The 72,089-nt window shown below is 37.0% G+C and overlaps 2 protein-coding genes across 2 annotated transcripts in view; both read left to right on the top strand.

Annotated features, from left to right (window-relative positions):
- Nucleotides 1–11,516: 11,516 nt before the first annotated feature.
- LOC134852852 (uncharacterized) lies at nucleotides 11,517–45,237 on the top strand. The gene is made up of 5 exons (XM_063868685.1): nucleotides 11,517–11,913; nucleotides 12,686–12,837; nucleotides 37,567–37,655; nucleotides 37,927–38,559; nucleotides 44,848–45,237. Exons 2-5 carry the CDS (start codon nucleotides 12,695–12,697, stop codon nucleotides 45,018–45,020), a joined length of 1,038 nt encoding a protein of 345 aa, XP_063724755.1. The 5' UTR covers nucleotides 11,517–11,913; nucleotides 12,686–12,694; the 3' UTR covers nucleotides 45,021–45,237.
- Nucleotides 45,238–51,097: 5,860 nt separating this feature from the next.
- The window catches only part of LOC134852853 (ephrin type-A receptor 3-like), a 26,833-nt gene continuing 5,841 nt past the window's right edge, over nucleotides 51,098–72,089 (top strand). Inside the window, exons 1-12 of the mRNA XM_063868686.1 lie at nucleotides 51,098–51,823; nucleotides 56,392–56,468; nucleotides 57,345–57,514; nucleotides 59,311–59,783; nucleotides 61,279–61,450; nucleotides 61,740–61,880; nucleotides 63,183–63,310; nucleotides 63,571–63,807; nucleotides 64,022–64,111; nucleotides 66,446–66,817; nucleotides 69,640–70,026; nucleotides 72,023–72,089. The exon at nucleotides 72,023–72,089 is cut by the window's right edge and continues 268 nt beyond it. Of these exons, the coding sequence (XP_063724756.1) occupies nucleotides 51,757–51,823; nucleotides 56,392–56,468; nucleotides 57,345–57,514; nucleotides 59,311–59,783; nucleotides 61,279–61,450; nucleotides 61,740–61,880; nucleotides 63,183–63,310; nucleotides 63,571–63,807; nucleotides 64,022–64,111; nucleotides 66,446–66,817; nucleotides 69,640–70,026; nucleotides 72,023–72,089 (2,381 nt within the window). The 5' untranslated portion in view covers nucleotides 51,098–51,756. The remainder of the gene's footprint in view (nucleotides 51,824–56,391; nucleotides 56,469–57,344; nucleotides 57,515–59,310; nucleotides 59,784–61,278; nucleotides 61,451–61,739; nucleotides 61,881–63,182; nucleotides 63,311–63,570; nucleotides 63,808–64,021; nucleotides 64,112–66,445; nucleotides 66,818–69,639; nucleotides 70,027–72,022) is intronic.

Consider the following 72,089-nt stretch of genomic DNA (forward strand, 5'->3'; position numbering starts at 1 on the left):
TCAAATCGAGCACAGACCAGATGGTTGTCTTGGAATGCGGATGGAGGAGTAAGGGGCTTTGACTTGGCAAGAAATCCTGGCCTGAGTAACAACACCGAACACGGCGCAGGAGAGTTCCCGCTACCGACGAGGCCAACAGCCAGATCCACGGGCCAGAGCTCGAGTAAGGTGCCATCGATGTCGCGAGCGCAACAGACGACCGAGGCATATCCGGAGCTGGGAGTCCTAAAGAGAGAGCTTGAGAAGGCGCTGAAGGAAAGGAATAAGGCGAATCTCGATCGGGATCAGGCGAAGTTGGATAGGGAGAAGCTTCAGCTGGAGAGAGACCAGGCAGTCGACGAGCGAGATCAGACGTTGAAGTTACTTGAGATGCTAAGGGCGGAACATCAGCAGGAGCTAAAGGTGCGGGAGAACGCCGCGAATCGCGATCAACTAAAGTCGGAGTTGGAAAGGATAGAACAACGACAACGCGAGCTTGACGCACAAAAGGGAGCCAGGTCAAACGAACGAGTGGTGACAAGCTCAAGGCCAGAGTCGCGCATGGAGGTGGATGAAGCTCCCAGGGCTAGAGGACGGTTCAACCTTGACCGCGAGGCCAGGGAACACATGAGTGAAGGGTTGGAGGTCTGGATACCGAATGACGCGACGCCCTCCTTGCGCAATCTAGAGACCCAACCTGTACGTCCTCTGATGGATGTGGTGTTACCAGGATATACACCAACCTCGACCTCGAGCGGCAGTCAGGTGAGTGGCGCCTCATCGCGCCTGAAGGAGTTGGGTGAGAAGTTGCAGCAGCAGAGTCGTGAAAGAACGACAAGGCCAGAGCTTCCCCTGACTTGGAGGGAACAGCCGGTCAGAAACGTCGTGATCGCGAGCTACAAGAAGAACACAGAGGGGAACTACCACAAGCATAGTCGGCTGGACTGGAATGCGGAACAGCAAGCCAGGAGGGACTGCTTCCACGACGCAGCCTGGGTGCAGTATCTAGCGCCACCTCGTGTGCCAGAGGGTGCGGTTCACCTGATTATAGGGGACAGCCTGGTGCGGGTGTTGACCCAGATCCGGTCACATTGGCAGACGGGAGTCTTGAGTTTCGCTGGAGCTGCTACGCCACAGATGTTGGCAACTCTGGACATGCTAGGAATGACCAAAGTTTACACAGTCACCTTGATGGTTGGGACCAACGACGTGTCGAGAGGAGAAGCAAGGAAAGTGACGAGGCTGTGCGACAAGATGAGTTGCCTTCTTGAGGAGCTGAGGATCCAAATGGATCCCATCCTGCTGACGATATGCACGGTCCCCTATAACATGATGTTTGATCAACACTCCCTAGAGATGAACCAGAGGGTGCGGAGCCTGAACAAGGCGATCCGAGAAATACACCGAAACAGTGTGCTTCCTCTCAGGCTGTTGGACGTTGCAGAACGCATGGAGAACAAGGGATTCCCTGAAGACACCTCGAAAGATGGAATCCATTTCGATAGGCCAAGGGGAGCTGAGTGGCTGAACGACGTCTTCCAGGAACACATAAACACGCTAGAAGCGGACCTGCTGGAGACAGCCCAATTCACTTTAGGGCCACCTCCCAACCCACCATTCCTTGCCTCGAGGGCCTTGGCTGGTCGATTGGGAGCGAGAGTTGATACTAGAGATAGCTCGAGGAGCAATCAGACCCGATTGCAGAGTGCCACACCAATGGAGTCGGGGGAGGTAGAGTCATCAACACCTCCGGCCTCGGCGATGTCCTCCGTGGTGGTGGCAGATGGCAGGAGAGAAAAGAAGTCTAGGGAGACTACCCGCTTGAGATATCCTGAGAAGGTGAAGGAACTGGATCTGGAGACCTTGGAATGCAGACGAGAGTTGGCGGAAACCCTGGGGATCGAACGAGTGTCGCACGAGGATTTGAATAGACATCATTGCATAGACTGGTTGAAGGCTCATGAGGCGCACTTCTCGAGGGCGAAGTTGATGGAGACCACAGACCTGACGGGAATTCCCACAAAAACGATCATGGGACCCATTAATTACAGACCTCTCAAGCTGCTGGGGAGTCCGGGACTTATAGCAGAACCTCCCAAGCACCGAACCAGCATCGCCAGAATCAGGTTGGCAACCCCGGCACAGTTGAAGGTGGTAGACAAGCTACTCAATCCGGGAGGAACGGGATTGCCAGACGCCGCTTACGAAGGCTCGAAATTGGCGGAAGATCCCAGGTACGGGAAGCCCTGTGGTGGCACCCAACTGGCCAAAACTCTGGCAGTTTACGATAGAACAGATCCAGCTGCGGCAAGAGTAGTCATTGTGGCGGGATCGGACTTCGAAGGAACGTCTCCCAAGTTGTTCTGGCCGGAGACTCTGGTATACTCCTTGCCAGGAGCCGAATTGAATCAGATGTTGACTCTAGTGGTAGCAATAAAGTCGGAGATGCCCTGTGAACCTGAACTGCTATTGTTTGCAGGGATGAATGATCACCTGCACGCGATGGGACTTCTTGAGCAACTAAAGGGGGATGAAATTCCGACATCAAAGAAGATATGGGAGGCTATTCAGGCGTTATTTGCGGCGATGAATGAGGTACAAGAGAACGTAGCCTCGAGATTTGGGTCCAAGACGAAGGTGGTGTTTACCACATCCCCGGGATACGCAAGTATGCCACCCGCCCTACAATTCGTGTACGCGGTCTTGATCCTGATAGCAGAAGGGAGTGAATGGCGGATTCTGATGGCAGCCCCCAATCGAGAGCTGGAGCCATTGAACTTGAGGCTTTACAAATCAGAATTGCCGGCGGCATGGGCTGACATATCTCATGCACTGAGGGGCTTTTACGGACTGGCCGACGTCCTGATTGTATTGGATGAGGTACTCTTGCTAGAGATATCGAACTTTGCTAGACAACTCAAGTTCAGCCCAGTCATCGGGGACGACCACACGGCGATAAACCAGTTGACGGCCAGCCTGTGGTTCCGGAGTATGGATGTGAAAGTCGCAAATTCCACCAGCAGGACTAGAGGTCCCAGCAACGAGAGAAGAAATGTGGTCGAGACGGAGAAACAGTTAGATTCGATGAAATATCGCTTGACTCAAGAGAATGGCTGGTGGCCATTCCTGACACCAAGGCTGGAGAACGTCACGAATAAAACGAGGGAGGAAGCACCACTCCTCGTGAAACAAATCTGGAGTTTTCTAGAGAAGCAACTGGAGCTAGCTGAAACGAGAGACATGACGGTGGCTAGATTTGTCTCGGCCGCCAATGAAGTGACGATTGGAGGATTTTGGAGAGAGCACGCCAACGGCGAATTGAAGACTAGGAGAGATTACGAGATTCTCAAGTTCTTGAGTCCTTGCTGGGAGAGAGAATTCTTGGCAGGAGTGTTCGGCACCACGGCGACTATCTTCGGAGCCTTCGTGCAGGAGATACTGGGCATGCCCATCAGCCTGCTCTTGGCCCTGTATTTGGTCTACCCCAGGTACTTGTTCAACATGGGCCCAGCATACATGTTTAGTCGAGGAGTGGAGACACTTCGAGTTGATGGGTATCTGGCACTAATACTCTTGACCCATGGGGAATTGGTGTCGTTTCATCGGTTAATGGAATATGGAGAACCTCTGTCTATGGGGAGAGTCCACACGAGCACTGAAACCAGCTCCTACAAGTGTGCCGCAGGGTTGAAGACACTGCTGGTGCAATACCTCATGATGCAGAATCGATACATGACGGGTGAAGATGAGAACCCAACCTCGAGAGAAGAATGGGAGAAGGCGAACAGAGGGATGCCTCTGTTGACGGACCTGTGCCTGGCAATGAGGTCGGACCCAATGGGGATAATCCGGGGTCTAGAGGAGGTGGTGACCTGCATCTATGGTCCAGCAGTGACGTACGCGTTTCCGGATCCCCTAGTGATAACGTATCGTCACTCGGTGACGCACTTGAGTCTCATCAGCGTACTGGATGGTACAGCGCTGAATTGGTGTCAGCAGGAGGTGCTCAGGGCGCGTATGAGCAACACGGTACTCTTCGGAAAAGTGAAAGATGCTGAGATGATGGTGTGCAACTTCAGGGGACAAATGCAATGCAGAATGGGAGGCAAGCGAGAGGGCCCCATTGAAATGTATCCAAAGTTTTGGAACCTAAACCCATTGACGGCCAACGGACGAGAAGTCTTGAGAATCCCCGCCTGGAAGGAGTGCTTTGCACTAGTCAAGAGGGAGCTGGAGGCCATAATGGAGAAAGAGATCCTACCAGCCACCATGCCTGAGTTCCCGACAGTCAGGAGGATGACCTTGGGAATGAATAGTCCCTTGGTGGTTCCCTCCATAATGGCGAGGATGACGGCGGAGGAAATGCAGAAGGATTTCACTGATGGCTGGGACCCCCTGTTCATTGGCTACACGGCGGCGGTCTACTTCCATACCAGCGAGATGAAGATAAACTCGTGGACGACGCAAGCGAAAAAGAGTAGAGGTTCGCAGCCCCCAGGGTATGAGGTGAGGAAGGTCTTGAGAACTCTTGAGAAGGAGGGACTTGAGAACATGTTGCCCATATGGGATGATGGCAGGATGATCGTGATGGAGGGGCACGTCGCACTGGTGGACGACATGAAATTTGCCACGAGAAAATACAAGGCACCCTATGGCTTGGAACAAGTAGAAGTGACACAGGAGGGAACAGAACTAGATGCAGCAGGTCAACTGCATGTAGCCCTGACGGAATATAAAAAGCTGGATCCTACGACACCGTCACCACTGTCTGTAGACACGCCTGGAGACAAGAGGAGTGGACCCGTTGAGGATCGATTCAAAAGAATTCTCGAGAGAAGAAGAAATGAATCAGAGGAAGAGAGTATGGATGAAACTCTCAGTGAAGCTGGAGAAGACATGGAGGTGGGGAATACACCTGAACCAGGGCCATCAGGGGAGGAACTCACCACTCAAGAGCTGTTGAAAGACTTGAGCGAAGAGAATTGGGCAGATACTGCCACACCACCTCTGAACCCGTCCCCGCGGAAGAACCTAGAGTTGCCATTGGCAGGTGAGACCTTCAATATGGGGATGTTACTCTTGAGCTCGGAGGAAAGGGGGAAGAACACGTTCGAAGGGAACAGGGACATATTCTTGGGATCTCTCGAGGATGACGCTTGGCAGGAGTTCCTGGAGGAATTCAATCGAGAAGTGGGCAGCGAGACGACGCTGGACAAGTTCAAGAAGGAACTGTGGGACGCAGTAGTGAGATTCGGGGAACCGCTCCTGATAGGAACGGGCCTGGATGAGAAAGCAAGAAAAGAGCTGCTGAACAAGCTAGTGGAGCTGAGGAACGCACGATCGAAGACTAGAAAAGAGAAATGTGAGGACAGCTCTACTCTGAAACAAAAAACTGTGGATAAAATGGTTGATGATATAAAAAGGGATAAGGTTGGGACTAGTAATATGATTAAAAGTACAAATATCCTTAAGGCTCGAGCAGGGGGGAGGCAAGAGTTGGAAGGAGTGGATGGAGAGGTCGAATCAATGATGATAGCCACAACACCCTCGAGCAGAGATGTGAAGACTCGCAAGAGGAAGAGAGAAGTGGAAGGATGGGGTAGTCCTTCAGTGGATGCTGTTTCGGAAGGGAACTTGAGAGAGACGGCGCCCATCGTTTTGGCCCGATGCAAGACGGCGGCATACAAGAACAGCTCGGAGCTCAGGAAACCACTTGAAGTAGAAAAGGAAATAGAGGTTTCCACCAGTTCTACGTCAGAAGAAGACTTCAAGCCTCAGAAGGTAAACGTGAAGAGAGGTTCAACGAACGGACAGGTAGGGGAAGTGGAGATCGGCAAAGAATGGATCTCGAGGGCACATCAGGACATGGGCAAACAAGTGACGGGTGATCCATTGGAGAGGAACAAGACGAGGAACACTTCCCGGACGTGGTGGGTGGCCCTCGAAACATTGAAGGAAATGGAGGACTGCTTGAAGAAGTTGGACAGTGGAATAGCTCGCAGGCGACGCAATTGGGCCACCCAGCAAAAAGCCGAGGTTAATAAGATAGAGATGGCAAGTCATCTGAAGAGGTCCTGGCAGAGTTTGTTGAAGGATCATTTTGAAGAGGCGATGAGAACATCCTCATCAGCACCGCCACTAATGGCGAATCCCTTCGTTAGAACTGCGGGACAATTAATGTTCACCTGGAGTCTGGTGGGAGTAGAGTTGGAGACATTGACCTCGTATGACAGGCTGAAGTTGGGAAGCAAGAAGCTAGAGGTGTATCAGGCACTGATGCAACATGTGGCCAGGGACAATTCAGGCTTGAGCCTGGCTAGAAGAAAAGATGCCACATGTTTCTTGAGATGGACAATGTCAATGATGTCTGATAGCACCATCCTGGCATGCCACCAGAGAGCAAGTGGAAGTAAGACCATGGAGAGAAGAGTCTCAACGATCATCTTGAACGTATATCAGAGTACAGGAATAGAGAAAGAAGATGGTTCCAGACTATCCTTAGAGAACCATCGAAAGCTGGACGAGGTACGGAGGTTCTCTAATAAGAAGTTCGAGGAAGAACATGATGTTCACCGTAACCTGGCCTCGTCAGAACAGTACTCGAGACTCAGTGAGAAGGGGGAATACCAATATGTGTCTGGAGTGATGGGAATAGCCTACAATCCCTTCTTAGACTCGGAAGCTGGAGGAGCCCACAGAAACCATGAGGTAGCGGAGCTACTGAAGTTTTGGACAGAAAGGATAATGGAGATAGACGCGGTGGAGAAAGAGGGGCCGAGCCTGGGCCTGATTCTTGAGAAAACACCAGAGGTGATGAGCATACCGCGCTCAAACAAGAGAGTTGAAGTGAGCATGGGCGGTGGAGATGGCTTGTTAACCACGAACTTGGGAGTGATATGGAAGCTACTAAGACCCTCCTGGTGTCCACATCCCCATGCGAGTCTAATCGAGGAAACCACCGAGCGAGTGAGGTTAGCACCAACGGAAGATGAAGATCTGGCGAAGTTGAGTGTGCTACATAAGCTAATCACACCCCAGATGCAAGAGCCAAGCGAAAGGACGAGCGACCCCGGGTCAGCGAAGAAATTGGAGCCGGGTAGCTGTCTGGATTCGACGTGTGGGAACGGAGAGCACATCTGCGATGGACGGTCATGCGTCAGAATACTGTCGTTTCAAAAAGAAGACCTGGTCACTTGGTTCGAAGACATCACAGAAAGGGAGAAAAGTGAAGTGCAAATAATAGCGGAATGTTACGCGAGAACCACGGTGAATATCGCGACAGCTCTCGGATTCTTCTCGAGAATGTGTGGTCTGCAGGCACTGGAGAGACTGGAGTCTGAACATCATTTAGTGACGGCGTTGAGCGTAGAATCATGGCCCGGGGTGTTGCAGGTGACTCAAAAACACATCCGGAGCTGGAAAGTTGGTCTTGAGGCGGAAATGGGATTTCCCCTGAGCGAAGCTTATGGCTTGCCATTGAACGCGAAATCGCTGATAGGGTCAATGATGGCCAACTTGTGCGGAAGTCACTACCCGCTACACATGGCGATGGTGGAAGTGTCCAGCCAGAGAATACTGGTGGACAAGGCCTTCTCAGTGCCCAAGTGCGTGAGGTTGGCTCGGATGTCGCATCACTCGCACAAGTTGTTGAGAAAAATCAAAGGGACAGTACCAAAAGAATTGAGAGATGACTTAAGCGAAATCTGGGGAGAAGATCTTCTGAAGTTGGAAAGAGAAAACACAAGCGATCACGAGAGACAAAACGTGATCGGGAAACCTGTGGGAAGTACTCCAAACCTGGAAGACAACGACACGATGCACGAGAAAATGATGGAGCTTGAGCCTCTCTTGGAAGCCTCAGGGGAGCGTAATCTCAGGAGCATTGAGATCTCTCATGGGGAATGCCCATGCCACTGTTTGGCACAAACGGTGTGGTATCCAGATCACAAGAACCTTTGCCTGGTGTGGGATGTGGAAGAGATTCGGTCGATCGGACTACCGGATCACCGGCAGAAGGTGACGCTCTTAGTAGTGAGTACGATGTTAGCTCTGAGATGGATAGAAGAGAATATAACGAAGTATCGGGAGGCGACGACGCCAACGGCTGAGTCAATATACGCGATAGACTACAGCAGGAGACTTGAGTTGTTTGAGACTGCGTGCAAAGTATTCGCCATACCGACGGAAGTCAGGCACGTATGGAGTCGCTTGAGGTACTTTCCATGGTTTCGGGCGACACTGACGTCTTGGCTGTACAGGGCAACGAAAGATCACATGAGAAAACATCAAAAGGAGTATCGACAGTTCCAGGCCGAGATTGGGCCGGAAGCTTTCAAGAGACCCCTGCTAACCCATCGTAATGCGATCACGACGGGATGGAAGAGAGTGGGTAAGATGTCTAGAGACAATACCAAAGCGAGGGAGTCGATACTAGAGGAAGACCTGGCGAAGAACGTGAGCTTGAGCCTGCACAACTCCTTTTGCTTGAACCGAGAAGCTAGGGTGAAGGCACTACCCAACCAAGCAAAGAGATTGCAGGAGCAGAGAGAATGGATGCGATCCTATGAACAGCTGAAGGCTTGGGAGGAGATTGTGATTAGTTCCGATGATGAAGAGGAACTGTTGAGACAGTTTGCCGCATCTAGCACTTCAGGATGCAGTACCTCCAAGGCGAAGAGTACGAGATGAATGGGCAAATCGGATGGATCTTGAGTCTTGAGAGGGAAAGGGGGCTTGAGTGTGAATCCGAGTGAAACTTGGATTCACGAAAAAGAAATTTTAACAAAGCAAATATTGTTACTAATATACTATATCTATTATATAAATCAAAATGCTGCATGACAATTTCCTGATTGAATAGGACAAAAGAGATTTTTAAATGATTGGCTTGAAAAGCGAAAATTCAAAGGTGCAGGTAAATGCAGATTTTGGTTGCTATTTAGCAATAGTGTGAAAATTTTAAATGGTCGTGAATTTTGGGGTGTAGATAATCTTAAATCTGCTGCAAACTTCTGTAAATGACCACTGGCACTGTATCTTGAGCAACACTCGGTTTTTCTGGGACTCACTGGCAGAAGACAGCGCGCGATGAGGACATCGATCTCGAGTCCGGGGAGTATGTGCCAGTCGGTCATATTTGGAAGTTTGACCTTGAGAAGAGCAGAAAACACTTGATTTTGGAGTGAAATTTAAATTTTTAAAATTTCGAATGGAACATGTCATGCACGATTTTCTCGCGAGAACTGAAAATCAGAAAAAGAAAAAAGAACAATTTTAGAGCAATAGCGGGAAAGTTGTCAGATAAAAACAAGTGGGAAATTGCTATTCGCAATTTCCATCATAGTGAACAAGAGTAGAGCTGTCCTATCTGAAATAGAAGACAGAGTATTCCCGAGAGAGTAATTATTCGAACTGGACCAGAGTGAACCTTCGACGGAAAGGTGGACAGCTTGAGTGTCCCAATGGTCCACATAAAACTTCGTTCTTGAGTTCAAACTTACCCTTACCATTCAAACTGATAAACATTGAACTTATCTAGTTATTTTAGTTAATTCTAGAGTTGCTCACCCATTTAATTACTTCCTGTGCTTGAGCGCATCAACATGTGAGTCCTTAATTTAAATTTCTAGAGTGTGTTTTATGATTGTTATGTTGAGGTAAGGCGAGTTTTAGGTTGATCCATCTGAAATGGATCAAAGTTACACTGTCTAATAAAAAGTAACTTAACGGATTGTTCCAACCCGGTTTTTAACGGCGTTCATGTATTTTGGGTATCTAGAGACCTAAGTATGGGGACGTTTCTAATTCTAGAGTGGGGGGATATTTTAGTAGTAGCCTTTAAGCTGTAACGGGTCGTAGTCTCATGTCACAAGCGAACCGAACTGGCTCCGACCGTTCTTGAGGTAGAAAAACACAAGAGATAGTGTCCCTGACCCTTGAGCCAGTGGTTATAGGGCCTATTTTTCTTAAGCCTCATGTGTGACTGCAGTAGACGAATGTTACATTGTATGAACCATTGGGACACTCAAGCTGTCCGCCTTTCCATTGAAGGCTCACTCCGGTTTGTTTAGAATAGTTGTTCTCTCTTCTTTTGAATATTTCTCCTCCTATTTCAGGATAAGACAGCTCTACTCGTGTCTTATTTTGTATCGGGAAATTGAGAATATCAATTTCCCGCTGTTTTATTCAAGTACTTTCCCGCGATTGTAAATCGGTCGTTCTGATTCTTCTTTTTTGTGTTTTCAGTTGGTGCGAGAAAACTGAGTATGACAGGCTCCATTCGAAATTTTGAAAATTAAAACTTCACTCCAAAATCACGTATTTTCGTGTCCCTCAAGGTCAAACTTCCAGATATGACCGACTGGCACACAACTTTCCCGCGATTATAACTCGATTCTTCTGATCGTTTTATTTTCGTAATTTCAGTTGTAGCGAGAAACCTGAGCATGATAGGCTCAATTCGAAATTTTGAAAAATTACTTTTCTCCCCAAAATCAAGACAAACGTTCAGCTCAAGGTCAAACTTCCAAAAATGACCGACTGGCACATTTTCACATAGTTTGGTTTCCCAGATTGTCCTGGCTTTAATTTTATAACGTGCAAATTCGTTTTCAGATCATGCGAAGCTAGGAATTGAGGGAAAGGGTCGATCCCATCTCCGATGGATTGTACAAAAAAAATAGTGATGTAGAAACTTAAAAGTGATAGCGTGTCAATCCCGTTTTTAGGTGTGACCTCGTGGTCTGGGGACTCAGACACAGCAATGAGCTCACTATTTTTCATGTAAGGTAGGCTAATTTGCAGGGCTCGGCTGATAGCCTTGAAGCAGTAGTTATTTTTTTTTCGACACGATGTTACGAGAACCACATTGAATTGGCTATGGTAGGACCTTGGCTATGGTATCCAATCCTTTTAGGACCTAGCTTTTCTTTCCATCGGTATGTTCTTCCGGGCGACTGTTTCAAACTCTTTACTCTCATGGAGCTTTTTTCGATCGCTAAAAAAATATAAACATTTTACGCAACCTCAACTTCAGCACGAATAAGGATTTTGCTCGAGAAATTTAGATGCGCGGCCCAATAATGAAGTCATAAGTCGCACGGCTCTTTTTCTTCCCCCCCCCCCCCCACCTCACATAAGCGTCAATTTTATGGTGTAACGAGTTTGCATGCCAATTTTGGTAACCTTCGGTAACAAAATTTCACTAGTAAAACTTTGCACGTGGGAGGAAAAGGAAAAAGAGCCTGTCGCACACCTGACATTCAAGACATGTCATTCAAACACAACTATTGTTTATTACGGGTCGCTGAAGATAGTGAAGACTCTTTTTAAGGTCTTGATAATTTTTGTTTTTTTTTCTCCGAAAAACGTCTTAAAACTTGTTAAACTGCCATTTGAGTTTTCGCTGACAAACTCGACTATCGAATAACAAAAGTATGAGGGTCACAAAAACATGAATGGCTTATTAAAAGGATTTTAAGTTTTAGTTTCCCCAGCCGATATCTCAGTTTTTATAGCATTGGCAATTTTTCAGACTATAATATTTTACCGAAGTCTCATTTGGATCCTACAGTTCTAATAGATGATCATCGAATTACAAAGATTGATGAAAACTTCAGAATTTTGAACCAAAATAATCTGCACTCGCCACGATGGGAGTTCCAGCACAAGAACACACAGCTAGCGATTTACAATATCTCAAAGGTATCGAATATCGAGCCAATAGTGAATGGATTTCAAATTGCAGGCCGCCCAGTTACGCTCCTATATGTCAATGGAGCGCACAGGATTGACATAAAGGGCCTTGAAAAATTGGTATGGAACAATTTCAAACTCAACGAGGGCGGTTTTACAGCCAAACTTTACCATATATGTCTGCTCAATATCCAAGGTGCTTCGAAACCAACGGAATTCACACTTCCAAATTCTGCTGAAGTAAGTTTATGAATGGTTTATTTAGCATTATTTTTATCGCACTCGAGTTTTTTTAGAAGAAAAGCTCACAATTATAGGCTCTTTTTCCTCCTCCCCCCGCCCACTTTTAGAGTTGAATTTTCTTTCCCATTTTTGGATTGTTTTAAGATTTGGCATACGGAATAATTAGGCCATGTCAAACATATTTGCGGTTCATACTCAATCTTGTAAAACCACTCGTTACACCATGAAATTGATGCGTATGTGAGGTGGGGTGGGGGGGGGGGAAGGAAAAAGATCTACAATAAAGTTTCATGAATGAAAATTATCTGATTACCATTTTATCCATTTACTCAATCCATGGACTTAGCATGGTTTGCAGTTTTTTTCTAATGTGGAGGTCAACCTGAGCTCCTAATGAAATCAAAATGAACCTCAGTTCAGTGGTTTTTGAGAAAAATTTTGAGCAGGGGCGGATCTAGGGTTATTATGAGGGGGGGGTTGCAAAAAAATGCATCAAAGTGATTTTCCGAGCACCCCTAGAACACTTTGAAGACCCTATTTTGACAAAAACTCTACTCCGTAGGCTTATTTTTGAGAAAAAAAACGTTTTTACTTGCAATTTTTGAAATGTTTTTTTTTTAAATTGCGTTTTTTTGGTGCTTGCGCTTAGTTTTAAAATTATTATATTTTGAAGGCGTCTTTAAAAAGTTTTGAGAAGAAAAAAGAAATCTTGCGGGAATTTCAAAGTGATAACTATTGCAATCATTTCGTCGAAACCATTTTTATTTAGGGTGGTCCTATGAAGAATGTCGTCATCAAAAATATCAACAAAAATATATTGTTCCGATTAAACTCCAGTTATTTGAGCATAAATGCTGATGATCACATGTCCAATCGGTTAATCTTCCACGAATGCAGTATTGATAGATTGTACGAAGCGAGGTCGATTTAATATATTATCACACACCCAAAAAATACACTCAATTCAAGCTAAATTTAATTAAAAGGAAGGTAAACACCAATATTGAACAGCAAAAGTGTTGAAGTCACCAAAAACGTGACAGCGACTTCGTTTCGAAAGTGGAATTTTTTTTAAAGATTTCCCAGCGGAATAAAAATTTTACCTGATAATCCAGTTTTCTGCAATTGGGTCGACTTTATCAAAAAGGTTAACGATATAAGATGTTCGTAAAAATCAAGGAGGTTTAAGGCCATCTTTTTTTAATATCGAAATTTGGAAGTTTTTTTTGTAAATAAATAGTGTTTTTTTTTCGGTTTCTTTGCGTGTTCTGTTGCTGAGCAAATAAAAATTACATTAGGAATATAACCTCGCAATTAGTTTAAATTAGTTGCAGGTATTACAAGGGCAGTGGCCGGGCGTATACACAGTGGGTTTTGGCGGTTCGGCGCAGGTGCGCACCCAACCTAGGTCGTTTTCTTTATAAACTCAAATATGAGACAAACTTGAGAGAACATAAAAAAACGCTCCTTAACCGGGTTCGAACTCCCCACAAACTAAAAAGCTTAGCTATTTAAATTAGTTCATAAAACGGGCCTGGTCGAACTTGATTGACAGGTTTTTGTCTGTCAAAACCGTGTTTTGCCAAAAGTGTGAAACTGATCACACGCTCAAAATGTTGGTGATGAAATATCGCGTGTTATTGATTATTAAGAACTGTAAAAAGTGACAATTTGAAAAGCGACAATATTGATGAAATTACTCTTTTTCTCTGCGAAATACTGTTTTGGACCAGCACAAGCTTTTGACAGCTTTTCGGGAGAAGCAGAAAGCTGGGACAACAGGAGGCCTTCAGTAACAGATTTAGAAAGAATAAAGAAGTTGAGGGTGGACCCAACCTCCCCCCCCCCTCCACCCCACCCGGTACAGAGCCCTTTATAAATGGTATCGTGAGAGGTTGCGGTAGCTGCAGTGTGCAGGCAGTGGGTGCAGGTTGTTCCACAGTGTGCAAGTGACTACCGTTGTGCAGGCGACTTGAATAGCCGTGCACATTTTCAAGCGAAATTTTCATTTTTTTTCTCCATTTCATCTCATGTGCTAATTTATATGATTTGCATGCTAAATTATGATGAATGCTAAAAATGGCAGAACACGGTAACAAGTACTGGACCTTTTTTTCGAGAAAATACCTTGACTGAAAATAGCAAGTGTCTCAATTTTTTTAAAAATTTTTGGGCCCAGATTGTATAAATAGAAGTGTTATAATTTTTTTTGAAGTTTAGGGCCGACATTTTGAACCCAATTTATTGGAACCCGGTTAATCTCCAGCTATCAAAAACCTGCAAATTTTTTTTTAAAAGTCAAAAAATAACTTTTTGACAAAAATTAACGCCCGTGACTGGAACGCCTGAAAACTTCCTGTCTTATTAATATCAGCTCAAAAAAACCAGTATATAAGTTAGTTTGACCTCCGGCGACCACAGGTTTACTCCGAGTGGCTAAAGGGACTTTGACTTAGTTTATACGACACCCCCTAAATCTACCCGAAAATTTATGTGAGTTTATTAAATCCGCAGCGTCCTTTTTTCGGTATAAAAGCATTAATGTTTTTTTGTTGTCGGTGCAAGCCCGTTACATCACGTGTTAGAAAAGATATTCGCGTCACTTCGTAATCAACTCATTGATACCTACTTAGCCATACCCGGTTTAAGTTTTAACACGAACGCCGATAACCCTCGTAAGACTGTACAACATTACTAGTCATTTTGTACCATCACTCGAATATCCTGTTTGGCATGACGTCATAAAAAACTCAGTTAGTAGGCATCGTAGCAAAACCTTCAACTCCTTGTCTGATGATAAATATGTAGCTATCTTAAAAAACAATCGAGTGAAATTAGTGCCATCGTGCATTGTCAACGCACCGAAACTAGGGAAACATTTGAGAAATGAAATAGTTCAGGTGTGCTAACCTCCGGTATAGTCAGTCATTTTATGTGAAAACGTAACGCCAAAGATACGCGGTTGCTAAAACAAAATTTGGCATAACACCAGCCTAAGAGATGAAAACTTTCGGAATCATTCTCAGGTACGGCGAAAACTTCAAAACTCTTGTTGCTAAGGCTAAGAGGAAAAATAGGTTGAATAAGAAGCAAAGCGCGCTCATTAAGCAACGTACTCTTATCTTAGTCAAATTGCAGGAAAACCAAACCGAGGTATATAGTTCTTGAGCTTCGAAATTGGTTCTTAGTAGTTTGCCGCCCACTCATAGATTGAACAGCTTGGCAATGAGAATTTGGTGGCTAATCTTATCAAAAAGTTTGAAACAATCACAATAAACGGTTTAAGCTGTCTGATGTGGCACATCGATACCTTTGTATATATCATCAAGAAAGCAAATTAGTTGGCTAACATTTGAACGTCATTTCGTGAAACCATGTTGTAAGGCTGGGATTTTTGTTTGAAGATGGGCGCATAACGAGTTGAACACGCTTTTTTCAAGATTTTTGCAGCAATGACGAGAAGTGTAATTGGCCTCTAGTTTTCGACATCAGTTTCAGCGCCCTTTTTGACATAGGTTTGATTGGTCCTATTTTTCAGGATGATGGAAATACACCGGTTCTCAAAATTTCCCCAAAAATATGAAGTTTTGCAAGAGCTGGGATGTCTTTAAATAGAGCTGGTGGGAGTTCGTCGGGTGCTCTGCTTGATAATGGCCGTAGTTTTTCTCCTCAGGACTAACAAAATCGCTCACTTCACAGGGCTGATGGGGACATAGATAGTCAAATTCGGCCGCTGTATCAAGGATTAAAATATATTGGAAGAACTCTTTAAACATGTTAGCCATTTCAGTTGAATTTGTTTCTTTTTTTCTTCCAACGTTTAGCAGGCGAGAAAGCTTGCCTTTTTCTAACAGATTTGAAATATTTGATAAGTTTCCGACTTGAACGATCCTCTGCAAGAGCAGCCTCGTACGACGCTTGGTCACTCTCTATTGCTTGCTAGTTTTTTAAATTACACAAGGTCTTTGAACCAATAAAACGAACCATAAAACGAAAAGCACTAGTAAGTACCTCTGTGGTAGTGCGAACAGAAGCGTAAATAAAACACGATCCAATGCGAGACATGCTCCGTTTTGTACCACCAAGCAATCAAGGAAATTCCAGCCGCTATATTGGCTCTTCATTGCAATAATGCTCTTCGTTGTAATATTATAATGGTATCTTCTTTGCCCGTTGTTATGGTCAAATAAAATTTTATTGTTGAAAAAATCACAATAAATGGTTTCAACTGTCTGATGTGGCACATCGATACCTTTGTATATATCATCAAGAAAGCAAATTAGTTGGGTAACATTTGAACGTCATTAGGTGAAGCCATGTTGTCAGGCTGGGATTTTTGTTTGAAGATACCCCTATCTGCAAACAAAAATTCCAGCCTTACAAGATTTTTTTTCAAGATTTTACACGCTTTTTCAAGATTTTTGCAGCAATGATGACAAGTGTAATTGGTCTCTAGTTTTCGACATCAGTTTCAGTGCCCTTTTTGACATAGGTTTGATTCGTCCTATTTTTACAGTGTGATGTAAAAACACCGGTTCTCAAAATTTCTCCAAAAATATGAAGTTTTGCAAGAGCTGGGAGGATTATAAATAGAGCTGGCGGGAGTTCGTCGGGTGCTCTGCTTGATAATGGCCGTAGTTTTTCTCCTCAGGACTAACAAAATCGCTCACTTCACAGGGCTGATGGGGACATAGATAGTCAAGTTCGGCCGCTGTATCAAGGATGAAAAGTATATTGGAAGAACTCTATAAACATGTTAGCCATTTCAGTTGGTTTTTGTTTCTTTTTTCTTCTTCCAACGTTTAGCAGGTGAGAAAGACTGCCTTTTTCTAACATATTTGAAATATTTGATAAGTTTCCGACTTGAACGATCCTCTGCAAGAGCAGCCTCGTACGACGCTTGGTCACTCTCCATTGCTTGCTAGTTTTTTAAATTACACAAGGTCTTTGAACCAATAAAACGAACATAAAACGAAAAGCACTAAGTACCTCTGTGGTAGTGCGAACAGAAGCGTAAAGAAAACACGATCCAATGCGAGTTATGCTCCGTTCTGTACCACCAAGCAATCAAGGAAATTCCAGCCGCTATAATGGATCTTCATTGCAATAATGCTCTTCGTTGTAATATTATAATGGTATCTTCTTTGCCCGTTGTTATGGTCAAATAAAATTTTATTGTTGAAAAAATCACAATAAGTGGTTTCAACTGTCTGATGTGGCACATCGATACCTTTGTATATATCATCAAGAAAGCAATTTAGTTGGGTAACATTTGAACGTCATTAGGTGAAGCCATGTTGTAAGGCTGGGATTTTTGTTTGAAGATACCCCTATCTGCAAACAAAAATTCCAGCCTTACAAGATTTTTTCAAGATTTTACACGCTTTTTCAAGGTTTTTGCAGTAATGATGACAAGTGTAATTGGTCTCTAGTTTTCGACATCAGTTTCAGTGCCCTTTTTGACATAGGTTTGATTCGTCCTATTTTTACAGTGTGATGTAAAAACACCGGTTCTCAAAATTTCTCCAAAAATATGAAGTTTTGCAAGAGCTGGGAGGTTTTTAAATAGAGCAAGTGGGAGTTCGTTGGGTGCTCTGCTTGATAATGGCCGTAGTTTTTCTCCTCAGGACTAACAAAATCGCTCACTTCACAGGGCTGATGGGGACATAGATAGTCAAGTTCGGCCGCTGTATCAAGGATGAAAAGTATATTGGAAGAACTCTTTAAACATGTTAGCCATTTCAGTTGGTTTTTGTTTCTTTTTTCTTCTTCCAACGTTTATTAGGTGAGAAAGATTGCCTTTTTCTAACAGATTTGAAATATTTGATAAGTTTCCGACTTGAACGATCCTCTGCAAGAGCAGCCTCGTACGACGCTTGGTCACTCTCCATTGCTTGCTAGTTTTTTAAATTAAACAAGGTCTTTGAACCAATAAAACGAACCATAAAACGAAAAGCACTAGTAAGTACCCCTGTGGTAGTGCGAACAGAAGCGTAAAGAAAACACGATCAAATGCGAGACATGCTCCGTTTTGTACCACCAAGCAATCAAGGAAATTCTAGCCGCTATAATGGATCTTCATCGCAATAATGCTCTTCGTTGTAATATTATAATGGTATCTTCTTTGCCCGTTGTTATGGTCAAATAAATTTTTATTGTTGAAAAAATCACAATAAATGGTTTCAACTGTCTGATGTGGCACACCGATACCTTTGTATATATCATCAAGAAAGCAAACTAATTGGGTAACATTTGAACGTCATTAGGTGAAGCCATGTTGTAAGGCTGGGATTTTTGTTCGAAGATACCCCTATCTGCAAACAAAAATTCCAGCCTTACAAGATTTTTTTTCAAGATTTTACACGCTTTTTCAAGATTTTTGCAGCAATGATGACAAGTGTAATTGGTCTCTAGTTTTCGACATCAGTTTCAGTGCCCTTTTTGACATAGGTTAGATTCGTCCTATTTTTACAGTATAATGTAAAAACACCGGTTCTCAAAATTTCTCCAAAAATATGAAGTTTTGCAAGAGCTGGGAGGTTTTTAAATAGAGCTGGTGGGAGTTCGACGGGTGCTGTGCTTGATAATGGCCGTAGTTTTTCTCCTCAGGACTAACAAAATCGCTCACTTCACAGGGCTGATGGGGACATAGATAGTCAAGTTCGGCCGCTGTATCAAGGATGAAAAGTATATTGGAAGAACTCTTTAAACATGTTAGCCATTTCAGTTGGTTTTTGTTTCTTTTTTCTTCTTCCAACGTTTAGCAGGTGAGAAAGATTGCCTTTTTCTAACAGATTTGAAATATTTGATAAGTTTCCGACTTGAACGATCCTCTGCAAGAGCAGCTTGTACGACGCTTGGTAACTCTCCATTGCTTGCTGTAGTTTTTGAAAATATACAACGTCCTTGAACCAATAAAACGAACAATGAAACGAGAAGCACTAGTAAGTACCTCTGTGGTAGTGCAAACAGAAGCGTAAGGAAACACGATCCAATGCGAGACATGCTCAATTTTGTACCACCAAGCAAGCACGGAAATTCCAGCCTCTATAACGGCTCTTCATTGCAATAATGCTCTTCGTTGTAATATTATAACCGTATCTTCTTTGCCCGTTATTATGGCCAAATAACAGAAGTAACTGTATAACTAAGTATATATGAACTGATACAAGGAGTGCTGTAGTTTCGGTGACTCGAGATAAGTTTAATCTCAAAGTCGATGAAACAACAACAGTAGTATTGTATGGTGTCCCGGATCCTAAGGGGGGGGGGTTGTCCTCACGTAAAGCAAGATCCTGGGAAAAGGGTCCTTAATTTTTTGGAGGACCCCTATCCTAGGATTTTGTAAATGAACGTAAGTTCCCACCCCTAAAGTAAAAGACCCCCTCCTTAGGATCTTGTTAAGCTGAGCTTAACAACCGGGACCCGATGCAATAATTCCTTCTAATTCCCTTTAAAGTGGTCCCTTTTGCCGCGATAATTTATGTTAATCGTCCTAATTCCTGAACTTTTCTTTTTCGTCCTAGTTTCAAGTGGATATCATTTCCTGGATTTCTTTCTTTTCGTCAAAGATTTGTCATGCTATTAAAAGTTTGTTATTGAAAACGAGCCAAAGCATTTCACACATTTGTTTGAATTAACACTTGGTTTGCGTCAACAAGTTTATTAGCCTGAAGCTATTTATGTTAAAACAGTGATTGAGCCCAATACGAGTATTTTATTAGTTGTAAATTGGTAAAAACCAAAACATGTACAAGTTGAAGTATAAAAAAGATGAACAGTAAAAATCATCTGAAAATATATGTTTCAGAATTTAATGTTTATTGTTTTGGTTTTCTTTGCGCTGTTTTTTAGATGGTCGTTCTTCTGAAGCTTCAGATAAAATAAATGGGTTATTTATAGGGGGACGTTTACGGACTCGGCTACTAGAAGCTTTTTCTTCTTGCAGCTCTGTTTCTGAGTAGGGCGGCTGTAAAAATCCCCAATCCGGAAGTTGAAAATCGGGAGAACTGTTATCAGTTTCATTGTATGAGTTGGCCCACTCGGTGTCCATGTAAATGTCTTCTAGAAAAGCATTTTCTCCGGCGGCTTTATGGTCAAAGGGCACTGTCGAAACTCCGTCAAAAAGGAGATAATGCAAGTTTGTTTTGTTTCACTGTCATATTGGTGTGACCTTTCGAAACTATATTGTAGTTGTACACTCTCATTGTTTTTCCAGTGAATAATGTGTCCCTGAAGGTTTGGTGGACCAGTTCTCTCTGTGCACTCCGTTTTATTCCTTTGGCACTCAATTTTTGAGTGCCTTCTAAACAGAAGCAAAATTATTATTCTTTTCTACAGCGCAGGGGATAGTTTCAATTCACTTCAGCAACTCAATTTATACCGAACAAAATTTGATTCATTTTACCAAAAAAGAGCAGAAGACTCTAAATTATGATTAAAAAAGAGGAAAGAGAAGGAATATGTTGTCAGATAAATCAACGTTTAGGCAACATTGTATAATGTTGCCTAAATCAGCTAAATGCCCATAGTTTAATGCAACAAATTAAGGGGTTAGGGAGGTTGGTGGTGGTAATTTTGTTCTGTAAAAGGTAGGAATGGGGTGGAAGGGTGGCTTGAATTTTATTTACCATTAAGGACGACCGAATATAGTTTCGGTTTTAGGGCGATGATTTCTCTGATCGGCTTCCCACCAGTCTCGTCTTTGAACTTCAGCACAACTTTCTTGTTGGTATCCTCGAACAAGAAATGGTCCTCATCGTAATTTAAAAAGTCGAAATCAGCTTTTATTTTCTCCAAGTCTCGGTAAACGTCATCAGTTTTTATGGCATAAATAAAACTATCCGTGTCGGAGTAAAGGAGTTCCAAGTTTAGATTTGGTTTCATTTTTTGATAATGAAACTGAAACATGAAACGCTTGGCCAGGTCTAGGATGGTCGCACCAACTATCATAGGTTTGTCCCACAATATTTTTGTTACCGAAAAGCTGATTGTGGCTAATTGATCGTCAATGATTTGAAAGCTTTTCCTTGTGCTCAGAGCTGTTTTTTTGTAAAAGTTCTCTCTGATTCCTGACAATCTCCAGCTTCTTTCTTCCTAACTTAGACTCCATTGTTTTACCGAAAGCTGAATTAACAATAAGCTTGTAAAAATTCTCCTGGAATTTGTTTACCGCGGCTTTTCGTAGACGGGTGTTGAGATCTACAAAGGGTGCCATTCAGTGACTTTGGCGGAACTGAAGAACTTTTCCGAGGTGAGTTATTTTCATTCTCAGCTCGTGGTACAATTTTAGGGTAAGGTAGTGCAAAACATAACCTTCTTTAGGATGCAAGGTCTGTAGAAGCCTTGGCACTTTTGGCAGTGTGGTGATTCCCAATTTTCACAACATGTCGACTTGCTCGTTGCTCATTGTACCGATGTCCACTACTTCACGAGAGGGGGTAACCAGCAAAGAAGTCGTGAAGCTCTTCGGGTATGGTTAAATTGACTTCAACTATATAACCCCACTCTGAGGTTTCGCTGGTGAGCAGTATGTCTGCCAGACTTTTTTCAATTATTGAAAAATCGTTTAATGGCAAAGGGCAGTGTTTCATTATCCCCCCGTACAAATTGTTTGCATCAATATTGAGGGTGTAGCTTGATGGTTCTGAGGGCGAAAAAAATTGTCGAGGTATTTATTGTTTGCTTTGTAAAATCGGCGCGCGTTAACCGACGATATGCCTCCTCGTATCGTTCGCTGCACAAGATCCAGATGTTCACGGTCCGTTAATAGTTTCAGTTCGGGCTTAAAAACTTTTCGAAAGGCGTCCCCGGAAAGGTTACTTGCCGTGAAATAACAGGCGCAATCCAGCCCGTATGTTTGATAGCAAACTTCACGAAAAGCTTCGAAAACGGAAGCAAGTAAAAGCACATCTGTAGTCAAGTACAAGTCATGGTAATCACCATGTGAACCACACTTCAGTTCTGTGAAAACTTTTAGGGCATGATTGTACTCGCTTCTTGAAACACTCACATCCCCTCCTGTTAGACTATTTTTCCACATTGCTCGTGGGGGAAGACGATTTTCTCGGAATTTTTCGAAAGAATTGAAGTATGAGTAGGGGTAATGTCCTTTCTGTTTTAACATACTGACTTTTTCAGGTGAGTGGCTGAGTTTTTCAAAATAGTTCTCCAGCAGAAAAAACTTTTCGTTGGGCAAATTATCGACAAGTTTTGCAAACGGTGCTACCATTAACCTATGCTAATCGATGAATCTAAGATTTTCGTAGAGTTTTTTATTTTTCCGTTTTTGTCCGTGTACGTTTCTATATATACCGAGATTGTCAATGATATATATTTTTCTTCAGATGCGGGTATTACGGAAGAAGTGTTTTCCGAATCGCTTTCTGCCAGCGCTTTGATTATAAAGTGTAAATCATAATTTGACAAATTTTGAGCTACCACTGGAATGTAATTTGTTGTTTTTCTATTAACGTTACACTCATTGTGTGCCCAACCCAGGAACTTGTTGGTGTAATGGCACTGATCAAGTACCACTTGATCAGTGTCGGAAAAATCGTTCTCGCATATCCAACAATTTGCAAAATCTTCCCGTTCCTGGTCAGTTATACCAATGAAAGTGTAATATTTCCTTTTTTCTACGTAAATTTGTCTCGCTAACGATTCAAGGGAGCTAATTAGCTCTTCCATCACATTCGGTCCTCTTTTAAGCTCAAACTTTAACAGATAATTTTCCGCAAATTCGATTACTGCTAACGCGTAGCCGCACGGTTGATGGATTTCAATTGTTTGCGTGCTAGATTTTTGCGGATCAGGTTGCGGTCCGTATACTGGTAAGAGCAGTGACTCCAGATCTAAGTAGAATACTCTGGGTACGTACCAACGAACTGTTAAGTTTTTGAACTTGTGGTCATCTTTTCCCGGCTTGGGCATTGTTATGACAACATCTTCGTCTTGGTAGCACAGTTCTTGATCTCTTCTCAGAGTTTCGAATGAAGCGCATGTGTGGAAACATTTGCGGCAAATCTCAGATTGAAATCGGTGCACTTTGTGCCGCACGTACTAGACCAGTTTCTGGAGATCACTTATCAACACATAGTGATATTTTGATCCATCTGTCAGCAGCAACAAGTCCACAATCAGGCTAGTAGTGAATCTGCTCGATACTCTTATGGGCAACAATTCGCCATCGTTGTACCTGAACAGAAAAATAATTTTTATACCTAGGTTTGGAATGAAATATAAAGGGTGTTTGAATAGGTGAAGAATATTAATGAGGGAGTTTTATGATTTTTAAAAGGCGATTAGAATTTGTTTACCGGAAGACGTTGATGTGACAATTGTTCAGCTTTTCAAATCTGTCCATATCCATCAGACCCATTGGCATTTCGTATTCCCCATTGATTTTCACAATTCCTTCTTTGTCGAGATCGTAGGTTGAGACTTTGTTTTTCTCCAGCCACCGTCTAGATGTGGGGTAGAGGGCCGGCTCATTCACATTGTGATATGCGGCAACAAAGCAGTAGAGAAAGCAACGGTCACCTTCTTCAGTGTTGATATTTGTGAGCAGAGTAGATGCTGCGCTGAGTGCATCAGGTAGCTCGAGCTAGGATCCTGCTCTTATTGGTGAGAAGGCCGCGAAACTGATTTGCAATTTTTCAATTCTGTCAATGATCCATCCGCTACCATGAGAAGAGAACGAATTGACTTGGTTGACTTTATGTTCAATCAGTTCCAAGAATTGATCCCCAGCTATTCCCTCGATGTACACTGTCAATGTCTTAGTGTTCAGAAACAGCATGGTCCTTTTGAAGTTTCCACTGTCCCCGTCTTGCACAGTGGGAATTTTGATCATTCCCACTTCCTCGTGGAATTGCGCCTTGTTCGGACCCTCTTTGACCCTTTCCAGTATGAGAGCATCTATTTCCTCCTTGTTTTGCATCATGACTTGAAGCAAATCCATTTCTTTTTCACCAAATTTGAGATCGTATCGACGCAGTTTGGCTCTGAACGCGCTTTCCGTTGGGGCAGCGGAAGACGTCGTCTGAGTGCCGTCCCAAACTGGCAATGCGTGCTTCTTCAGCAAGTGTTGTTCATAGCTTTCAGCGGTGAGAAATATTGTATGGCAATAGATACAATGACTATTGGAAGTCATGTCATGTACCAGCTCGACGTGCTCTCGGGCTTCCGACAAACTCTCGAATGATTCGAGACACTCATCGCAAACAGTTTGAGGAGGAAGGATCTTGTGAACTTTTTGCTCATGTCTTCTCAAGTTCCTTTTAGAGCTCAGTATTTTTCCGCACTGCTGGCAAGGAACAGGTGTCGCGATAGAAGTAGAGTTCGGCATTATTTGTTGAAGTTACTGGTTTGTTGAAGTTATTGTTGAAGTAAAACTGGTTACGAAAAAGCAAAAGCGAGAAGTGACCAGGACTAAAAACTTTGCGGGTAAGGGCAAGTAGAAGCCATTAACGAGAGTTATACTTCGCCGTGAACTTGACAATAAGTACTTTCCTTTCCAAAAACAGGGTTTATTACAGCTTTAAGCTCTATGTTTCATCACTCTGTTCAAGTGCAAGGGTTTTGTATATTAAAAACTGATTCATTTACAGCCTCAAACTTTTGCTGTTAATTTTAAGGGGTAGCGATAAAAATTTTTAAGTTTTGGCAAATTTTAGGGGACTGGTTTAGACTTTCAATTAACATTTAAGCACTAAATTACAAAATTTAAAGCTTAGAATGATTCAGATAGAGCCCAAAACTTTTTCTGACTAATTTTAACTGTGAAACAGTAATTTCCTAATGATTTCAAGCCCACTTCTTGGTTTGCTTAAATAGGTATAATAAAAAGTAGAAATATGAGATAAAAGTATTCAGAAAATAAAGACCTCAACTATCTAATTAAGTTGAAATAAAATAGTAAATTTAAAAATTGAAAATTTTGCAAACTAGATAACTTGATAGTTGCCGATGTATGATAAGCATAGATTGTCATTTGAGTGTGTAAAAGTTATCGGAATCAAAGTTTCCTTCATGTCATTCAGTGTCCCGTGATAAATTTCATATCATGTCCTTCGAAATATTAAGGCATGGACGTTTGGCTTAAGGGGCAATAGCTAACCCGGCGTTGCTCGTCGCTACGCTCCTCGACAAACGTTCTGTAAATTCAAGTGAAAAAAAAGTTTTTTTTTTCAAACTATAGGAAAACCTCAAACTTATTATGTTGTGAAAAAAGGAAAATTAAATTCAAAAAAATGTCTTTAAAAATCTATCAACAAAAAAACCCAGTACATTTTATAGGATCTCGAGCACAGTTCTACTGGTCGTGTTCGAAACTTAAAAAACATATTTTTTTAACTTTTTTTTCATTTTTAGCTTGAATTGTTCGTTCTCATTTTAAATTCAAGTGAATGTGGTTTGAAGTTTTTAGGAGCTATCTGATACCTTATTAGGACAAGCGTAGAAATTAAAAAACAATTATAGCCCAATCAATGAGAGTAGACATTTAAAAAGCTGTGATTTTTTGAGAAAATCTGATTTTTGTGTAAATCTTTAAAAAAAATTGGGAAAATTTTTTTTGTCTCCAAATCCATTGAAACTACCCTCAAACAATTTGCCATGAATTTCTGAGCAGGGTTAAGGGTCATATTCATTTTACGAAAAAAACATAAATTTTCATTTCACATTTTTTTTAGCAAAAAATTGTCCGTTTTACACCCAAAACATGTATATAAATGTAATAAAAAACAGAATTATGGCTTAAAACACTCTCTGTTACTTTGCGTAAGACCTGCCTAACCCCACCGGGCACAAATTATAATGAGAGAGAGAGTGCAGAGAGTGTTTGATAAAAAAAGCCAAATAAATATGGTTGGACTACCAACAAGAAAATGTTGGACCCTTCCATATTTATCTTTCTTTTGAAAAGAAAGCAATATCCTGAAAAGGATATTCCAAATGGGGTTCACTACTGAGCAAGTGTATTTATCTCTCTCTCTCTCTCATTCTTTCTCAAACAACAATTTTAGCGAAAAGTTATTCTCGATATATGATTTTTTTCAAGTTTTTCTCTAACATTTTGCTGAAAACTTTACGGGGCAAAATTTAATTGATCTATTAAGCAAAATAAAAACTGAGACAAAAAATATACAAACAGTAATGTTAAAACAGCTTAAAAATCAAATCAAACAAAAATGAAAATATAAAACCTTGGAATAATATTTGAAACAAAGGAAAGTTTTTTGTTTAAGTTATTAGAACTCTCGAAACTGAAGTTTTCTCTTTTTTGGCGCATAGCAAGCTGCCTTTGGAGGGGTGCCTTGAATGAGATCTTGGGTCACTAGATCAATTGTCTCCGCACTCGATGAAACCCGAGCATTCGAATAGGAAGTTGATTGTTCTGGAGTTGAAACTGCTCCCCTAACAAACGACTCGGGAGACATTGCTGTCGGAATATCCCAGTACGCTTCGCGCTCTGCATAATCACGAATACATCCCTCCTGATTTTCATACAACGGCATTGACTCGTAGTCATACGCGAAGAGATTTTTCTTGGAGACTGCTCGAGCCAGGACGTGTCTTTTATCTCCGTCTTTTCTAATGCCGGATAGCTCTCGTGAATCGTGCAACTCTCGTACATTCGTTTTCGATTCTGTCGAATTAGATCGATGTGATCAAGGAAGTAGTTCGGTAGCATGATATGACTTTTTGTAGTCCATTCCTCGTTTTGATTCCCGTCGTTTTTTCGATGAGCCAAGTCATTGAACGGACTTGCTGTAGACAGAGAGACTCTCTCTTTCTGTTGATGGATGACTGCAATCGACTCTCTCGTGTATGTTTGGTAGATAGTTGTTCTTTCTCGATCAGACACTGAGATTATTTGTAAAGGACTAGTCATGACTTGAAGATGTTCAAAGTTTTGTTAAAATAAAATGACTGAACTACCGAAATGAAATTGAGAGAATGAAAAGTATGAAAAGTTCATATATGAGAATGAGATCAGGAAAGGGGTGGCATGGTTCAATTAGGTCAAAGCTAATAACTTTTTAGGCGAGGCTATCAAATTTTTTTCATTCTTTTACGCATGACGCCTGAATTCATGTTAAGAATGAATGTGAAAACCCGATTTTTTAGATTTATGTGATAGCTTTATTATAGTGGCTACGGGCGAAAGCACTCAAGTTCAAGTTTTCATGATAGTTTGCCAGACATTCTTTGTCATGCTGTTAAAAAATCGTTACCATGATTCATAGCAGTCATTAAATTAACCGTCACAATAAAAAACACTAGAAGATTTTTAGAGTATAGCCGGGGGAAAAAGTAACTAAATACCCAAATAAAAAGTGGTTGATCGTTAAAGAAATTATATCCTTGGTGATTAAGTTTTATCAATATGGCTTAAGGTGCTCGTAAAAGTTATCACCCAAATTTATACTTTGGGAGCGCATGATCTGTCTCGTATACTGTGATCAGCCATTCTTCAACGTTCCACACTAAAAACCAGTTGGTTGTTATTCATTTATAATGTAGGCTTCTCATGGAACGGATGTTGACTATTTCGATGATTTTAGGGATATATCTTCGATTGATAAACGTTTAGTTAGAGTCGGTGCAAAAACATTCGCACAGACCGGTACCTACATAACTAACAAATTGTACAAAAAAGACGAAGTGAATTTGAGTCCTTGACGGACAATTATACAAAAATCAAAAGATTGACGAAAGCAAAAAATTGCGACGTGACTGAAAAACTTCGAAAAAAAAGCGAAACAAATCTAAAAAAATCTTCATGCTCTGAAAAGGAATGCGAATGTGAAAACGATGATAACTGTCGGGTTGTGTAACATTATTAACTCGTTATTCTATTGAAACTTCAAAGCAATGGTTGAAGCAATGTATGAGCAATCCCCTGATTATTTCAAACAGTTCCGTAAAAATTACAAATTTTTCATCCTGATTGATGAACCCAACTTCTCAGGCTTCGCTTCAAAAGCAAATTTTGCAATATCCTCCCATTCGAATAAATTGGATTTTTCCAATCATTCGATTGACAACTAAAAACATTATCATGTGCTGGTCGAATTCACAAAAGAGTCTACCGATTTACTAAACAAGATGACTTCAAAAGCCTTCGTTGTCCCTTGTCTTCTCTCTACATTCAAATATTTAATTTTGGGTTGCTCCAACTATCAATATTCTGGCCCTCTGATGGAAAAACTGAAAATAGCTGTGAATTATAACTCCATCAACAACCTAGATGTTAGTGGTGTTCCAGTTCGCAGACGATTGCCTCAAGTTTGCTTCGGCTCGCAGACTAAATCTGTTCAAACTCAAACTGGCATGATTAGTAACGTAACAATTGAACGCTTTACTAATATTTTAAATGGTGAAAATGCTGCTGAGTTTTCTAGAATAATTCACATAATTCTAAGTGGGTATGGTTGTATGGAAATTGTTTGTGAAACACTTTGTGAAACACTTTGTTTGTGAAATTTATCATGGAGAAGAAATTCAAGTTTTAAATATTGGTTTGCTTTCGCTCTCTTGTATATCAAAAAAAAATTACTACACAAGCGGTAGGCGTTCCCGAGGAGCGTAGCGACGAGCAACGCCGGGTTAGCTATTGTCCGCTAAACCAAATGACCATGCCTTAATATTTCGAAGGACTTGATATGAAACTTTTCGTGGTTAACTTAAACTTGTAGAAAAAGAAAATCTGTTGATAAGAATGAATTTTAAAAAATGAGTTTATTAATTTTACAAAAACATCAATAAAGTAGTTTAGAATAGCATATGTTTAGCAAATCTTATCAAATCATGATCATTAAGTTTGAAACCTATTGGAAATCTATTTGTAATTATAACATGAGCAACATAAATACAAAGTCCGCATAACACTGAATCAGCTGATTGTATTGGTTTTTTCATCAGTAGTTGATTTGCCTCGTGAATTGTACGTCGCATATTCTTGTACACGAGGGGATAATCATATAATCTTTTACCTATAGGATCTGCAAAGAATATCTGTCCTCCAGCTTGAGCAAAAAGCAACCAGTGGGTTCCAGGTTGATCCGAGGGTGACGCATTCATAATCATGAACGTATTATCGTTTTTCAGTTTTGGAGAGCATGGAAAATCTGCCGGAAAAATACCTCTAAAGCGATAATTCAAATGTTTACAACGGTTAACAAGTTCCATTATTTGACGATTATCCATGTCTAGCTTAGGTCATAAGAGTGTTTTTGGTAATTTTTCTATCTGAAGCACATAAACTATCGATGCACGCTCTCCCGTAAATAATAACTCGACGGTATTAGCGAGACCTGCGTCAAATTTGAGTTCCACTGAAATAGTGCACAGACCGGTACCTACATAATTGGTCAATTCAGGATGAAGGAAATCGTGTGAAGCCTCCTGAGTAGACGTGAGATCAAAAGCCATAATATAATGATTATCATAGTTAGCGAGACTGATTCCATGACTAGTGTTCAAAACAAAATCAAGAGCCTCAAGCGTAATGTAATAAATTATTTTATTGCCTGACGTTGAGATGGGAGTTCCGGCAATGGGTAGGCCGCTTCTGTACACAATGATCTCATTCAACCCAAACTTCTGGTAATGAAAAGGGTTTGTCCTATTAGTACCCAAATGTGCTTCGTTTATACTCATTGCTAGTATCATTCTTCGAACAGGTTCTTTTGCGAAAACATCCTCTTGTCATCAGCTTTGTACTCCTGTAGTTGCGAGAAACGTTTTTGGTACTACTTCGATGTAATTGTAAATTGCCGGGTTCTTGGTTCTTCAACAAAGTTTTTTCTTTTGATGAGAGAACATAGTCAGTCACAGTCATCGTTCTGACATAAGCTTCGATTATTTGAACCTTGCAGTGTTTAGCTGCATCTTCAGGTATGACAACAAAATCGTTAGGAGAACGTCTAAGAGACAATCTGATTGTTACACCGCTAAGTAGGTGCTTGTCACACGATAAGAAGTCGCAAGCAATTTTACCAAATAGCTTCAGCTCGTTCCAGGCCGCAACGAGACCTTTACGCTCCGTAGCATCCTCAGCTCTCCTTCCATTACCGTCAATAGCTGATGGGTTTTCTTCATAATAATAACCTTGAAAGCCAACCATGTCTTCTTGGCATCATTAACGTATGAAAACTCGGTCTCAAAGCTTTTATGGGCAAAATTAGCGTTGGTAGTTGATATTATCTCACCCTTCAGCGACAGTGTACACTCAGAAAATAATGAAGATAAAGGATTGTTAACAAAATGCGGTGTATCTCTATTTGCTGCTTCTGTAGCATGTGTTCGAAGCACGGTTCTATTGTTTCGAACAATTCGTGCAACTATTTCCAAACGAGTACGTTGAAGATCGATGAAATTATTTCTGTCGCCAAGTTTTTCAAACTCGAGCATAGGACCATCAGGAGAGTAGGAAGGTCCGATTTTTTGGTTGAATGCGTTTTCAAAAGTGACAAGTAAAGGCGGTTTTTCAAATAAGTCCAGCGTGCTGTGAGTTGTTCCACTCGGGATTAAATTCGAAATCATTTTTAACCCTTGTAAAGAAATCGGAGCGACTTCTCTGTGCAGTTCGTTTTGTGGGAATGACGCGTCTTGTTTTTCGTTTCACCACCGTTGTTCTTTTTTTAGATGACTTTTTTAAGATCTACTTCCTCCTCCTACTTGCTTTCTGATGGTTTTTCTGATCGTGCTTTTGAGTTCCTGCTTCGGGCTTTTTCTTTTTGTTGCAATTTCTGTCAGTTCTGGAGCTGCCTGAAGAAGTAGTTCTTTTCCGATCTTTTTTGCTACTGGTATCACAAACTTTCGAGCCAATGGAAGTGCCACTCTTCTTATTCCTAAGGCTAATGCACCGAAGCCACTGCCTCGTTGTCTATAATGCACCCGAGAAATGTGGTAGGTTTGCTTGGTTGTGGTAATATGAATCCGTATTGATCAATCGCTAAACTTTTGAAATTTCAAAGTCAGAACAACTTTTCCCCCTCCAGCGAAAGGAACAAGTCCTCCAGTTTCTGTGCGCAAGTTCACAGAAATATTAGAGATATTGTTGGCCAAAGTTTTTTGAAATCCAAATAACTAAACACTTTACGATGATTCGGTTCAATTGTACATGCGTAACCTTTTTTCACTCGACGATTTGTATCAATGACTCGTAAAAGGGGTGCTTTTGTGTCTCCTACTATTTGATAATGAATTATGTCCAGGTAAATAAACATAAGCTGAGTACCAGCACATACATCAACAGGATAGTCAGCAACAAGATCTTGGGTAGTGAATGTGCTATGTTTCGAGCTTCCTTGTTTGTAACCTATATGATAACCAGTTCCATCTCTGACGCCTTTGAATCCAAGTAGACTAGGAATTTGCGGGCTTGAAAATGTTATACCTTCCCAATAATGCAGCCACAATGAAAGATGTTTGGTTATTGGATCTATTACGTAATCCAATTTCTCTAATTCTGTTTTTCGACGAATCTCATCCAGTATTTGTTCAATGCTCGTATACCCTCCTTTTGTTAGTTTCGCTGTTTCTCCAAGGTAAGGCCTGGAGATCTTGTCTTTCTCAACTTTCATGCTTGCTATAACCCGATCCTTTTTGTGGTACACAATGTTGTTGTCAGTTACGTTGTTTATCTGAGTGGGGAAGGTAATTTCTGTAATTGCTACTTGCCATTCACCTTGCACATTTATTCCTTCACTCAGTAGATTTTTAAAGTTTGCCAGAGTGTTATCTTTAAAAACGTTCATTGCTGTAGATGAAAACTAGGGTAATTGTGAAGGAAGGGGGATCGTTGTGGGTGAAAAGGCTGGAAGTGCCCGCAGTCTTGATTGCTTACGATTTCTCCTTCTCCAGAACGCGAATTAGTTCAGACTCGTAAAATTTTCCCTCAATCGGTTCTCTGTTAGAATCAATCAAATTGTTTGTTGGGGGATTTCGTGTTGGTATTTCAAAAACTTCAAACACTTCATCGGTGAACGATTGTTCGTAACCCTTGCGAAAAGGTATGTCTACTTTGGCAAGTCTAACATAATCACCAACATAAAACTTTGGACGTCGAACTAATTTCAATGACTGTTCTGCTCTCAATGAAATCAGGCGAGGAACGTTCATTTTTAGTTACTTTGTTTGGTGCAAGATTTGTGACACGATTTGTTGTCGAATTAATTGCATTGACAAAATCTTGCAATTTGTCAATGTATGAGTAAGTCCATTTATCCTCCAAGTACTTATAAATAAGGTTTTTCAAGGAACGGATATTTCTCTCAGCGAATGCAGACTTTTTCTTGCTCTCTGTGCTATATGTTTTTATGCCTTTCTTTTTACATAATGCTTCGAAGGACCCTTTAAACTCTGTGCCCTTGTCCACCCATACTTTTTTCGGTTGTTTTGTCGTTATCATTAGTTTGAACGCTTCTGCTATTGTAGTAGCATACTTTATTTTCAAGGGTTGCACTGTGAGATAGCGGCACATGCAGTCAGCTGAAACAAGCAGATACTTAACATCATGGTTGTACTGGGCAAGTTTATCAACAAAGGCCAGATCTAATGACCAGATTTCGTCGATATCGTAAACTATGACCTTGAGTCGCGGCGTTTTCGGATCACAGTTCGATGTTTCGTGTAAGCAGGTTCAGTATGAGGGAAATGTTTAACTTTATTTTGCGACAAATTGGTTGCTTTTATCAAGTTGTTCACACTACCAAATAACGCGGGACCTTTGTCACTGTATTTTGTTTTCAACAATTTTTCTTCAATCTTGGTAATTTTCCCATTGTTTTGTTTTCGCCTTCGTCTTTTCTGACGTTGGAGAATCTGAATCGTTATAGGGCGTTCCGTACGAGTCAGAGCCTTCTTCTGACTCTTTTTCACGTTTTTGTTTTCGGGTTTTTCTATTGTCGCTAAGGCTTTTTCTTTTTTGTTTTTTACTTCTCTTAAGGTTTGGACTACTTCTTCCCTGCCAAGCGGGGGATGTTGCGCGTGTTCTTGAGGGCCCGGGTTCTCGTTTCTCTTGAGCGTTAAAAGACGCTGACTGAACCGCGTGTTTGTCATTTCGATTTATTACCAGCTTTTCATTCAAGTTGAGAGCAGTTAAAATGATAATGAACGCCGGGTTATGTAGTTTTTTTGTTGGTTGTTGTATGTCGTCTAAAAATATTGCAGCTTTAAATCGTTTTGGTACTTTATTCACATATATCACCTCATTGTCATGGTTTATGGTTACTCTTTCTGATTTTTTTATGATTTCAAGTATGGTTTTTCCTCTAATATATTTTTTTCCCTCTAAAACCTGTAACTGTCCCAAATTACTTTCGGTCTGACATTCGTTTTTCTCTTCTAATATTTCATCTTTATCACGTTCGACCTTTACTTCTTCATCGTCCGTTAACAGTTCAAGCTGTTCTTGTTGGGGCTCAGCAGCATTTTCCGTAAATGTTCCCTTCGTTGCAGTAGTCTTACTAGTTTGAGGAGGTAATTGGGGTCTAAGCCGGTTAAGGTAGGATAGTTGAGCGTTTTTATCTTTAATAGCATTATTGTGAAGAACACGTGCAGCATGTGGCTGCTCTTTTATATATAAGTGTTTCGGAATTAGAACGAATTCTTCAGCAGTCATGATTAAGTTGTGAGGTACTTGTAACAAAAATAAAGTATTTGCCGCACTAAATGAAAACCTTCTTTACTCAGTATAAGCGCACGTTTTTTGACAACACTAGTTTTTGGAGTGATTAAGTATTTGTATGCTGTCTCAAATTGTTCGATATTTGCGATTTTAACGGGTACGTTTCCATTGACTACATTGAGCAAACATTCACAAATCAGTGTTATGATCTCGCGATTGGAAGTTTTTCTAATTAATCGTCTTAATTGGTCAGGTTTCAGTTGTTCCATATGCCGCAGAGTAGATACGTTTTTCTTTTTCATTTGTGATTGGAGTAGTTTCTGCTTTAGATAAGGGTAAATAAAAAACTGTTGGCCCAGGCCGTATGATATTTGAACAATATCTCAAACAATCTGATGTGCGGGGGTCCAAGTCGATTAGAAGATGTCCAAAAGAGTCTCGGGTAGCTAATTCGTAACAGCTTCTCAAAAATTTTGATACATTCAATTGTCTTCCTAAAAGATCTAGTTGCTGAACGTCACGAGGCGATTTGAACAGAATGATGTGTGAAGTATTCAAATCAATCGTACGCGACCATCGACTTTGTTGAAACAACTTATGCTTAACATATATTACATCTATCCCTCTATGTCTACCTGCTGTCGCTAATCTAACAAACTCCTTGTCATTATAGAGGTCTTCACATGAATCATCGAAAACTAGAAGAACATTTTCTAAATTTCAAGATTCGAATCCGTTGAATTTCATGAACTTCACATTTACTTCGTGAGAAGACACTTTTTCTGAGAATGCAGGTTGTATCTTTTTGTAAAGATTTAGAACGGTTCCAAATTTAGGGTAAAAAGTATTTCCCATCAAAATTTTGAAAATTAACTCAGTTTTCCCGGATCCTGAGGGTCCCACTATCGCCATGAAAACTCTTGTCGAAGTATCACTCCTTTTATTCATATCCTCGGATTTGGTAATACATAACCAACCAATCCGGATTAAATCGGAAACCAAACTGAAGTTTCTTCGCAACTTAATTTAGTGACAGAAAGTTTGAGAATGCAGAAAGTTAATAAAATTAGAATTACTACCATTTGCGCAACAAAAACTACTTCAGACCTTGGCAAAGTTACATTGTTACAAAACTTCCATGATTATTTTTCACTGTTTGTCTCGTTATAAACAAACTCTGTTGCTAATGTCGCGTCAGGTTCATCTACTGCAGTTGCTGTGTCTGACATTTGAGATCTGATTTTTTCTACAGACTGTGTTAGACTTTTTCTCACTGTAAATGAAGCTTGTAAAAAAACAATAAATTGAATTAGTATTATGAACAGTACAAAATTTCATAACGTGTGAAGTCTCTATCATTTATGTCATGCAGTTCTAGAACAAAATTTGCTGGGACATTTGCAGTTTTTTCATAGTACATTATTTTCTTCACAGTATCCTCTTTCACTATCCTCTTAATCTCATCTGGCAATTCACTGCTGTTTAGATCCATCTGAACTCCTGGTTGACAATTGGGTACTAAAACTAGTTCGGGAAGATATACTCCTCGCTTGCTGGCTAACATTTCTGATAAACTTGAATCTCTGGAAGTAAACAAATTGATCAATAACTGGAAAAAATCTCTTTAAGGTAGACAACTCTTCTTCGGAAATTATTATTTGCTCCTTCCTCTGTACAATTTGGCCGCTGCAATCATTACGCTCTATTCTTGTTAATGAAATTTTAATATCACCCTCTGGAGTCATCCACGCACAAAGCATTGAATTTGGTGATAGGTATGTCTCCAGTTTCGCTGATCTCTCGCTGTTGTTCATTTTTCAACCAATCATAAAAAACCTTGCTTTTTTTCAGGGCACAATGATTCCTGGAGTTGTAATGAGGTATATGTCTAATGCAACTTAGATAATTTTTGAAAAATAAGTTTTCAACCCGAGGACAGCCCAAATCATCTAGGTTTTCAACCTTTCGGTCCAAGTACTTGGCCAAACATTCTGTCTTTTCTTTTCCTTTAGCGTAAAAAACGGCACTGGGATTTCTCAACACAAAACTCTGAAGTATTTGATTCACGTTTACGTAAAGGTAATCACCGTTTTCCCAATGGAGACCGTGTAAATAATTCGTTAACCAGTTGTAAGCTTTTTGTTCGAGCTTTGGTGGTATTTGAAATTCACTGGACTTAAAAAAAATGAGTCGGTCGCTGTAGTCTGAAGTTGTTATTGCTAATTCTTTAACCACAAAGGCGTTTTTCTTGGAACGAAAGCCTTCCACGTCAAGCACAACTGATCTCTCGCCTAGCATTCTAGTAAAGATAAATTTCTGGTTTTTTCAACTTAATGAAAAGGCAGAACGCTATTCCACTCAAATGTTCCAATAAGCTGTTGTCACAGTTCCAGGGGAACATGTAACAGTACGTGGGACCCTGTTGATAAAATTCGTGTATAAATCCGGCCGCATCGTGCAAAATAGCGTGCAATCGTAAAATTTTCGAATTTTTGAAGTATTTGTCCAAGGAAGAGTTATCAATACCAATCAAGCCACCAAAAGGTCTCAATTTAATTAAAATGTCGTAGTTAAGGTTATCAGAACTAACAAAAAACAGAGAACATGCAGCTAGAAAATAGTTGCGTTGGTTAAAATTATCAGGATAAGTTTGTTTCGAAGACGTATAAATTTCGTGAATTATTTTTAAATCAATAGGAGTTACTCTGCTTTTTTTGCAATTTCATTGTTTATTTTTTTCCAAAACCTCTCCAACCTGCTGAATTTCAAGCCAGTAGAAATAAAAGTGACCTTGTAGATACCATTTAGACTCATTAAGATAACGGTGGTAAATAATTAAATAAACACCCGGATGTTTTTTGTATTTTGATAGCTTGTTGAAACATAGACGGATTTTTCTCTCCAAGTCTTTATCAACCCATATTGAGTTAAAGTCAAAGGAATAGTCGAATACGTTTTCATAATCAGCAATATTCAAATCGCTCACAGTACCATACTTTTGTTTTGTAGAAATGCACCAAGAGATTTGTTGAAGCTCACTCAAATAAAATTGTTCTTTGAAAATTAACTCGTATTCTTTCTTTGAAATTTCCTTTGCCCTTTCGAGGAAGACGACGTAGCGTTCATTACTAAATTTGAAAAATGAGTTTTTTTCTGCGGTTGAAAACACTCTTAATTGTAAATGTTCATTATCAATATCTTCAGTACACCAAGTTCCCTCTAATTTCATTTTTCTTATTTCAAAATTTGACAAATTTATCATTTGGTATATTTTGCCCAGAAACGGCCGCCGCCTTTGGAGAGTAATTTCAATTTAGTGCCTTTTCACCATAAAATATAGGTCAAGTTAAGGAATTAGCTTACTGCTGTCAACAGTTGAGCTACGCTGCCAAAATCGCCGGCGAATTTTTATTATATACCATAAAAGTCAATTCCACTTTCACTAACCAATTTCAACTAGGTCGAAAGTTCATTTGGCCGAAACAAATATAACAATTAATATGATTCATATAATTAACCAGGACCAATAATTAGGACCCCAAAATTTGGAATTAGAAAGAATTTTGTAGCGTGACCCTTGTTGTTAAGCTAAACTTGGCAAGATCCTAAGTAGGGGGTCTTCTGCTTTTTGGGTGGAAAATTTCTTTCGTTCACAAAATCCTAGGATGAGGGTCCTCCAAATATTTAAGGACCCCTTTTCTAGGATTTTGCTTTACGTGAGGACCCCCCCCCCCCTTAGGAAGGACCCCCCCCCCCCCCCCCCTTTAGGATCCGGGACACGATACAATACTACTAACAACAGAAATCAAACATTCAAAATTGCACTAATGAAATTGGAAAAACCGAGGAGAGTAGTTTTTCGTTGAAAAAATCCAATAATTTTATTCTTTAGTGTCATGTCGCTCAACAAAATCTTAAGTTTTTGGAGTTTTGAGCCTGGTTTGCTAATAAGTTGGTGTAAACCAGTTGGCAGCTTGATTTGTGATAATATATCTTGTCCGAGAGTTCAGGCTAACAGACGGAGGAGGGACGCCAGATTTAGTCCTCTTTTCTGAAACGACCAGTCAAGATACAACAAAAGTATTTACATACCCAATCTTATCAGGGATCTCTTTAAATGTTGCCTCTCTATTGCCAAAGCAGAGGATTTTTTAAGAGGTACAAAGTTCGAATGTGCTTAACAAGGTTTGGCCGATTTATCCGCACGGGAAAGGACAAGCAAAGGAGCTGTATCTTTTTTTTCTTGAAAAACTGATGTTGTGACACTGGCTAGAAATTACATGCGCTTTTTCGGTTGAATAAAATAGTCTTTAAATGGGTGGAAACTCTTTATTAGGTACCATAGAAGGGGGATAGTTAAAGAGATCCCATATCAGAGTTCGATCACAAGTTTCATCCGAATTTAATGCTCTACATTGCAAGAGTCGACGCCGGCCAAGGGGCTCATATTTTACCACGTGATTATCTTTATGGAGTAAGCAAGTTTGATAAATTTGTCCTCGGAAGTTTGCCTCAAAGAGTCGACTTTGGAGCTCTTGGAATAACCGAACTGAAATTTAACTGGTTTTGGTACGAATGTATTATAAACGACGAGACTAAACTGTGTGGCAATTTCCAAGTTGACAAACAAACCAATGAAGTGTGGCAACAAATGAAATGTCATCAAATCAAAAATTCAAGAATCTGTCAATTATGTTTTCTGCAGTTTTATGGCTTACATTCTAAAAAAGACAGAGTAATCCAGCGCTGTGAAAATAAAGATGAACCAAAAAATCTTCAGGTGGTTAAGTGTACTTATGATTGCCCTCGAATGTATGATGGAGTGTCGGATCAACAGTTTGCAGATGATTTTGCCGGTTATGTCATATGTGATACAAAACACCAAGTTGCTCAATCCTGTTATAAAAACGGAACTGCCAAATTTCAGCTGAGAGAATCTAAAGTTGGGTCGAAACAATCTGAAGAAGGACCCACTAACCTTCTCGATCCAATAAAGTCACCAGGTTATCTCAATTTTCAAAAAATATTTTCAAAAACTAACATTCAGCAAATCAGTTCAGTAAAAATTTTTCATACGTTAATGAACAACGGGCATTTTTTCACCGTTTTTTTCAGACTAGAGTTGAAAACTGTGCACGTAAAACTCAAATCGATTGCTGATTGTAGGTAAATTACGTTCTCGAATAAGAGGTGCAAACAACCGGAAACGCTTTTTAGTTAAGTTTCGACTTTTTAACTAGCCATTTGTGACAAAGTTTTGGCTTATCATCTTAAAACAATTGATGTCCCGAGCTCATTCTAAGAAATATAATTTATTTGTGTAATTGTTTCACGAAATTAAGAAAGTTTGAAAATTGCTATTTTGACCAATTGGGATATTCAACGCGTGATATACTTCGTGTTATCGGCACTCGAGCCGCGTTTTAATCCGGCTTAAAAATCATTTCAAATTGAATTGACACATGCTAGTTGCTCTAAATATAACGTTATTTTATGCTTAAAATAACACTATGTACTTAAAATAGCGTGTGCGTGTCTCAAAAAAAACACACTAAAAAATTAATCACACCAAAAATATCCCGTTTTGTTTTCATAATTTCATTATTTTCAAGTCGATCACGATTCAATACTTTTAAAAAAACATTTTGATATTTTTTGCGCTTATCTGTTGTCGTTGAAATTGACATGTTGTTGAACCACCTAGTCAAAAAACGTTTTGTCCTCAACTGCAAGATCGTTTTATTATAGTCATAGTTTTTTTCAGGCAAAACATTATCGCGAAAAGCATATGTTAGACTTTTTTCAACTTTCTCTTGTTCGGTTATCGATAAAATCTGATAAAAAGCTGTATAAAACATGCAAAAAAAATTATAAAAAAAACTTGATAAAATCAAATTTAATCCTTTTAAATCAATTTTAATGTTTCTAAAATCCTTGCAAAAGTAATTCAAAAAGCTACAAAGTAACTTAGAACTGATTTATAAAAGATTCTAAATCGATATAAACTCGATTGAAAATAATTTTTCTTGATGTAATTTAGAGAAAAACAAAAATAATTTTTAATCGATTCAAACCAATTTTCTAAGTCTTTGCCATCGTATTTGTATTAAATCGATTGCAATCCATTTTTTGTTAGTACGGGTCAAAGAACTACATCACTGAAATCTCGGTGGTTAACACATATGGACGTGGTGCGTTCTTATATAGGTTTTGGTGATTTTTTCTGTTTTAATATCAGGAAAACGTATCTAAATGTGTTCAAGCTGAGTTTTGGTTTTTCGGTGTTTGATTTTTGATTTTTTTCAAGTTCAATTGATTTCATTTGATGAAAGAAAGGCAAACTCCACTATCCAACAGCAAAACGTGTTGATTTTTAATTATAAAAAGGGTTTTTAAGTATCAGATTTCCCAGCGAAAAAAAATCTTATTTATTGATCTTGCCTTTTTCTAACAGATTTGAATCATTTGATAAGTTTCCGACTTGAATGATCCTCTGCAAGAGCAGCCTCGTACGACGCTTGGTCACTCTCCATTGCTTGCTAGTTTTTGAAAATACACAACGTCTTTGAACCAATAAAACGAACCATAAAACGAAAAGCACTAGTAAGTACCTCTGTGGTAGTGCGAACAAAAGCGTAAGGTAAACACGATCCAATGCGAGACATGCTCAATTTTGTACCACCAAGCAAGCACGAAAATTCCAGCCTCTATAATTGCTCTTCATTGCAATAATGCTCTTTGTTGTAATATTATAATGGTATCTTTTTTGCCCGTTATTATGGCCAAATTACAGAAGTAACTAGAAAACTAAGTATATATGAACTGATACAAGGAGTGCTGTAGTTTCGGTGACTCGTGATAAGTTTAATCTCAAAGTCGATGAAACAACAACAGAAATCAAAAATTCAAAATTGCATTAACGAAATTGGAAAAACCGAGGAGAGGAGTTTTTCGTTGAAAAAATTCAATAATTATGTTCTTGAGTTTCACTGTCGCTGAAAGGATTCTTATGTTTTTGGAGTTTTGAGCCTGGTTTGCTAATAAGCAGTTGCTCATAAAAAGTTGGTGTAAAGTAGTTGGCAGCTTGATTTGTGATAACACGTCTTGTCTGAGAGTTCAGGCTAACAGACGGGTGAGGGACTCCAGATTTAGTCCTCTTTTCTGAAATGACCAGTCAAGATACAACAAAAGCATTAACATACCCAATCTTATCAGGGATCTCTTTAAATTTTTCCCCTCTATTGCCAAAGCAGAGGATTTGTTAAGAGGTACAAAGTCCGAATGTGCTTAACAAGGTTTGGCAGATTTGTCCGCATGGGAAAGGAGAAGCAAAGGAGCTGTATCTTTTTTTTTCTTGAAAAACTGATGTTGTGACATTGGCTAGAAATTACATGCGCTTTTTCGGTTGAATAAAATATTTTTTAAATGGGTGGAAACTCTTTATTAGATACCATAGAAGGGGGATAGTTAAAGAGATACCATATCAGAGTTCGATCACAAGTTTCATCTGAATTTAATGCTCTACATTGCAAGAGTCGACGCCGGCCAAGGGGCTCATATTTTACCACGTGATTATCTTTATGGGGTAAGCAAGTTTGATAAATTTGTCATCGGAAGTTTGCCTCCAAGAGTCGACTTTGGTGCTCTTGGAATGACCGAACTGAATTTTAACTGGTTTTGGTACGAATGTATTATAAACGACGAGACTAGACTGTGTGGAAAATTCCAAGTTGACAAACAAACCAATGAAGTGTGGCAACAAATGAAATTGACATGTTGTTGAACCACCTAGTCACAAAAACGTTTTGTCCTCAATTGCAAGATCGTTTTGTTATAGTCATAGTTTGTTTCAGGCAAAACATTATCGCGAAAAGCATATGCTAGATTTTTTTTCAACTTTTTTATTGTTCGATTATCGATAAAATCTGATAAAAAGCTGTGTAAAACATGCAAAAAAAATTATACAAAACAGGGAAAAAATCAATTTTAATCTATTCAAATCAATTTTAATGTTTCTAAAATCCGTATAAAAGTAATTTCAAAAAAGCTACAAAATAATTTAGAACTAATTTACAAAAGATTCTAAATCGATATAAACTCGATTGAAAACTAATTTTTCTTGATGTATTTTTGAGAAAATCAAAATTAATTTCAAATGGATTCAAACCAATTTTCCTAGTCTTAGCCATCGTATTTGTATTAAATTGATTGCAATCTATTTTTTGTTAGTACGGGTCAAAGAACTACATTACTGAAACGGTGGTTAACAGTTATGGACGTGGTGCGTTCTTATATAGGTTTTGGTGACTTTTTCTGTTTTGTTATCAGGAAAACTTTTTCTGTTTTGTCTCACGCTGAGTTTTGGTTTTTCGCGGTTTGATTTTTGATTTTTTTTTTTCAAGTTCAATTGGTTTCATTTGATGAAAGGAAGGCAAACTCCACTATCCAACAGCAAAACGTGTTGATTTCTAATTATAAAAAGGGTATTTAAGTATCAGATTTCCCAGAGACAAAAATCTTAATTATCGATCTTGCCTTTTTCTAACAGATTTTAAATATTTGATAAGTTTCCGACTTGAACGATCCTCTGCAAGAGCAGCCTCGTACGACGCCTGGTCACTCTCCATTGCTTGCTAGTTTTTGAAAATACCCAACGTCTTTGAACCAATAAAACGAACCATAAAACGAAAAGCACTAGTAACTACCTCTGTGGTAGTGCGAACAGAAGCGTAAGATAAACACGATCCAATGCGAGACATGCTCAATTTTGTACCACCAAGCAAGCACGGAAATTCCAGTCTCTATAATGGCTCTTCATTGCACTAATGCTCTCCGTTGTAATATCATAATGGTATCTTCTTTGCCCGTGATTAGGGCCAAATTACAGAAGTAACTGTATAACTTAGTATATATGAACTGATACAAGGAGTGCTGTAGTTTCGGTGACTCGAGATAAGTTTAATCTCAAAGTCGATGAAACAACAACAGAAATCAAAAATTCAAAATTGCACTAACGAAATTGAAAAAACCGAGGAGAGAAGTTTTTCGTTGAAAAAATTCAATAATTTTGGTCTTGAGTTTTAATGTCGCTGAAAAGATTCTTATATTTTTGGAATTTTGAGCCTGGTTTGCTAATAAGCAGTCGCTCATAAAAGTTGGTGTAAACCAGTTGGCAGCTTGATTTGGGATAATATATTTTGTCCGAGAGTTCAGGCTAACAGACGGAGGAGCGACTCCAGATTTAGTCCTCTTTTCTGAAATGACCAGTCAAGATACAACAAGCATTTACATACCCAATCTTATCAGGGATCTCTTTAAATCTTTCCTCTCTATTACCAAAGCAGAGAATTTGTTAAGAGGTACAAAGTTTGAATGTTGTTAACAAGGTTTGGCCGATTTATCAGCACGGTAAAGGACAAGCAAAGGAGCTGTATCTTTTTTTTCTTGAAAAACTGATGTTGTGCCACTGGCTAGAAATTACATGCGTTTTTTCGGTGAATAAAATAGTCTTTAAATGGGTGGAAACTCTTTATTCGGTACCATAGAAGGGGGATAGTTAGAGAGATCCCATATCAGAGTTCGATCACAAGTTTCATCCGAATTTAATGCTCTACATTGCAAGAGTCGATGCCGGCCAAGGGGCTCATATTTTACCACGTGATTATCTTTATGATTAACTTTATGGTTGATAAGTTTGTCCTCGGAAGTTTGCCTCAAAGAGTCGATTTTGGTGCTCTTGGAATAACCGAACTGAAGTTTAACTGTTTTTGGTACGAATGTATTATAAACGACGAGACTAGACTGTGTGGAAATTTCCAAGTTGACAAACAAACCAATGAAGTGTGGCAACAAATGAAATTGACATGTTGTTGAACCGCCTAATCGCAAAAACGTTTTGTCCTCAATTGCAAGCTCGTTTTATTATAGTCATAGTTTGTTTCAGGCAAGAAATTATCGCGAAAAGCATGTGTTAGATTTTTTTTCAAATTTTTATGTTGTTCGATTATCGATAAAATCTGATAAAAAGCTGTGTAAAACATGCAAAAAAACTGGAAAAAAAATTCAATTTTAATCTATTTAAAGCAATTTTAATGTTTCTAAGATCGGTATAAAAGTAATTCCAAAAAAGCTACAAAATAATTAAGAACTGATTTACAAAAGATTCTAAATCGACGTAAACTCGATTGAATACTAATTTTTCTTGATGTGTTTTTGAGAAAAACAAAATAGTTTCAAATGGATTCAAACCAATTTTCCTAGTCTTAGCCATCGTATTTGTATTAAATTGATTGCAATCTATTTTTTGTTAGTACGGGTCAAAGAACTACATTACTGAAACGGTGGTTAACAGTTATGGACGTGGTGCGTTCTTATATAGGTTTTGGTGACTTTTTCTGTTTTGTTATCAGGAAAACTTTTTCTGTTTTGTCTCAAAATGTGTTCACGCTGAGTTTTGGTTTTTCGCGGTTTGATTTTTGATTTTTTTTTTTCAAGTTCAATTGGTTTCATTTGATGAAAGGAAGGCAAACTCCACTATCCAACAGCAAAACGTGTTGATTTCTAATTATAAAAAGGGTATTTAAGTATCAGATTTCCCAGCGAAAAAAATTTTTAATTATTGATCCATTTTTCTCAAATTGAGTTATTTACATGAGAAAATTGTCATTCTTAACTTGTTCTAGAAGTTCAAAGCTTATGGCTATCTATTTTTTCTTTTTTTTTCTTGGTTGAGATTTTTCAAAAAAAAAAACAATTCAGTTTTTCTATTTCTTTGCGTTCATGTTTCTTTTCCAACTGTCAGTTGGCTAGTTTTGATTTTTGAATAAGCCGCAAAATAATATGGCAAGTTGTTGAAAAAAAAATCTTTTCGGGCTCAGAAAGCGGATTAAGGTTTTCCCCAAACCCCTCAGAAAGTTGAGATATTGACAAACAAATGGTTCTTATTTGGTGCAATTCTATTCTAGTTTTTTCGGGATATCGTTCATAGCGCCAATATCTACTAATAATATCTACTAGTTTGACATATTAAACAGTTAAACAAATCAGATTGATTTTTTGGCACGACAGTGTCTGTATGGTGTTCAGGAAAATCAGTTTAACTGAATTCCACCTCGAGGAAATCTTTGATCCGTTTTTTTTTTCGTTTTTGTTTAGTTATAAAAAACAAAGTTTTTTGGCGCATGCAATGCAGTATTCCATTTTGAAAAGAGCTATTTCAACATTAAGTTTCCGTATTCGGCTAGAAAAAAAATGAACGAAAATACTAAGTTTCTTAGATTGATTATATTTAGGGGATGAAGCAATCGAGGATCCACCTGGAGGCAATATACAAAGTAACGGATCTGCAAACAATTTAGAAAAGGACGGGAATGTTCTCGACTTTGACGACAGAGGGAAAAATCTATGCCATCTGCGGTCATTATCACATCAAATCATGCTGACATCCGTATTAATATTTTTTTAAAACTTCCACATTTGACATCAGATACGAGGGATAATCACGGTTATGGTTATGATTTATTAACAAATATAATGCTCGTCCAAAGAAAAAATTAACATATTGAAAGAAACAGATTTTTATCTACAAGAAGATTTCTGTAAATGGACTGATAAGTAAATTGATAGCTTTAACCAACTCGCAATTGTTCGGCAAAGAACTAAATTGCATTTGTTTGGTAACGTGTATAAAGACCTAATTCAAATCAGAAACTTTAATTCAATTTTTTTGACAATCATTTTTGATTAGTTTCACGGACCCTAACAAAATTTGAAATCGCAAAAAAAACTGAATTGACGGATTTGATTTGAATTTGACCAAAGAGACTGAAACAAAATTGAAATTGATATCACATAAATCAGCGCCTACATTCTCCGCATTAACACTTACGAAGGTTGGCTCAAGTTTCGAAAAACTAAGAAAAAACAGATTTTTTATAACAGATGCGCCACAGGTAATTTTCTGACCGAAAAGGCAGCTTGGTAAAATTTAGCTGAAAACTTTGCTTTTTCGACAACAGTTTGTGTTTACTGAGTGTTTCGAGAAAAGTCTTTTTTAAAAGTGCTGGCATCATGAGATATATACGTGACAATAAGCATCACTGATATTCAAAACAAGACTACTCGTATCAGGGTGAAGCCAAGAGGGTTCCGACTGCATTTGAAGGTCTATGGAGTACTGTTTGCTTGAAAAGTTAAAGAAAATTTTCAAAAGACCGAAAGCTATTCAAAAACTTTTGAGTAAAAGTTTTTGAAAATCAACCCGCTCACGCTATGTAAAGTACAAAGTGATATATTTTGCATATAATGAATTAATAAATAGACCAAAAAGCATACTCATATCAATCTAGAACAATTTCTTAGACGGATAAAATTTTCGCTTGCGCGTTATTAGCACAAAATATACGGCGCGTTAATTATCCCATTGCCACTGGTCAAATTGGCAATCTTTAGACCCTAATAACGGGGTGCGTACAGTAAACCGATGTGACTGTAAATTACCACATCAGTAAACCGAATTACGTAATAATTAGATTAAATGCGGAAGTAAAGTTTCATAGAATAATTTAACTCTGAGCTAGAACAAAAATTTTAAAACTACGGGACTCATGGGAACTTTGTTTCAGTTTTTGATTCAATTTTTGTTTTGATGAACAAAATTGTCATACTGTAAAAATCTCAGTTTTTAGCTGATGTGATTACGTAATTGAATCATGAAGTTTTGGTTTACTGATCTGGTGCGACAGTTTTCGGTTTACTGATACATTGATATATTGACCTACCACCCCTCAAAATATATGATGAATTTTTTTAAATCAAAACAACATTACCTTTCGATTTATTTAAGTTGCTTCAAAAATGATGGTAAAAAGTTCAAAATTTGTCTGGAGAAAAAAAAACGCCTGAGCACAAGTTTTTCTTCATTTCGGAACAAAAAAAAACAAAAAAAAATCGGAACTAAAATCGATTGGCGCTGTAAAAACGATGTACCAAATTAATAGTGAGTAAGAGTTTCCTTCAGCTGTGCGCAGAATTATGCCTCGTGTTCAATGAGATTGAATAAATTCTACGGGCTGTCATTCTAGGCCATATTAGTAGTAAAAACACTGTAAATTACCAAACAGATTTCTATGATCTGTATGTCGTCCACATTTCCAACTTTTAAATCGGCTTGATGAAAAGCTTCATTAGTTTATAAGAAAGAGACTTTTTTAAAACAAGGTATGTTGGCGTGAAGGCGCCTTTAAAAGTTTTACAGACTAGTTAGGCAAAATGGTTGTCGTGAAAATGCTCCAATTGATGAATGTTAAAAAAATCCTGAACGTTCCATAGACTTTTGAAGATTCAGGGTTGTTTATACGAAGACACTTATTTAAAATAACGTCTTTTTGCATCAAGGCACCCTTAAAACCTTTAAAGACCAATTAGCCAAAATGGCTATCTTGAAGTACTGCCAAATAATGAACATTCCATAAAAATTCTGAACGTTCCATAGACTGAAGCATTAGTGATAGCTAAATAGCGCTCAAAACTCATTTTGGAACTTTTTTACGCCCCTCCACAGCCAAAAGCATACCGAGTAAATATGTTTCAATTAATTCTTGTAGAAAATCAGGATCAAGTACTCAGAAATTGAAGTCAAAATATTTCGACGCACCGAAGTAAAAAGAGCTTATGCATCGGACTTTAAAGGTTAACTTTTAGATGTGCGCATGTGACTTCTGAATTGTATAGGGCCGATGATTTTTTTCGTTGAAAACTATTTTGTTAATCGCTTTTATTTGTTCTATAGCAAAAAAGCGAGGTCTGAGTATAGGGCACCTTAACTGGCAGTACCAAAAGTCTCGCGAAACTGCAATTTTAAAAACTAATAAAACTAATCAATATTTTTTGCAGCGTTCCAAAAACACTTTTCAACTAACTACAAAATTTGAGAAGGTTTTGACTAAAAATGAATCTGAAAAATTAATAGAAATGGCAAGGTTTAAATTCGATTGCGCTTGCTTTTCGTTTCAAAAACGGAGGTTTAAGAATAATAGAAAAAAGCACAACAAAAAAAGTCAGTAAAAATTGTGGATCGTTTTCAAACAAATTAGAATTTGTTACCATTTTACAGAAAAAAATTATCAATTTTTATTCTCAGATGATTGCTCTGCTCTAATAACCTATAATGCAAGATTTCTTTTCAAATAAAAACTTGATTAAATTTTGATGTTGTATCATTTGATTGATTGATCCTTTCCGACGTTTTTTTTTTCTGATGATTATTGATTTGCTGAGGAGAAACAATTACTTCAAACGTAAGTTTTTTCCCAACATTTTTCAAAAACACGCACTGGAATTTTAAGATTGAATATCGATGAAGTTTGATTTTTAAAAAGTCGATTACCATCAATTAAAAATAGATTATTTTTTCAATATCTAATGAAGCATTAAAATCCGTTGCAAATCATTTTTAAATGATTTTTCCACTTTCATATATAAAGTCAAGAAACCTCCATTACAACTGATTTTTTTCCTCTTTTTTAAGATGCAAGTTTCAATGCACACAGAGTCGTTTACACGTTTTTAACTAAAGTTGGTTATCTGTTGTTCAATTCACTTTTTTCTGCGCAGTTTTGATTTTACTCATTTAATGCTACACAATAAAGTTGCTTTCAACCTTTTTTTTAAGTTTATTTAGATACTTCGGGGGAATTGGAGTTGCATTTTCAATAATTTGACTCAAAAATTTGTCGAAACGCTTGTACGAATTATAATGCATTGGGGGTGTTGGTTCTGGTGGGAGGTTGCAGGGGTAAGCGACAAAAGGGTTAACGTTCAGCAGTAAGGGGGCAAACATTGAAACATTGAAGGGGTGTAAAGGGGAAATCGGTGAACATTTGCTTGATACAAAACAAAAGCAAATCGGAAAAAAGGATAGCCGGTTAATGTGCAGCTAGCACAATATTCCGACCATAATCATAAAAAAAAAATTCAAAAAATTGTAATTTTCTTCTGCATGGTGTGAGAAAAGGATATGAGCGAAAAACCAGAGCTTAGGCATATTCGACACTCATAGTGAAAAAAGCAAACTGCAAAATACTTTTGATAAAAAATGACTAAAAAAATCCAAAAGATTTTCAAAAAAAATTTCAACGTTTATTGCAGTTTTTTTTGAATTTTTGGCGTTTTTGTTTAAAAAATGCGCTAAACTATAGCTTTTTGGCGACTAAAACTACGTTTTTGTTGCTTAAGTTTAGCAATTGAATGCTTTTAAGATAGTTAAACAAAATATTGTAAGCCTGCTCGCTCACGCGAAATAATTAGACGAAAAATCAAAAAAATTCAAACCAATTTTTCTTACAATCTGGAAATTTTTCTGAAACTTATTACAAAGTTTTGTTTAAATCACGACTGGATAGGCTTTAAAATTATATATCACTGAACTCTCTCTTATAATTATTTGTGTTAGCTGACTTTGCGGGAAAACAAAAAAAAGAAAAAACCAAAATACATCCGAATACAAAACTCCTTCTCGTTTTTGAATTGATCGGAACAAAAATTCCATTTCAGTTTAATTTATTTGGATTATAATTAATTTTCCAAAGAATTGATAAAAACAAACTCAGGGATTCGACCACCTGCCGACCCAAAGAGTCCCTCTTTGTACTATTTTGAGATATCCATTTTTGGTGATGGACCCTAAAAATTTTCAAAAGGCGCCTGTGGCGCCATTATATACTAATTTTTAGGAGGGAGCGCGCGCCGAAAAAACGCAATGTTTTGGTCAAAATTTTCCAAAATGTGCCTAAAAACGCTATTTTTGGCCTGTTTTTTCAAAATTTCGCCTGCGGCTCAGAAAATTTGGCTAAAATAAGGACAAAACAGTGCTTTGGGAGAGCTCGAAAAGTCAACTTGGTCGACTTAGAAAAAAATCCTAGATCCGCCCCTGCCGTGAGCAAAAAAAATAAAAGCAATAAAAGTATAAATTTAGGCTTGATAGATTTTCGGAAAAAAGCAATTTTGGCTATATGACTTGAGTTTTTTTAGAAAATGAGGTTTTTTCAAGTGTTTTTGATTAGGGCTCGATTATATCATACACAGCTCGTTTTATCCAATTTAGCATGTGCAAAACCATCCAGCATCCGAAGCTCTTCCCACCTTTCTGGCCAGAACAGTTAGCTAAGTCGTGGAAAAACTTCCAGACTCCATTTTCCAGTCTCCTAAAATCACAGCTCCAAACCAATGAGGAAAAAGAAAAGGGTTGTCAATGATTTTTGATATGTTTATTTTGAAAGCACCTTCCCACATCAAAAGCCCTTGGGCGAATTCAGCGAGAAAAGGAGGGCAGATGCCCCCTTTTAGATATTCCAAACCCCATTTGGGACGTTTTGGGTATCGAATTTCGGTACATCTTCAAACGTAGGCATCCGGCCGCCATAAAGAAATTTTGGGTCTTCTATAGCGTGAACAACTCGTGAAAAATTACATTTATTGTACAAACCTATTACAATAATGGTCCACGGGGAGTCAGTTTAAATGGTCCACGGTTTCATCTCCAAACAATCGCCTTTGAATTCATAAACAATGGTCGGAGCGGATACGATAATACAATTTTCAAATTAGATGCTCAGACTCGGACTTTTGTTGTTCTTCCCAAAGAAGTGCTTAAATATCCGAATATGAAATAACGCTTGATTATTTCTTTGTTTGTTTGTTGTTTTAATCAAACACACTAACTGTATTTGTTGTTTCTTGGGAAACGTAATGATCAACCATATGTAAAAGCTTTTGTGTCTCAGTAAAATGATACATTGTCTTGATTCCTACATTTTTGTACCCACTGATAGTCTGAGGAAATTTATGTTTCTGCTTATGATGTTTTGATAACTTAACCTTTTTATCAAAATATGGAGTTAAAATAACAAAAATCCAGGTCTATTTTTCCCAAAATGGCTGCAAAGCTCCGATAATCGAATTTCAATTAAAACATATCAAATAACGAATTAATCCCTGGTTTTTTCTTTGTTATATTACAACTTGGAAGAGTTAAACATTTTCTTTTAATTTTTGTCATTTTCCTTTGTTTTTGTCCATTTTCTTTTGTTAACAAACCAACTTTTAGTGCCCGTATTATTTAGTGTGCTGCAACATATATTCAGTTGAAAATCATTTCAACTTGGAACCCGCCCCTGTAGCGTGAATAAAATTTAAATACTTTTTCACTTTTCAAAGTATTATCTAAAATCGATCCCTATGGAATCTGATTAACACGGCTACTGTTTGTTTTGTTCATCTTTTTTTATTAATTTTGTCTCATCATTAACCTTTTTGAGCGTGAAAAAAAAATTAAAAGCTGTATCAATTTATTTTTTTTTTGCTGCAAAAAAATATTTTGATGTTTTTGATGTTAAACAGGAGAAAATTAAATCCCGAATCAATCATATTCATTTCGTTTGTTGTGTTTATTTACCAATATGAGTTTTATAAGCATTTGAAATAATTCTTCACTTTTTTCTATTTTTTTAGTTCACCGCTTTTTCTGATTGGTCTAAAGGTGAACAGCATTTTAGAATACAGCTGCACTTAGACAGAATATTATTTGATATATTTTCATACTATTTATGAAAATTTTTATATTATTTATATCTTTCAGCAACTTTTATTACAATTTTGCCACTTTTACACCTTTGGTGAAGTTATTTATTTATGAGCCCAATCAGCCAAACCAAATTGCTGTTCATCCCTAAATTCAGCTTGAACAAGTAAATAAAGCAAGCCAACACTCGTCGATTTTTTTTTCAATTTGCTAACTGTCAATCACTTTATTTCTTCATCATTCACGTTAGAGTAAAAAAAGCTTGATTACACCTAAAAATCTAACCATCAATTGAAAATTGGGTTATCCATACTTTGAATTATTTTTTCTTCATATAAAAAAAAACAAATTTCGATATATTTTGTAAAAAAATATTTGCAAAAACAGAATAGAATCTGAAAAATATATCTTTGAGTGGTTTGCAATAACTTCTTGATTGGTTTGCAATAATTGCAAAAACCTCCTTCTTTAGTTCAAATTGATTAGTTTCTTTCATTAAGATTACTCACCATCTGCAATACAAACACCCTCTCTCATTGCAAATATATTTAACCCATTTTCGACATCAATTTCACCCGAAGAAGTTACATAGTTGCCTTTATCTAACTACCTTTGTTTCAATATGTTGACTTCTAAGTTGGTTGCTTTCATCGAGGTTCTGCTATTTGCAACCCTGGTTTATCCGGAAGGTAAGTTCAAGATCAGACCCAATTATTATACATGTTCCGATCGTATGTATATATAGCTTCAGTAGCGGATTTAGGGGGGACGCCCCCCTTAGGGATTCGACCACCTGCCGACCCAAAGGGTTCCCCCTTTGAACTGTTTTGATATATCCATTTTTGGCTGACTGACCTTTAAACCTTTCCAAAGGCGCCTTTGGCGCCAATATATACTATTTTTGAGGGGGAGAGCGCGCCCAAAAAAAAACAAGATTTTTTGGTTAAAATTTTCCACAAAATGTTATGAAGATTTTTTGGGATCCATGATAGTGATACGTTACCTAAAAAATAGATAGTATTTATAGTTGTTATCAGTGCGAAAACTATACATACCAACAGGTTATGTCATTAGGGATAACTATCTTTTTTGTTCACATGTTCCCATTTTTAGTAATTTTTTCTACCAAAAATACATTCGACATATATAGCATTTTTTTTTGTAAATTTTATTTCTACGATACATGAACCAAGAAGCAGTTGAAATTGATCACAGCGCTTTTGTTTCCGATCTGCTTCTCATTAATCATATTGACCTTCATTTCCACCTGTTCTCTTGTTAGAGCAAAGGGGGCGAGGATGAGCAACCGGAAGAGGGCGTTGATTTCAACTCCATCAGAAGTTTTCACACCTCGCTTCCCTCTTTTTTTTGTGACGGTTCAACTGTGACCAAAAATATCTGAACAAAAAAAATACTTGATTTCCTACGAAAGTTATGCGCCTAATTTCCACATTAAAGCTGAATAATTTAATGTTTTTTCAAAATTTTTGAATGAGTACAAAAGTTTTTAAGCAGCTTCAATGTAATTTAGCTTGAATAAAAATAGAAATTTTGAATAAGTCCGTTTTGTAGCATAATAACTAAATTTTGCTCGAGCTTTCTCTCCTAATAGTGGAACCATGTTTAGCTTAGAGAATTTTTTCACGGCATTTAAGTCATCTAAAACGAAGATCGTAAACATTGATCAAGCGTGATAACTTCATCAGCGCATCTTCAAACCCTTTTAGTCGCGATTCGGATCCAAAGCAATGTTTCAAAATATTGTTTAATTGCCAAAAAACGTATGGAAAGTTTCATCTCTAAAAACAAAAAAAAAAAAAAGAACCATTTCGAGAAAAAAAATTTCCAAAAAAAAATCAAATTTTTGGTTCATAGGTTTTTCTATCATTCTGAGCTAATTCAGTCACTTCTGCATCAATTAATCTGTGATGTTTTTTCCCACAACCGGTGTCGCTTTGCTAAGTTCAGAAATTTCTTCAGGTCAAAAAGGATAGCTTTAAATTTTTTGGGTAAGAGATTAATTTAACACTAAGGTCGCAATTAGGGTTTTCAATAGGGTTCAAAAAATATAGCCAAAGGGGTCAATTTCGGCCTCTCATAAATATTCTAAATCACCGCAGGTCGCTGATTGATCCGAATATAAACCTATTTAACCAGAAATCATCAGCTCAATATTTTGAAAACTGCTATTTTAAAACCATCCTATTTTAACTTTTTATTGGACTTGTTCCCCTGATGATTGTGTTACGACCATCCAATTAACCTAAGCCAAAACTAGCACACATATTCAATCCACAGTGAAAGATTAAACATGAAAAAAATTCTGTAAGTTTTTGATCAAAAAGGCTTGTTTAAGTCGAGAAAATATATTTTTTAAAAACTTCTTATCTAATTATAATCTTTCTAGTCCAAAAATACAGATAAGAGCCTGTAATTAAACTTAGGAGCTGAGTCCTTTTTTTGTTTTTGTTACTCGAAGCCTGTCGAGCTTTCTTCTAGTTAATACTGTGCCAGAATGTAAGTTGGTGTTTGAAAGCCAAACACGTTGATTGGGCAATTGTTACCTGTTAATTAGATTACCCTTCCGCTATATTGCTACCTGTAAGCTTTGCATGGTATGAAAACGATCTAACCATCATTTTTTCAGCGAAATGGGAGTATCAAATGTATTTTACCATGTTAGGATTATATGATAGCTATTTAAAAGTTAAAATTGAATATCAAACGATCCCAAATAGTTGCAGAATAAATGCTGATCGTAAATTAGGCACAAAAATTTACTCTTTTTTTAAACTAATATATAGCTATCATTTCATTGTCTTTTTCAAAAACAGTAATGCAGTTTTTGAATAATATAAAAGCTAATTGCGGTTATTTTAAATGGTCGTTTTCTATATGCCATTGTGATATTTGGGTGGGTAACGAGGGCTTGTCGAACCCAAAACAAAACTTTTCTGAGTAATCGGTTAATTAGTAAAAAAAAAAAAACGTACGCCTTAGATTCAGTTTCCATTCATTTTTTAAGACGCTTTTGTGACTGAAATTTTGAAAAAAAATGAGTTCCTTTGACAAATTAACTCGTTACATCTTAACTTTGTAAGCCATGTTTTATATTTAATCTAAGAAATTCTCTTTTCATTAAAAGAAGGTTGTGAGAAGTACTTTTTATTTGAAATATTTGATCCCGAATTGTTAACCTTTGCATCAACAATAACATGTCACCCGCAAAGAAAACCAGAAATTGTTGCTTTTAAATCTTCACGCCTTTCAATCATCAAAATCAAAAAATGGTCTTGTATTTTTAGTACAGGCCGAAAAATCTTTTTTCAACCACTCTCAGACAGGCGCCTTGAGATAAAAAATGTTCATTTGTTCTTCGAATTGTGATGATGATTTTTATTTTGAACCCAAAAATATTCAAAATTATGAAAGTGACAAAATAAATCTTCGCAAATTTAAAAAATGTATCTTAATTGTTACTCAAGTCATTTTTGCTATATCTTTTCTCGTTGAACTTGTTGAATCAGAGGAATAAAATTGGCTTTCTAAATGGTCTGCAAAAATGCTTTTTGTCCGAAAGAGATTTGCTCGACAACTGTCAGAAAACAATGAGAGCGTGCTTAACCGTGCATTTGTTTTCGGCCCTTCAGTAAAAAATCCCCGTTGGAATATGTCATTATGGAAGATTAGGACGTGGTCGTAAAAGGTTTAAAAGATTACGCCTAATAATAAAACAACCTTGTCTTTTCTTCGCTGCTCAGTTGAAAAACAACACTTTCAAAACGCCTGTTAGTTCTTGACAACTGAAAAATGAGCGATAAAATATTGCGAGTATCAATTAAAGGGACACCTTTGTTCTGACTATCAAAAAGGAGAACTAAAATTACAGTTCTGTTTTTTTTTCTTTTTGTATATTTTGCGTCGCACGAGCAGTTTTAGGTGGAAATTTTATCAAATACGCAACAAAAAAATTCAATTTTTTTTGCAACTCCCCGGTATATTTTTTGAAAAAATTATTATACTAAAACCTGTATTTCACACAGGGTTGGATCATGGATTTTCTCGAATGGAGGGCTGATTGTAAAAAAATTTCGAAAACTCAATTTTTTTAGGTCGATCAAATTGATTTTCTGAGCTCTCCCAAATCCTTATAAAGACTGTACTTTGACGACATTTACTACGCCGCAGCCAAATTAAAAAAAAAACAGGGCAAAATAGGCGTTCTTAGGCAATTTTTGAAAAGTTTTGATCAAAGTTGCGTTTTTCGATGAGCGCTACCCGTCTAAATTAGTATATATTGGCGCCTTTAGATTTGATTTTTAAAAAACCGTTCTAAAAACGCTCATCGAATTGCTATGTTCAAAAAAATCAACAATTCTGATTAATTCTGAAGTTTTTCTAAAATTCTGAAAAATTCTAAAGTAAATGGCATGTCTGAGTTGCTTCAGTTTCCGTTTTCGGTCATTTCTAATATCGTTTATAAAATTTATGTAACCATCTTTTCTTAATTTTGGCACATTTTGTCAGTTTTTTTGACCATTTGGGACTGATCAAACATGATGGGAGGATGAAATTTAAACGTGTTCACAGGTTGTTTCCTTCTTTTAGAGTAAACGATCTTTTTAAGTGATATTTAATAAAACGTGATTCAAACAGCAAACACCATGTTTGCAAGTTATGTAATCAAAAGGATATTAAAAAATGTTTTATCTGCAAGCAAACTTGAGGCAATATTTTCAACTTAAATGAGTAAATGTGCAAAGAAAATTAAGTTAGCTGCAATTATAGTTAATGGAAAGTCAGTCACATTAAGTGCAATTTTTATTGTGAAGTTCTTTCAAAAAGGGACGGATCTAGGATTTTCTCGAGCAGTGATAGGGTGGCGGATTTTCAAAATTTTTTGGTAAATTTTTTCGACCTTTTTTTAGGTTGACCGATTTGGTTTTTTGAGCGCTCCCAGAACTCTGTTAAATATCCTATATTGATAAAGTTTAAATTTTTGAAAAAAAAACAGGTCAAAATGCCGTTTTTTAGCAATTTTAAAACTTTGATTTAAAATTTGCTTTTTTTCGGCGCGCGCTCCCCTGCAAAATTACTATATGTTGGTGCCAATGGTCGAAATCTGCCCCTGCATCCAAAGTTATTTTATGCAATTTTCAAATTAAAGTAACGTAACGAATATCGGCGAAGGTATTAATTTGTAGTTTTCGTTTATTAGCTTTTATTGGCCTTTAATGTTAATTTTTTTTCGTTTCAGAAATCTTGAAGACGTTAGACGGTTCCAGCTTCCCATCTACTCCGAGATGTGGGAATTCGCCGGACACCAATGGAAAAGTAGGGATAAGTATTTCCCACTAGACTAAATAGTGAATATATGTTGAAAAACATAATGTCCGACATGATTATTTTCAAGTTATTTCAAGTTTTTGTACAAATTATGAAGAATTGAGTATAAACACGGACGTTTTTATGCATGCTCAAACTATTTCATCTGCTCAGAATTTTATTAGCATTAAAAAACTGAAATTCACACTTATATTTCGCCAAATTGAAGACTTTTCATGATCATATAATGAGTATATTACCTAACCCAAATAAGTACCAGCGTACTTTTCTAAGAAGTGTAATCACATCTATATTTAACCCGTCGTATTATTATTTTACAAAAAAAGCTAAACTTGCTAGTAGATGGGTTCGATGCTCCAGTAACCTGATTTGTACCACTTCACTAATTGATTATAGATTCTAATTCCCCCTTCATCTACAGAAATAGAAGCACAATAGCTATATACTTGTATTTGGAATTGTGTTGGTATCAAATTACCCCGTGGTTAAGTTAGGGAAGGTTAAGATATGTAGAGAGTTCAATTTATGAAGGGCATATTATATACTTGAAACATGCGTCATTGTATTCCGGCAACTTTAAAATCTTTTTTTTTCAAACTAGATCTAGGTTTGAACCAAATTAATTTTCTACGGATTATCAACGTCCCATCCCTAAAACGAAAATTAATTTTTGAGAAAATTCAAAATTTTAATTAATATTTTTTGATTTTTTTTAAAATTATTTTTTTTTCGTAACTTAAACTGCTTCTGTTGCCAGATCCTTGTTTCTATTTAAATTATATCTGACCCAGCTACCACGAGGGCTCTTTTAGCTTACAAAATCCACCATTAATCCCTTTGTAAATTTCCCTTTTCTGTTCGCAGTGGTGTTTCGAACCCATGATGACTCAACTGCGTGTCTGTGGAAATCCAACTCTAGCTGCCAACCCAGGCAGTGGGTCCATCCCTTCACCTGATCTGGGAGCTAACAGGGAAGTGATCTCCACACCTGTGAGACTTCCAGATGACTTGGATGAGTTTTTGCTCTCTCTCAAGTGAGTTGATTTTTCCATTTTTGCAAGTTGATTTTTCCAATTTTGCGAGTTGATTTTCCAATTTTGCGAGTTGATTTTTCCATTTTGCGAGTTAATATGCTTAAAAAAACTGTGGTCTAAAAACGTGGTAAAAATACAAATTGAGTTCAAGACATATTTTTCAAATCCGTGTTCAAATCCGGAGTATATAAAGAAATATTTTAGGCAAAAAATCAATTAAGGCTTGTTGTCAGTCATAAAAACTTGGCATCACGCCATTTTATCCGAATTATTTCAGGCTACTTTCAACCGCCACCCCACTAGATAATTTGAAAATCTATGCAGATTTGCTTTTTACGAGAATTTCATAAAGGAGAACAAAATTTTTAAATTTTTTTGTTCATATTCAGCATATTTTTGTCCTGATTCTAATATGAGAGTTCGTACTTCTTATTTTAAAAAACTATTTTTGATCATTTATTTGATGAAAGTGATATTTCTTTTTCCTATCAATATCTGAAATTGAGCCGTGTAGAAATATACATAAGTGCGTGTAGCGTGTCGTTTCGAATTAGCCCTAATTGCAAATTATCTCGAGTAGCTACTCTTACATTTTGCACCTATAACTTCTTTCCCCCGCCCCAGGTGAAAATCAAAGAGTTTTTTCCACAAGGCGGAACAAGCTTCGGTCAGATCAATTTTCAAATTAGTCTCTTGTTACATTAAGCATCGTAAAATATGTCACAATATAGTCCGGTTTCAATTTGGAAAAGTAAGCTTAAATTATCAATTACACTATTAGTGCATTATGATATTAGCCCTGTTAAAATTCCCAGAAGGGCACATTTTCCAGCCCTGAATTGAATGAGGTACTTAATTTTACTTAAAAATACTACGGGTTAAAATTCCTTCGTTTATATTTCATGCGTAATTTGGAAAAAATATATATACTTTTTCTTCGCTTTTCGTAATTTTGTTTAAAAAAAAAAATTGTAAACAGAAATTTTAGTTACGCTGTACTCTGGGTTGAATTAATTTCCTTGAATTTTTCTATGCATAACTGCAAAAAGGTATTTTCATTTGGTAATATATGCTGGCGAGAAATTTTAGTGATATTTTAAAATGAATTGTTCTCAAAAAGTTAATTTGAATGCAAAAATTATTACTTGTTATTTTCTTTTTTCTTAAGATAATTTTTGATGACGAAATTTGTTTTTGGTGATGTTTTCTAAATTGATTAACTTCGCATTTTTAAATTCATTTATTACGCGAAACTTAGGTTTATTTGCTCCTAATTATAAAATAAAAGATCAATTTTCTTTGAATACGAATTTTTGAGCGAGGCAACGGAAGTAATCGATATTTTCTCCCAGAAATTCGAACTCACAAAAGGAGTTAAAATTCCAATTAATTCTCCAAAAATTGAAATTCAATATTTTATGTTAAACTGCGGAATTAGAATTTACGTTTGTTTTTAACTCAATAATGAATGTTTATACTAAAAAAGACGAATCATGCATGAATGAAAGATAGAGAAAAAAAACAATTATGTTTTTAAGTAATAGAAAAGTATTTGAGAGAAACCTTGAAAAATACTTAGAAAAACCTTAACTAAGAAAAAAACCACCCCGAGCACAAATATTCCGTTACTTTCGTATCGAAAGTCGGAACAATAATAGAAATTATCTGGGTCAAAATTTCAGTTCAATTTAATCAAGCGCTCAAAAATGGCATAAAATGACGTTTTTATTAAAAACGTACGTTTCTGAGTTTAAAAAAATGATGGACTTGAAGTGTGATGTTCGTTTTGATTTTAGATTCAGCATTTCATCTTGCGACGAAAACGTGTTAAGTTCCAAATCCGATTGCTCCGAAGAACTCAAAATTGAACTCATCGGACAACTTGATCACAGCCCGAACGAAGTCGCCCTTTTCTCCAAAACCGAAACGACAGCTCTCGGAACAGCGCTGAGTGAAATATACTCAGTCAACAATCGGGAAAAATTTAGATATATTAGGCTAAAACTAACGTCAGGAACAGCTTGCGTTACAGTTGAAAGCATTCAAATTAAAGCTGAAAAATGCTTGTCCGAAGTCGCGAACTTAGTTCGGTTCCAAAGCGCGTATGCTTCCGAAAGCAAACGACATTCGGGAAAATGTGTGGAAAATTCAGTTTTGAATGGAAAAAACCAGCCATTGAAAAAGTGTTCACATGGAAACTGGTTTTCGCTCATAGAGGCAAATTGTGTTTGCGAGAAAGGATTCTTTTTCGAGAGTGAAAAATGTAAAGGTGAGTAGTTCTTGAGCTTAAAGTACTCAACTGTTTATTCATTTTTGTATTTTAGTTCATCAAACGATTATTTGATTGAAAAGTTTTTACTCGAGTTTGACATTTTGTGAATCAATTTTTTTTAAAGTATGTGATTTTTTTCTTTGTGTACTGATTTTTTTTACAAATCAACTCAAATTTAATTTAATCTTATCTTGTTTAAGTCTCAAACTGTGATAATAAAGATGGATTTAAGTTTTCAGCTCGAACTTTATTCAAATACACCAAAAGTGACCGTCTCACGGTAAAATAAGATTTATGGTCATTTATATAATCGAGTAGATATTACTACTATCAAAAATTAAGTCTTTTGCACACAAAGTGAAGTTTTTTGTCAAAAAGGATTAAGCGATCAATTAACCGATAAGTAAACCGAAAGTTTTTTTTGCAGAATTCTCCCACAAAATTTTGGATTTTTCTATGAGTACATCTTTGAAAAGTTTGTTGCGGTTTAAACTATCCAAAGTTTGTTTTTCTTTTTTCTTCTAAAAACATGTGAAGCAATTTTTTCATGCTTCCGTAAGTTCTGCGTTTTCGGTGCAAATCGTCTTCGATTTTTACTGACGTTATTTACGAGATGTTTAAATTGATTTTTGAATTTATTTGCGATCAGTTTTGTAGATAAGTTTAAACAGCGTGCGTCAAATTAGATTTTCTACTTTCGATTTGACTGTCAATGGTCACTTGATGAATGATTCGTTGCAGTATTACGCAGCGCCGCTGATAAATACACAACTTTTTCTGCTTTAAATCACCGTGCAAGTAGAAAGATTGTATTTGCGAGTACTAAAGGTGTATTTAACTTCATATTTTTTCAACTGAGTGAATTAACATGAATTAAAATTTGTACTGAATTCGAAAGTCAGATCTCAAACAGACAAAAAAAAATAAAATGAGCTTGTTCTAAATTGTTTCATGGGCGGAAGATGAACGCGACTTTTGTTGCGACAATCTCGTTTCAAAATGTAAATATTGCGTCTCTCAGAAAAGATGTGGCGAAATTGTGCGACTAAGAAAAAGGGTCGTGGCTTGTCATGTTTTTAGCTCGGTTCAAGGAATAAATATTTGCTTCTGTTCGAATTAGATATAAAATGAATAGAAAATGGTATAAATTATAGAAAATATTATAAATTGTGATTTTCCATCCAGTTTGATTAAAACTTTAACTTAAAAAATTTTCGTATTATTTTTAGAGCAGTCAGTTGAAATTCTACTATTACTATCCTGTGTATGATATCAATCAGTCTTATGTAGCTTTTATTTTGCTCACAACTGATAAAAACAAACATCAAAAGTTTTGAAAAATCAACTTTATTTACTATTTATTTTTTAAATTTTTTTTTGCTGTTAGCTGCGATAATTCTAGTCGCAATGTTTTGCGCCAATTGAACAGCAATCGGCTCCTCTATCTAAGCCAAAAGACAAACCATACAATAATTCCAAAGTAATTTGACAGCCTGTGGGCCCAACGAGTACAAGAATGTTCTTGGGAAAGGACCCTGCAGTCGATGTGCCCCGTTCTCCTTCAGTGGGGGTGGGGCTCACACTTGCACATGCAACCGGGGCTACTTCCACAACCCAGCCAGTGTCAGTGACCCCAACTGCTACAAGATGCCACTTTCACCCAGGTGAGAAAATTTTTTGAGCGAAAAAATGTTCGCAGGCCTAACGGGACAAAAAGGCGAGCTCTGCTGTCTTTCAAGAAAAACCCAGTTTTCTTATTTTTTTAGACAAAGTTCCGAAAATGTTGAGTTTTTTAGGCTTCGAAGGTTTTTCAACTTTCCTGAGAGTTTTCTAAATTTTTGCGCTTTACTGGTTAATAAAGTCTTAGTACCCTCAAAAAGTATTTTGAAGACACTTTCAAATGCTGAAAAAAAATTTGGTTGCATTGATAGTTATAACCAGTTGCAATTTCAGGGTGTGGAAAGTGACAAACGCGACAAATGAAGTGTCTTTGAACTATAGTGTGGACTCATTTGACCCCAATGTCAGAGTGGAGGTCACGTGTGTGTCCTGTGTTGACCTCAGACCCAGAGTGCACTACAGTTCAGATAAGAGGTCAGTTTGGTCTACCACCCGCACTGACAGAAATCGATTAACCATGTACATTTTACGAACTTAAATGGATTTTAAATCGATTTAAATCGATCTTTTTGAAAATTTTAAATCGATTTAAGTGTCTAAAAAATCGATTTAAATCGATTTCGATGGAATTTCCGACACACTAAAACAGATTTTTTAGTGTGTCGGAAATAATTCCAAAGTAATTTGACAGCCTGTGGGCCCAACGAGTACAAGAATGTGATTGGGAAAGGACCCTGCAGTCGATGTGCCCCCTTCTCCTTCAGTTGAAATTTTTTGCTAACAATGCGAAAAAAAACATACCCTTTGAAAAATTATTGGAAATTTTTATTCTCGATTTTTAAATGTAAACACTCGTGCCAGATGTTATAGAATTCAATAAAATTATCCACATAATCAGTTTCAAGCACGAAAAAACTTATAAAATGAATCAAGAAAAGGGTCAATATAGATCAGTTTTTGAACTCAAAATATGCAAGAAAATCAAAGTATTTTATCGATATTTTGGTCTTTTTATTTGGTCTTTTTTATGCTACAATACGCTATGGATGTAAAATGAAAAATGATAGGCAATGAATAAATGCATTCAAATTTCAAAACTGATAAATCTCAAATAAAAAAAATCGATTTAAATCCGTTTTAATCCCCTTAAAATCAAAAATAAAAACAGACTGGAAAAAATGCATTTAAATTGATTTAAAATCGATTCGGATCAATTCTTTTAGCTGGGATTTAAGATCATTTTAAATCGATTTTAAATCGATCCAAATCAATTTTCACCTTTTTTGTTTTATCTTCACACTTTTTTCATACTAAAATCGATCTAAAATTAATCAACGTACTTTTTTCATACTAAAATTGATTTAAATTTAATCAACGTACTTTTTTCAGTCTAAAATCGATCCTAATCCATTTTTGTCAGTGCGGGCAGTAATACTCGATGCCAAATGGAAGAATCTCAATTTTTTTGCAGCTGATGAATTCGAGACCTTCTTTTTTGAACAGAAACTTTTAAATGGAACAAAAATTTTTCAATCGAAAAAGTTTTTGAAATAATATCGTGTTGTATTCATTTAAGCAATGTTTCAAATTGTCAGAAAAAAGTAGTCACCAAGAGCTTAAATGTCTTCAAAAAAGCCCCTCCCCCCCTCCGCAGCCCTCACTTTCTCCCTGAACATATGCTTAAGTCAAAATATCTGCAATTTCATTCTTAAAAGTTTTTCTCTTTTTGAACTTTCATTTGCAAAATTAATTATAATTTTGTAAATGTGTTTCAAGGTCAGCAGTGGTGAGTGGTTTGTCTGAAAACACAGTGTACAGATTAAGAGTGGCAGCTGTCAATCAAGTGTCCTCCCTTGACCTCCAAAAGACATCCATAGAAGTCACAGTGAAGACGAAAAAGTCACGTGAGTCAAGGGAAAAGTTATAAAGTTGTCCTAATACAAAAGTTATTTCTACAAAAAATAATTTCTGTCAAATACTTAGGTCCAATTTGTTGTTTCAACTTTTGTCCAATTGGTTGTTTTTTTAAAAATTGTCTTTATAAATGATTTTAAATCGTTATTGATTACTCGCATTCATTTGGAAAAACATTCTTAGATCTCTTAAACTTGAAATGTTTTTAAAAATTAAAGACAAATTTTTGAAGACGATTTCTTTTTTTTAGATAAAGTACGAGTTTTAAAATGCGTGAAAAGCTATGACAAACTACTAATCGAGTGGGACCCGATAAACTTCGGAGAATCGGATTCCGAACCTCCCCCGAGAGAACTCTCGTGGAGCTACCTCGGCAGTCGCAATCGGCAGTCGGTTGCAGTGGCGCCCTATTTGGTCCAGATTAGACCAGAGAACTCGAGGAGTTTCATGGATTTCTACACGAATGATACAAAGTTCCAAACGTCAAGTGAGAAAGTCATGGTGTTATTAGGGTATTTTTAATCACAAGGAGTTTTTAAGCCAATAAAAACGAGAAATCTGAAACTTAATTACAAAAAAATCAAAACAATTTAAACAATTCAAGCTTCCATAGACAATTCAAGAAATCAATATCTAATATAAAATTTGAATCACTTTTTATCTGTGTTTTGACAGTTTTTTTCATACCTTTGATCTTTCAGATCTGAATCCCGATTGGCAGTACATTTACAAAGTGGGACTCAAAAATGACCCCAAATCATTCTCACAAGAAGTTGTCTGCTCAGTTCAAGGTAAATATGATACATTTTATAGTAAATTAAAATGAATAGTTTTCACCATAAAACACTTGCGAAGCTTCTTTTTCTTCCAACCTAAGTCGCAACAAAAACGCTACTTTTGGTGGCACTTTGAATTATAGGCTGCTGTTGCAGTATAATGTCATATTTGCTTTAACATTTGATTAGTAAAAGTTAACACAGTTGATGCATTTTTACACAAGCAAAGCTTGTGTTATAGTATGAACTCTCTTTTTTCCCAACCTAAGTCGCAAATTTTGATGCGACAAAATGTGTTCATTTTGAAGGTGTTCAATTTGATCAATAACCAGCAATTAATTATAGCCAATGCTAAGAATATTAACACAGGCTCTTATATTACAAATAGCACTAGCTTCAAGGTATCATGGATCTGTAGAGTAGATGTAGGGAAGGAGACCAGCAACAAAACAAGAGGGTTCGAACCTGGGCAGGATACTTTTAATGAACTTTTTCGTATACTAGTTAAAATGCGTCCGCTCTATAAATTGAGGCATTTTAGTTGGTAATTTTTTTTTCAAATTGACTGGTGCTGCTAATGCGTCATAATTGGCTTGCATAGCTTAACATTTATTTAGATTCAAAATTGGGGTGCGTCACTGAAAAAAAATTGTAGACTCGAAGTTTTACTCATTCAGTTTTTCCTCAGTAGCGTCATCGGTCGTATTTTTGCTGGTGTTTGCGAAGTATTTGTTTCAAACAGCAGCTTAATGATAAAAGGCTCAATTTCAGAAGTTTTCCAACTCAATGTATCTCGCAATTTTTTGGCTTTAGTGCGTGAGACAAAATTGCAAGGTCGCAGATTAGAATCCTACACGTAGCCGAGTTTTGCTAATTCGAGGTTTATTTCTAATTTTTTTATTTCACTTGATAGAGCTGCTTTTTGGTCGTTTCTCGCAAGTGTTTGCCTGTTTTCATTTTCAATTATCTTCCCATAAAAATGTGAGGAGCATATTTTGGTTCATGAATATTCAAATTTTCAAAGTTCAAATGAACTTTTTTTCAATTCGAAGTTGAATTGAGTTGACGACTGAATAGTAAAAAATCTCAGATGTCATTGTCACAATTTTGTTCAATTTTTTTTGGTTGGAGTTTTATTTGAAAGGCAAATGGCGCGGGGGAGGGGGAGACATTCAAATTTTGATTTCCTAATTTAATCGACAGACTGACTGAAAATTAAAATGTTGATTGAAAATAATCAGCTCGGCAAGATAAAATAATAGACAGCAGTCTGTTTTTATAGACAAAAATCAGTCTAGTTCATAAAATATCAAGCTTAAGCCCCCTCCCCTGAAAAAATTGAGGAAAAATTTTGAACATTAGCTGACATTTTCCACCTCCTTCTTTTAAAAAAATGCGAAATATAATTTAAAATAGGAATCAGATTGTTTATTTTTTATATATAATTACCCCCTCCCCAATTATTGCTACTTTACGTTGTCTCAGTTTCCTTATCTGGGGAGGAAATGACTGTGTGTTTATAGCTGCCGTTTAATCCACTGATTAAATATTCCACGTTTCCTCTCTTAAATTAGCAACGAGAAATGCTTCCTCTTCGATTGTAAAAGGCAAACGCAAAAATGCACTAATTGGAATAAATTTCCTAAAAAAATCTCTATCCCAAAATGTTTCATGAAGGAATAAAAAGATAAACAAAAACCTAATTTGAATGAAATGTGAAGTCGATATATTGTTTTTTTTCTCTGTTTTTGAGTAGAAAAAACAGTGTTTTTTGTTTAGATTTCAGAAATTGAAGTTTTTGTGAAATATAATTTTTGAGTCTAATGACGCTTAAGATTCAAAGTTTCCCATGTTCTAATTGACAAAAAATTCTTCTTTTGTTTGGGTAGATTATTACTTGCTGAAGTTCAATTGTTCAAACGAAGTTCTCATTATTAGGAATGAGCTGAACGTAATAAGAGAGTTCTTGTTAAGCGAATCAGCTTTACTTTTTCAAACTATCAGACTTGATATTGGAACAAATTTAGCCCATTAAATAGTTCGAATAATAAAAAAATAATGATAACATGATTCTACATGAAACAAAAAACCGAATCTTCCTTTTTGAAATCAGTAAACCAGGAAAATAAACAAATTATGCGTTGTCGATTTGAAAATTATACATAGTGCATACTAAAATCTATTACTCGAGACCTGCCCTTCAACAATAAAATAACGATTGTAGTTGAAATATAATTCTCGACAAAAAAAAACGTTAATATGACTGGTTAATTTTGGAAAAATATCAAAAAATGAAAAGAGCCAGTTTTCCTAAGTTTGAAAAAGGTTAATTTTTTAAATTTGTTTCAGGAACCCTCCTCTCCAAAGCCCAAATCCAGGGTATAACAGTTCTAGTGGGGGCAGTCTCAATCGTGTTCATCGCCCTTCTAACTGTTCTGTTTATTGTCTTCTGCTACTACAAGAAAAAACGAGAAGAATTTCTCTACTCTTCGTGTGCTGGTTTCACAGCGCCCAGTGTTTTTGACCAAAGTGGGGACCTGAAAAACATGTCGCCCATTTACTCTCACTGTGCTAATAATACTGGGAAGTACTTTTATGGGGCAACAAGTGGGGGGCTAGCGGGAGGGACTGGTTTGAATCAGTATCACATGGGAGATATTTACGGCAGTGCGATCATCGCAGCAAAAAGAGGTTATCAGTACAGCAAAAACGGAACTCAAGGTGAAAATTTAATCATTTTTCCAGTGACTAAACACTTTATTCCACCTGAGAAGTTTGTACTTTTTCGATAGTGAATCCAAAAAAAATGCGCTGATTTTATAATAAGTTGCATCGCCATATGCAGCGCTCGTAGAATTTTTTTCGAATAATGAGAATGCTTTATTTGTTATCAATTCACCAGAGCGCTTCACTAATTGATCAAAGGGATTTATTTCGTAGGGTGCTTTTCACTCAAACAAATGTATATCAAGTGTGGTTTTGTGCTACTTGCTCAGTGATTGAGTACTGTTTTTGTTCCGACCATTGAAAATGGAGAGAAACTTTGTTTTCGGTTGTGTTTTTTCCTTTATTCCGACCATTGAAAATGAGGAGGAACTTTGTATTGAGCTGTTTTTAATTTTTTCTTTGTTCCAACCATTTAAAATGGGGAGGAACTTTGTATTCGGGTGTGTTTTAATTTTTTCTTTTTGTTCAGACCATTGAAAATGGAGAGAAACTTTGTTTTCGGTTGTGTTTTTTCCTTTATTCCGACCATTGAAAATGAGGAGGAACTTTGTATTGAGCTGTTTTTAATTTTTTCTTTGTTCCAACCATTTAAAATGGGGAGAAACTTTGTATTTGGATGTGTTTAAGCTTTTTTTTCTTTCATTTTTGTTCTGATAATTGAAAATGAGGAAGAACTTAGTTTTGAGTTGTTTTTTCTTGTACTGGCCATTTAGTAGTGAGAGGAACTTTGTCTTCGGGTGTATTTTAGTTTTTTCTTTCTGTTCCTACCATTGAAAATGGAGAGGAACTTTGTTTTGAGTTGTCTTCAGTTTTTTTTTGTTCCGACTAATCAGCAAGAGGAGGATCTTTTCATTCGGGCGTGTTTTATTTTTCCCCACTCAAAAAAAGGTAACACAAATAATCATCGTAATGGGTCGAGTGTGTATTATATTGCAGACCTTTAGATGTGATTCGAACAAAATTTTAAAACATTATATCAAAAGCTGTCCTATCGAGAAAAACAAGTTTAAAATTTTTGATTTTTTAAATTCTAGCAAAGAAAGCGAACGAGCATGCTTACAATAGCTTGTTTGTTTTTTTTTAAGACGCGACAACTTAGTTTTACTTGATAAAAAAAATATTTTTTAGAGTTTTTTGGTGTCTCTTTGAGAATCAAAAATTCAAAAGACACAAAACTCTTTTTTGACTTTTTTAATAATCTTTTCTTTGTTTTTCTAGTCAATTTTCTACAAAAACTGTTGTCCAATTTGCCTGTTTCAATATGACTGTCGAGTATTCCTAAGTTGTAATTTTTCATTCAGATCCTTTTATCACACCTGAACTAATTTGAAAAAAAAGTGTATTTTTAAAATTATGGTCGGAACCTTCTGTGTTACTTGCACAGTATCCGGTTATACTTGTTCAAATTGTTGTTTTTTGAAAAAAATTTTCCCTGAAAAAAAATTCCCCATTTTTAACAAAAAAACTGTTATTTAGTTTTAAATTACTATTTTGTTATTTAACATTGTTTTTGCTATATATAAATTTTTATTTTTGCGACGTCGAAATGCTGTATTAAAATCAGCAATTTTTGAAAATACTGCTTAATAAGTTTGCGTTTACATGAAAGTATTGTGCTTATTTTTCCTATTTCCGGTGTCTTTGATTATGTTAATTCCTCTTTTCCCCTAGCGGCCTTTTGGGTAACATCGATTTTTTTGTTATGGTAAGGATGGCAGTTTTATGAGCGTAGCTTATCAAACTATAAACGCTGCCAACCTTTCAACGTCCCCTATTTGCACTTAACGGTGTACGTAATGCTCAGTTAAGGTAACCCGACCACTCGTAAATTTATCTTTAAACAATTCGAATCCATAGCACTAAATTTACATATTGACCCGGGGTACTTTTCAAACCATTGTTTGCTGCTAAGTTACTTTTTTGGGTGTTTAAATTAAACTGAAAAAGGAAATTTCACGCTAGTGATAGCTCCAATAATAGTGTGATATTATCCATTGTTAAGCTGAAAAATTAGTTTTTCAAACCGCGCTCCCATTATTTCACTTTTTAGTTCAAAGTAATGCCGTTATTAGATTTTCTTTGAACAAAATCACCCATAGATACGCTTAGATTTCCGACGCTGAGTTGCAATGGAAAAAAATCATACGCCCAAAGCAGAAAATGCGGTGATGAAAATTAAAGCATATGAAGGCTCGAAGTTTTGGCCTTTGGGCAAAAAAGAAGAAACGATATCTGATGAAAAAGCCGAAATAAAAGGATTTTAAAAAGCCCGAGGAAGTTTGATCTTTTCCCGCTCTCTTGAATTTTTCCGTGTATTTTTTTAATTTTCGCTCCACTGATCTGATAAGTCATTAATGTAATGCATTTTGCTGACATGAGGAGTCCTGTCAATCTAAAAATGTGAGGGGTTCTTATTATAGCACTGAAGATTGTTGAAGTTGATTTAAAAGGTGTCAAAAAATTGGACGTGGAAGTTTACTAGACCTTGCTGAAATTTCAAGTTGATTCAATTTTTTATCAGAGCTAATTTGATCTGCTTGAAAAAATTTGCAATGGTTTGCAAAATTTTTTTATGACATCATGAGTCATTGAAGGCAAACATAAATAATTCAAAATTTAAACCGAGGTTTTTGCTCATTAAACCGACCAGGGGCCGATCTAAGATTTTCTCGAGGGTGGAGGTTTATCTACTCTTTTGTCTTTTAATTGTAAAAAATTAGGATAAAATTGTGACAATCTTGAACAAAAATCAAGAAATAGCTGACAAAAAGGCGCAGGCTTCAATTTAATTTATGAGTGAATCACTTTGTTTTTAGATATGAGCAATATTCCTCTGACCAGTACTGGAATCGATCTCTTCCTCGAAGCCTCCCAATACTATGACTCATACGACTCAATGCTACATGAATTCGCTAGAGACGTCCCTTGCAGTGCTGTCACAATTGACTCCCAATCATCACAAAACACAACTCAAAACCAACACTTCGAATACTTAAACGGTCTATTTGGACCAGGATTAGTCCTAAGTAAAGGAAGTTTATTAGTTGGAGACAAGCAAGAGTCGAAACCAGAGTCAGTTCGAATTGTGAGGTTGACTGAAAAAGCGAGCGATGATGATCAGAAGATTCTGGCGATGCAAGTAATGACGATGTCAAATTTCACTCATCCGAATGTATTGATGATGCATGGTGTAACATTTACAAGTGAGTTTTTTCAAAATCCTCTAAAATTGTTGAAAAACAAACCTGCATTTCTAAAGTTTCTTGAAAATTTCTTCTAAATTGTCAGCTTGGAATCCAAATTATATAAGAGTCTAATAAAAGACATTTCGAAAATGTTTTTTTTTCTAATTTTTGAAACGAATAAAATTATATAAATTTAATGATTATCCAAATAGAATTACTTTTTCGGAAATGATTTTTTTTTAAATGAATCATTTTGCAAAACAACCGCACCGAAAAAATGCTTAAAATTTGGTTCAAATTTTTTTCGGCACAAAATTTAGTTCACAATTCTATAGACTTAAAAATTCTTCCGTTTTATTTAAATTGGGTGATTTTGAAAAGAGCCTCTTTTCAAAAAGAACTTGACGTTCGGCTGAAAAGTAGTCAAGAGACTTGGTGAAAGTGAAAACTTCCATTTTGAACCCGATTTGATCAGTTAACAGTTTTTCCAGGTAAAATAATTGATTCGCTTTAAAAATTGGTCTTAGACACTAATTTTCTGAGGTAGTTTTCCCATTTTACCTTTATGTAACCAATTAAATTTGGGAGTGTTTTCAAAACAGACGAGAAAAAATTAACGTCCTAAATTGATCCTTTATTTGTTAAAAATTGAATCTGATTTTGTGACATTAACGTCATACTTTTATTATGGGCACACAAATTAAATTTTGTTTCTTCTTTTTGGGCATTTTATTTGTTTTGTATATAAAATTTCCCACGTCACACGATTCAGGTTTTCTGTTTGAGTTCTCGAATGTAGATTTAAAAACAAAAATTTCAACCATGCGAAACTCAGCGACGAGCTGACCTTTAAAAATGGCAAAAGAATTAAATTCATTGGACAAAAATTTTAAAAGCGTTATTTATTCAATGTTTTTGTAAGTTTTTAAAGAAAACTGATAATAGAGGGAGGAAGCAAACAGTTTTCAGCAACGAAGACAATTTTTCTACATTTGAAAGGAGGACGCTAAAATTTCACCTTTAATTATCCGTTGTTAAATTTTTAAAAAGGTTGACAAATAGATTTCGGTTTAGAAAAAGGAAACTATTTTTTTGTTTACCAAAATCATTTTTCTTCCACCCACTTTTGATAATTGCTTTTTGATGACATTTACAATTCGAGTTTTTAAGCGTTTTACAAATAAAAATCGCATCAATAAAAATACTTATAGTGATGTTTATTTTGAAAAAAAAAATGTTTAGAATCTATGTTTACTTTCTTAAAGCTTGACTCATAAAGAAGCAATTATGATTTTTTTTCCTAATTTTTTTATCAAACTTTCCATGAAAACAAAATCAAAGCAACTTTAAGATGTTTATTTTTTTTGCTCAAATTTTTTTTTGTTACTCCCTAAAAAAACGTTAAATTTAGCAACAATTTTTTTAACACAAATCCTCATTAACACCTCTCCTCACTAAATCATATCGTAACGACAACGTTGATTAAAAAAGCCCTTAAAATGGATAAAATATGTATAAGGTTGTAATAAGAGCTAAAAATACACTTAGTAATCGGGAAAGATCATTTTTGGATCACTTGAAAAGGGTTGTTTCCCACCTCATTATAGAACAGCAGATGAATCATCAAGTTCTTGACTTTACACTTATGGGACAGAATCCACGGTATAAATTTGTATAAACACTACTATTATAAAAACCTTTAAAACTAAACAAACTGATATGACCGAATAAGTAAAACTTGAAACAGAACAAAACTTTAATTTATGAGGAAGGATATTTAGGAAATAAACATTAAAATCAGATCAAGTCAATGCGGGATTTGAACCTCCGAGCAGCTAAGATCCGATACTGCTATGCGAACTTCATTCAAAAATGAAAATATGGAATTATAATTTTCTCCTTTATACGCAGAATTCTCTCCAGTTTTCATTTTCAATGAGATCATTGCTAAACTATAACTGTCAACTTTGTTTTATTTTTCATATAAATAACTAATTTTGAGTATCATTTTAAGGCGATCCTCTTTGTTGTGTGATGGAAGAGCCCGACTTAGGTCCTCTCCATATTGTACTCTCCCAAAT

The sequence above is a fragment of the Symsagittifera roscoffensis genome, chromosome 8, assembly GCF_963678635.1.
Source record: "Symsagittifera roscoffensis chromosome 8, txSymRosc1.1, whole genome shotgun sequence".
NCBI lineage: Eukaryota > Metazoa > Xenacoelomorpha > Acoela > Convolutidae > Symsagittifera > Symsagittifera roscoffensis.

Coding starts and splice junctions, on each gene's coding strand:
- LOC134852852 (XM_063868685.1), top strand. CDS start 12,695: ATGAAGAATGTCGTCATCAAAAATATCAACAAAAATATATTGTTCCGA. Junction 37,656..37,926: donor AGTATTTACATACCCAATCT/TATCAGGGATCT, acceptor AAAGAGATCCCA/TATCAGAGTTCGATCACAAG. Junction 38,560..44,847: donor CGATCCAATAAAGTCACCAG/GTTATCTCAATT, acceptor GATTATATTTAG/GGGATGAAGCAATCGAGGAT.